Below are 72,089 nucleotides of genomic sequence, written 5' to 3' on the forward strand. Positions count from 1 at the left end.
TTTTGTTGGTGTTGCGGGGGTGGCAATAGCCTATACGCGGATAAGTGGGTTATGGCGTATGGGAGTAAAGAGGACTTCATACTTAATGCCATGGTTGGGTTTCACGACCTTAATGATCTTTATTAGTGCGGATGCTTGCTAGAGTTGCAATCATAAGTGCATATGATTCAAGCAGAGAAAGTATGTTAGCTCATGCCTCTCCCTCATATACAATTGCAAGAATGATTATCGGTACTTGTTATCGATTGCCTAGGGACAAATGACTTTCTTGTTGACAAAAGCTATCCACTTTTATTACCTTGCAATTTATTCGTAGTTTTATTCTCGGAAATTACGCGTAGTTTTATTCTTGCAAAATAGGTTCATACTTGTTTTAGGTAAAACAAACGTCAAGCGTGCGTAGAGTGGTATCGGCGGTCGATAGAACTTGAGGGAATATTTGTTCTGCCTTTAGCTCCTCCTTGTGTTCGACACTCTTACTTATGGAAAAAGGCTACAATTGATCCACTATACTTGTGGGTTCTCAGGGACGCTAAAGACGCACTTGTCGGGGTTGAGCTTCACATTGACTTTGCGTGGATTGGCGAAATTCTCCTCCAAATCTATGATGAGCGTCTTGACCACGATGTCATCAACATAGGCCTCGGTGTTCCTTCCCAGCTGGGGCCCCAACATGATCCGCATTAGCCACCAGAAGGTGGCACTAGCACTCTTCAGCTGAAAGGCATGCTTACATAGAAGAATACTCCACAAGGGGAGACAAAGGCCATTTTTTCTGCATTCCCCACTGCCATCTTTATATGATCTTAGCCCGAAAAGGCGTCCAAAAAGAAGAAAAAATCGCAGAATGCGGTAGACTCCATGATTTGGTCGATGCATGAGAGCGGGAAGGGATCCACTAGGAAGGCCTTGTTGAGGTTGGTGAAAATCGACGCACATCCGCTCCTTGCCACCCTTCTTGTAGACAATGACAAGGTTGGCAAGCCATGCCGGGTGGCGCACCTCGCGGATGACCCCGGCCTCTCGCACCTTCTATACTTCCTGAATAATGAAGTGTTATTTTTCCGATGCTTTGCGTTGTGTCTTCTGCTTGACGGGGTGTGCAATGGGGCACACCCCCAGGTGATGCTCGATCACTTACCCCGGTACCCCGGTCAAATCGGTTGCCTTCCATAAGAAAACGTTTGTGTTCACCCTGAGGAAGGAGGTGAGTGGACATTCTTGCTCCGGCGGAAGGTCGCCGCCGATGGTGAAGGTGGGGCATGAGTCGCTGCCAACAAACGTCACCTTCTTTGTCTTGGTCCGGTCCTGAGAGAACTATAGTTTCTTTTTCGTTGGGGCCACCTCGGGAGACAAGACCTCGCCCCTGTCAACTCCGCACACAACCGAAGGGGCCTTGTACGCATTCCTAAGGTAGCTCACCATGTCCCTCTCGTTGCATTCAACGATCAAGGCGCCGCTGCAGCCGGGGATCTTGACGATGTTGTACCCCGGATGGGTCGCTTCTATAAATTTGCCAAGCGCGGGGTAACCCAGGTTGGCATTGTACAGGAGGTTGATGTGCGCCACATCACAATCAATGATATCATTGTGGTAGCTCGAACGGGCACCAAAGGTGACGGGGAGACGGATCTGGTGGGCTTCGGCCGGCCGTAACCGTAGATCTGGGGTGATCCCCCTCATCGAAGGTGATGTCGTGCAATGCCTCGTCAGCCAAGTGCGTGATCGTCGGGATCACCATGCCTTTGCACCCCCCGAAGCACGTGCTCGCCCCGCGGATGGACAACTTGGAGTGTCGGCCAACGTCCGGGGCCTGGGCTCCGCCTAGGATACATGCCATCGCGCGTTGCCTCGGCCGCGTCGTGGTGCCTCTACGAGCTAGGGGCATGTCACGCCGACACCTGTCTGTGCCAACACTCTAGGGGCCGTGCTCCATATCCCTCGCGTGTAGCAATGAGGGTTAAGGCGGTGGAAGGGCGCCCGACCCCTTAGGCGACGCTGGTGGGCTTGACGCGGTGGCCCTTCCTAGTGTCGGGCCAGAGTCCTCCTGTTGGTGGTGGAGAGGCCTGAACGTCCTGGGAAGTGTGGCTCGGGCGTTCGCCTGTTCGAGGCTGACGTGACATAGGGCGGCCACGGTGCAGCCACCGTCCTGCTGCTCGCGAGGGTGTGGAGAGGAAGCGAACCGCTCTTGGGCAGAGGGGTCAGCAAAGGCGGCGGCTTTAGCGTTGGCGAGGTGGAGGCGACCACCACTTCCTACCTGCACGGCTCGAGTGACTCGAGCGGCCGAGTGCTTGATGCACAGACGATGGTGTCGCCCATGGAGTCGGTGAAGCTGGAGCCGAAACCGAAGTGAGAGAACAGTTGTGCACCCCTACATGGCACGCCAAATTTCGGAATCAGGGCTCCGCAGACCCAGAAAGGTTCGAACACTGGGGTGCGCTCACTCTCCTACCCTGTTTTGCCTCCCAACCTCACGACGAATCTCTGTTGGCTCGAGCTAAGGAAGGAGAACAAGAACACCCGCAAAGTTTACCCAAGTTCGGGCCACCTTGTGGTGCAAAACCCTACTCTTGCTTGTGTGGATTGCTTGAGGTGGAAGATGAGTACAAGAAGGGGGGTTATTGCCCTAATGGAGTTGGTGGATCTGCCTTTGCTACAAAGGCCGGTACTCTCTCTTATACAAGCCTTGGTCCTGTTACCCAAAAACCCACACTTTGCTAGAAGGTTTGCCACAACTGCCATTTTGAAAGGGGACATGAATGCGGCCTACCATGAGAAAGGTGGTATTGGCCTGCTAAACCTCTTTGCCATGATGCGCTTGTGGGCTTGGGGGTGACCACTGTCTTGCCGAGCCCATAGCCTCTGTCCTCTTGCACCAAGTAGGAAACCTTTGGGGGCTTCATTAGGAACTCATGGACTGGCTTTGTTCCCGTAGGATGAAAGAGGAAAGCATCTCTGTCCATGCTTGCTAGCACCGCCATTGCGTTGTTTGTGCGGCTTGCATCACCCATCTTTGGGGACAGGGTCGTGCGACCCCACCTGGATGCCCTTGACAAGTATGCCCAACGAGGGCCTCAAGGGTGACCTCGGGATGCACCTTCGTGGCGAGTTGCTCCTTGTAGTCCTTGATGTCCACTCCCCGATGTTTTCCTTCCTAGGAGAGGTCCCCCGCGAGGGTCTTGCTTGTTGGGCCCGTCGTCGGGCCAAACTGGGCCGATGCAGCGCGTTGCTCCTCGGGCCGCTCGCCGATGGGCCTGGGTACCCCCGGTCCCAGGGGCACGAGAACAACATAAGTGGGTGATTATAAAGATGCTCTACATGTAACTGTGAATGTCTCTGTTGGGTATGGATCGAGACTGGGATTCCTCACTCCGTATTACAAAGAGGTATCTTTGGGTCCACTCACTAATACAACATCACAAGTAGCTTGCAAATAATATGACTAAGGAGTTAGTCATGGGATCTTGTATTATGGAACGAGTGAATATACTTGCCGGTAATGAGATTGAACTAGGTATGGTGATACCAACGACCGAATCTCGGGCAACTAACATACCGCTGGAGAAAGGGAGCTGCATACAAGATTGATTGAATCCTTGGCTTCGTGGTTCGACCGATAAAGATGTTCATGAAATAGGTAGGAACCAATATGGGCATCCTGGTCCCTCTATTGGTAATTGAGAGTAGAGGTGTCTCGGTAATGTGTGCATATTCCTCGAACCCGCAGGGTCCGCTCGCTTAACGTTTCATGAGGAGATAGGATTTTTTAGTTATGTATGTTGGTAACTGAAGGTTGTTCGGAGTCCCCTATGGTCTGGAGGTAAAGATTGATATATGGGAAGTTGTTATTCTAGTTCGGGAAATGTTTCGGGACTTATAGGTTTTGTGAAGTAGTTGACGGAAGTATTCCGGGGGTCCACCAGAGTGGTCCACCTGAACCGGAGGGCCCCATGGGTTGAAAGAAGAGGCGCACCAGCCCCCGGTGGGCTGGTCACCCTCCAACATAAGGCGCATGCCGACAAGGGCTAGAGCTGGCCCAAGGGTGGATGCCGCGCCCTTTAGTTGGGGGCCAAGGCACCCTCCTTGGCCACCGCCCACACCGCTAGGGAAACCCGAGGGCGAACCTCCTACACCCCCCGCACTATATATATGAGAGGAGAGGGAGGAAGCTGATACGCATTTTTTGCATCGTGAATTACTATTTATATTTGTGTTGATCATGCCCATTATTCGTTATTATCATACAATACTTATGCCTTTTCTCTATGAAAAAGCAGGTATATTACTAAGAGGGAAATATATGGAAACTGGAATTTTGGATAGATGATCCGAGAAATGGCACAAAAATGAACTTTCTCCTAATGACATGAATCTTTGTGGAGAATTTTGATGGAATATCTAATAATTTATGTGCCAAATATATACCGTAGAGGGGCCACACGCTGGGCACAAACTATCATGGTGCCCCCCTAGTCGTGCCATCATAGCTTGTGGGGCCCTAGCTGACCTTCTGGTGACTATCTTCTCCTATATGGTGTGTTTTAGCCAACAAAAAATCATAGGTTATCTTTTGGGATGAAGCACTGCCATCTCGAGGCAGAACCAGGGCACATGCCCTTTTCCTCTTCGGTAGAGAGATTCTGTCGGGAGAGTTCCTCTACGGGAGGGTGAAATCGAAGCCATCGTCGTCACCAATGCTTCCACCTTCGTGGGGGGACCAATCTTCATCAACATAGTCAGCAAGACCATCTCATCTCCAACCCTAGTTTGTCATGTGTCTTCAATCTTTGTCTCAAAACCTCAGATTGGTACCTGTGGGTGGCTAGTAGTGTTCATTACATCTTGTAGTTGATGCTCGTTGAATTACTTGGTGGAAGATGTTATGTTCAAAACCTTAATTTTTATGATTAGACCTATGATCTTCAACATGTTGATGTTGTGTGAATAATAATTATTGTTCCTGGGGACATGGGAGAAGTCGTATTATAAGTAATCATGTAAAGTTGGTATTCGTTCTATATTTTCATGATATGGATGTTGTTACTTATCTTAGTGGTGTCATCTGAACATCGACTACCTCACACTTCACTGTGTTATGGGCCTAAGGGAAGTCATTTGTGGAGTAATAAATAGATGATGGGTTACAAGAGTAACAAAAGCTTAAACCCCCGTTTATATGTTGCTTCATGATGGACTGATTTGGATCCACATGTTTCATGTTATGGTTAGATTATTCTAAATTCTAGTTACGTAGTTGCGGATGCTTGTGAGAAGGGATAATCATAAGTAGGTTATTGTCGGATATCGGGATCCGCAAAATCCTAAAGATTCGAACTCAGAGGCATGTACGAAGATCTCTCACTGTTCGCCTCACCTAGCTTGCTACTCGCTTGGGATGGCAGGGAACTCTCTCGATGGTGAGGGAAACACAGAACACAGAAGTTTACCCAGGTTCGGGCCGCTGTGAAGCGTAAAACCCTGCTCCTGCTTCGGTGGAATGCCTCACGCGGAGGTTGGTGGATGAACTAGTACAGTACTTGGGCGCCTCCGGAGGCTGGGTGACCTTGCGTGGTGCTAGTGGGTGAATGAATGGTCCGACCCTCCTCTACGAAGCAACATATCGTATATTTATAGTGGTGGCCTGGTCCTGTTCCCTTATCGTTTCGGTGGGAAGGGATCCCACAGTGGCCAATTCTGAAGGGGACACGGGAACATGCTCCCCTGCCCAAAGGTGATCTTCGCCTGCAAAGTGGATGCCCGCGCTGTAGGGACGGGCCCATGGATGACGTTTGTCCTGCTGGCGGGTGGCGACGGCCTTGTTGCACCAGAAGGGAAACCTTTGGAAGATGCCTTTGGAACCCCGGTACATCCTGTCCCCTCTTTGCACTAAAGGGGAAACTGTTCTGCCCTGCTGTCTGCCGCTCACTTCTCCTTCCCTTACGTCACCCCTGAATCCAAATGTCGGGCATCACCTCGGAATATTCGCCGCTCCGGAGGGGTCCTGAGGCGGTCCCCTGCGGGTCTTGATGTCACTCCTCCTCGTGAGGATTGGTCCCTCATGAAGGCCTTGCCTTGAGTGGTGCCGAGCCCGTTGGTTTGCCTGATGGAGTTGCCATCCCTGGGCCACAGGCTTGCAGGTCTGGGTACCCCCATTCCGAGACAGTCGACAGTAGCCCCCGGGCCCACGGCGCGCTCGGGTTGGCTTCTTGGCGAAGCCTGCGGGCGACCTGAGACACCACGGGCCCTACATGCGTGTGGGCCAGCCGGTGCACGTCACGCGGTTGGTGTTGAGTCTTCCTTGTCTCCTGTCTCTGCCCGAGTTATTTGGAGCCTTGCTTGTTGCGTCGGTGCATTATTGCTTTCCTTCTCCCACACTCGCTCTTTCTCCTTGGTCTTCAACTTTAACAGGCATCCCCCAGATCCAGCGTCGTGCCACTTCCTCGCCATTCTAGCGTTTGCGCCCGTCGGCAAGCATAAGCTAGAGGCGTAAGGTCCAGCCCCGGTTCCTCTGCTCTTGGAGTGCGTCCTTTCCAAGGAAGTGGATCTCGCCCCATGCTTCCATGGACTGCGGCCAAGTCTAACGAGTACGAGCGGACCCCGATCTGGCTTGGCGCCATCGAGGAGCGGTCCGCGTCGAAGGCGGTGTACCCCTTCTTCCTCCACAACGTCTTTGCCGGGCTCGTGCCGCCTTTATGCTCGTTCTTCACCGCCATCTTGGACCACTACGGGATCTAGGCCCTTCACCTCTAGCCCAACTCTGTCTTGCTCCTGTCCGTCACCGCTTCCTACTGCGAGGCTTTTGTAGGTGTGCAGCCTTCAGTGGCCCTCTTCCGCCATTTCTTTAGCCTGAGCCTGCATGACGACGCCCATTTGTCAGCATGTGTCTCCTTCGTGCCGGCCCAGAGGGGCGACCTGCTCCTGAAGTCCGTAAGAAGGTGGCAAACTTCAGGCAACGTTGGGTTCTTATGAGCCTCAAGGATGCCAACCCTTAGCTAGAGGATTCGAAGGGGTTGTGGGAGAAGACTTCCGCGTGGATCTCGGCGAAGCTTTCTGACCCTCGGGTCGCGCCTGTCGTGTAGCGCTTCTCCCGCGACATCATCGCAAGGAGGCTGACCGGTGGGATGATAGTGAAGGAATTCTTCGCGCAGCGCTTGGCGCCCCTTCAGGCCCACTCCAGGCCTCTGTGGGACTACCGTGCTAGTGACGACGAGCTCAGGTTATAGTCCGAGGACCTTCCCACTGAGGAGCTAAGAAGGGTCGTGTCAATCTTGCTGGACGGTGACCCCGGTGACCTGCCTGAGGCTCTGGGTCTGCTATACCATCTTGACATACCGCACTGACGTGATCGTGGGGCTGCCTGTCTTTGATGAGTGTGTGCTCCTCCCAGCCGCGGGCTCCGGTCCGGTAGAGGTGTCATCTTGTGATACATCTGGTGAGGGGGTTTCGGAGAAGACCGCTGACGACTGCCCGACGAGAGCGCCTCTCCCGTCACAGGCTGTCCTTCTGCGCGAGCTTGCAGATAATGATGCGCCGGTGTGGTCTCCATGGAGGTCCCCTCGCCCCTGACCAGGACATCCAGGGGACATGCATCGACCCCGCGCGCTACGCGGTCTGCATGCGTGCCTGCCCCGAACAAGTGCGAGGCTGGGTCATCCTTGGCGCATCCCGCCTCCAATCGTGTAAAACCTTAGGTGCCGGGCTCAGCCCTTCGTGTGCATTCCTATTGCTCCCGCCGGCGAGGGGCGGCGAAGAGGAAGAGGTGGATTGATACCTAAGAGTGAGTCATTTGTCTTGGCACTCTATGCGCGTCCGAAGCACACGCTTGGCTGATTCCCTAATTTGCCTAATGTCCAAGGACGTCGTCTTGCCAAGGGACAAGAGAAACAAGACGGGCGTCAAACCAAGGGGGACTCCTGACGCACCGCCGACTCTCTCCAACGCGTCGCCTTGAGCCGATGGAGAGGGGGAGGCTCGCAGGGAGACCTCCCGGGCCTTGATCATTGCACCCTCCGAGCCCCCGAAGCGCCCTAAGGCGGTTGTGGTGATGCCGCTGCCCGAGGGGCAGGCTCCGGGGGGGCCCTCAGCCTGCTGATGCGCCAACGCCTACGATATCCAGGCAGTCTTTGGAGCCCCATATTCATCATGGCATTGCCTCCCCGACGGCACCGCCCGTGACAACATTGGAGGCTCTTTAGGAGGAGATCCAAAGGACCTCGGTATTCACCCAGGGTGTCCTGAACGCGGTCTTCACTGCCCTGGGCATGGTTGCAGTCGAGATGGGGAAGGGCGACAGGGAGGCCAAGGCCGCCCGTATTGTGCGTGACGAGGCACTGAAGGAATCCAAGGCGGATGCCAAACGCTGCGAAGAGGTGGAGGCCCGCCTGCAGGCCCTTCAAGGGGAACATGCCAAGCTAGCCGAGGAGCACCGCCTGCAGGAGGAGGGACACGAGGACCGCAAGGCCAAGCTTGCCGCCTGGGAAGAGAGGCTCTCCCAGGAGGCGAATTGCCTAGGCACGATGCAGGCGCTCTTGGAAGAGGAGGAGAAGGAAGCCGCCTCGAGGAAGGTCCTCCTTGATGCCCAGGGGGAAGCCCTCGTCGCGGTCGAGAGGGAGTAAGCCGCGGAGCTAGCCTACTTCCCTGACGTCGATCTCAAGCTTCGCACGGTGCTCCGCTCCCTCCGCCGGGATGGGTTTGGCAAGCCTCTGGCCACCCTAGAGGGCGGCTTTGCCGTGCTTGTGATGGAGCTCTCCGTGGTGCTGGAGGACGCCGTCGTGCAGGTGGACAAGATTTTGACAGTGAGTGCGCAACCTCTTCTTTGCGGCCACGGCACGCGTATTTAGCCACCTGCATCTTCGTGAGCCAGGATTTGACCTCAGCTCTGTGATCTTGGCCGCGGAGGCGTTGAAAGGCCTCGTGGAGGCGTTGGTGAAGAGGTTCGCCCGTGTTGCAGCTCCTTCGTCCTCAAATGCCGCTGAAGCCGACGACGGGGAAGATGACGCTTGTGACCTCGTCAACCAGCCCCTACGGAGGGGCCGACCGGCGGCGGCTGCTCGTGATTTCTTCTCCCTATGTTTTTCCTGCAATGCACATCGTGCCTCGTGGAGGCGTCAAAATCATTTGCATTTTCATGAACTTGTCAAGGCTTGTAATAATTGAATGCTTGAATGTTTTCTTTGCCTTGTTCCTATCATGTTTGCTGTGTTACTCTGCGTCGGCAGGGCCAGCCCTGTGCGTACCTCCCCACGATTGGACCGACCAGAAACCGAGGACGACCCAAAGGGAGAAGAGGCTACGAGCACAGTTAGGCCCCTTAGTCGCGATGCTCAGGAGTCCCCCTTGACGCGCGAGCTGCCCTCATGAGGAGAACGCGAGGAGGATTTCAAAACTTCAGAACACCTTCAACACTCCGCGTGGGAAGGGCCCGCCCCGCATGTACCTCCCCGCACTTGGACCGACCGGAAACCAATGACGGCCCAAAGGGGGAAGGGGCTGCGAGCATAGTTTGGCCCCTGAGTCGCGATGCTCACGGGTCCCCCTTGACATTCCAGCGACTCCAATGTCCCTCCTAGGAAGATGATAATTTGATACCCCCAAACTCTATTAGCACTCTCGGTCAGCAGGGCCCACCCCACGCATACCTCCCCGCGGTTGAACCGACCAGAAACCAAGGACGGCCCAAAAGGGGAAGGGGTTACGGGCGTAGTTCAGGCTCCTGAGTCGTGATGCTCAGGAGTCCCCCTTGACGTACGAGTGACTCCAGTGTTCTTCCTAAGATATTTGAGGTGGCTTTTTAAGCGCACTAGCCTTTGTATTGGCAGGGCCCGGCCCGCGCGTACCTCCCCGCGATTGAACCGACCGAAAACCAAGGACGACCCAAAGGGGGATGGGGCTACTGGCGCAGTTAGGCCCAGAGTCGCGATGCTCAGGGTCCCCTTTGACGTACGAGCGGCTCCGTACCTCTAGTTGCTTGCCCCATGCACTAGGCGTGGGTGTATTCGCAGGTGGACTGTGTTGATTTCTTTGCCAGCTGGGGGCGTAGCCATTAGTAGGCTGTGTTGATGCCAGTTGAGGGCGTAGTCACTGGCAGACTGTGTTGATGCGAGTTACGGGCGTAGTCATTGTCAGATCATGTTCATTGCCTTCGTCTTCTCCCCGATGTAGAGCATCGGGCTGCCACTAGGCGTGGGATGGACCCCTCCGCGTCCTCGGGAGGGGCTGGGCGTATACAGCCTCGGCTCGTTATTACGTGAGAGTGTCACAGTGGGGGTGTATCTGGCAGGTCACGAGGACACTTTGGCCTCGCGAATGTCCCTACCCCCGAGTCATTGGTGTACTGAGCTTCTCCCCAACGTGGAGCATAGGGCTGCCACTAGGCGTGGGATGGACCCCGTCGCGTCCTCGGGGAGCCGTGGGCGTATAAAACCTCGACTCGTTATTACGTGAGAGTGTCGCAGTGGGGGTGTATCTGGGAGGTCGCGATGACCCTTTGACCTCGCGAGTGTCCCTACCCATGAGACATTGGTGGACTTAGCTTCTTTTGGGTCATTAATAAACCTTGTTCACTTATTCTACTTTGAGAGTGAGATTGGGTGTCTGATGCCTCAGGCGGCCAGCAAGGATAAGCTTCGACCGGAGCCCCCAAGCGGGGGTCGACCGCCAAAGGTGCAAGCAAAGTACAACTTTAGGGTTCAAAGCGGGTGAGGTAGAAACAACTGAAAGATGCTTAAATGAAAGGAGCGGCTGGGAGTGCCCTGAGCTCTTGGAGGCCGCATGGCCATGTGGGCACCCTCGGACGGGTGAGCCAAACAGTTACCTGGCAGCAGCCAACAAAAAGTCACCTAGCGGCCATACCGCAGATGTACAGGAAGCGCCGCCGTCGCCCGAACTCTGCTTCCATGGTCGCGACCCTCACGGGTCCACCGTCTCCCGAGGCTCGGGGTCTTCGCTTGGCCCTAGCATCTCCTCCTCTTCCTCGCCACGCCCCAGCAGGCCACGCATGAGCATGGCCCACTGGAGCCGCTGGTAAGTGGCAGCCGCGTGACCCAGCCCGGAGGGCATGAGGGCGCTGGCGCGCGGGTACACCCACCGATGGCCAGCTAGCGCGGGCCAGAAAGGGCCTTGAACCGCGACTCTGTCGGTTCCGAGCACGTTGATGCAGACGCAGGGCCGGTCGACCGTGTCGATGACGGCGACAACGATTGGTGGTGCAGGGAGTCCCCGCCCCGCACGCCCTCAGCCTCTCGAAGTTCTAGGATTGCTGTGATAACGGACTAATGGGAGCTGAGCGGACGCACGCTAGAGCTCGTCCTCGGCTTGTGCTCGATCGCCACCCTCGCCTCACTGGTCTAGCCAGGGACCTCCCCGGTGGGAGCCCCCAGCCCTGACCCAACATTCTTATGCGATGGGAGGCATGGCCCTGTCCCGTGGCATGGAGCCCGAAGCCCCAGGGCACTCCATGGGGAGGAGTTCCTTCTTCTTCTTGCGTGGATCTTCGCGGGGCGGTTTGTCTTCTTCGTTGTCCGAGCGCTCCGATGCTGCTGCGCGGTAGGCGTGCTCGAGTGTGCAGATGGCATCCTTCTCGTCGCAGGCAATGGGGATGAAGATGTTGCTCCCCGGCATCTTGAGGACGTTGTAGCCATGGTGGGTCACTTCCATGAACTTGGCGAGATCCGGGTACCCAAGGATCGTGTTGTACGATAGGTGGATGTGCGGGACGTTGAAGGGCATGATCTCAGTGTGGTTGTTCTGGCGCTCGCCGAAGGTGACTGGCGGATGCACCTGCCCAATGGGCACGGTGGACCCCTCTGTGACTCCTGAGAAGGGCTTGGTCGGTAGGAGCTCTAAGTACGGAAACCGGAGTTTGTCAAAGGTCTCGACCGATAGGACGTTGAGCCCCGCTCCACTTTTGATAAGGGTTTTGGTGACAAGGACGTTCTGATGGTCGTGGTGCACAACATGGGGAGCTTGCCGGCCATGAACGAGCACCTCAGCTGATCGCTTGGGTCGCACGTGATGGTGGTTTGGGACCAGTTGAGGGGGCGCATCCCTTCAAACTTCGGAAGGGCGGCCTTCACCTCCCGTGCAAACTGCTTGAAGGAGCGGTTGGAGGCCGGGGTCTGGGCCCCGCCCAAGATGGAGGCCACCGACCTGACCTCCTCGAAGTCCACAACCCCATTTTCCTACCTGTCTTCATCCCTCCTCCTGGGTGGCGGAGGCAGAGGAGGTAGTCCAGCCTCACGAGGGCGAACCTCACGAGGCTGACCGCGTCGTTGCCCCTCCTGAGGGTCATTGCGCCAGCGGTCCTCTTGAGCCTAGCCACGCCAGCTTTCCTCCTGAGGCTAGCCGCGCCAATGATCTTCATGAGGCTGCTCGCGCCACCCCTGACGCGGCTCTCGGTCGCCCAGCGGCCTCCGGCGCTGCCTCCGCCGTGGGCGGGGCTTCTGTCTCCCCGCCGAGGGCGCCTGTTGAAATGCTCGGCACGGGCTAGTTGGAGCTCTTGACACTCGGAGGTATCATACACGCTGGTGCCATGCATGATGCACATGGCCCCCCCTCCTGATGGACGCTCTCCTCCTCGGCCGTACTTCGCCTCAGGCTCGGTTGCGAGCACCGCAGGAGCCTTCCGCTTCACCTCCTTGGCCTTGGCTTTCTTCTCTTCTGGTTCCGCCGCCTGCGGCCCGAGGAGAGACAGGAGACCTTCCTCCGCCTTGCCGCCCTTGTTTGCCAGGTTGAACATCTCCAGTGCGGTGCTCATTTCGTCACTCATGGCGAGCTCCTCCTTCATCTTGAGGTCAGTGACTCCGTCGGAGAAGGCCGAGATGACGGGCTTGTTCGATGCCTTGGTGATCTTCAGGCGCATGACTGTGAAGCTTTGTATGAACTTGTGTAGGATCTCCCCCTCCTGCTGCTTGATGCGCCGCGGGTCGTTCATGGTGGGAGCGCGGTCGCAAGTGCCCTTGAAGTTGGCGATGAAGCGCTCTTGCAGGCTTTCGCACAAGGTGATGGAAGCCTTCGGGAGGTTGAGGAGCCAAGAGAGCGCGCCCCCCTTGAGCGCCATGGGGACCCAACATGCCAAGACCTTGTCGCCTCCTCCTGCCGCCCTCATGATCAGCGTGTAAAGTTGTAGGAACTCTGCCGGGTCCTGTGTGCCGTCGTAGCATGGGGACAGGTCGGGCTTGAACTTTCAGGGCCACGTGGTTGGGTAGAGTTCAGAGGCGATGGCGATCCATCCCAGCGGTCCGACGGGCGTAGCTCGTGCGGGGCGACCGGGCCCTGTTGCTCAAACGGGTCTTCTTCGGGCGGGGCGCGCTCAAGGTACGGGACTTTCGGCACCGGGAGCGCGCGCACATCGGCGCACGGTCGAGGAACCACCTGACAGCTTGCTTCATCGCTTGGCCTCGCCCTGGGCCCGCGAGGTTGGTCACGGGGACGCGCTTCCTGTCTGAGCTCGAGACGCACGTCTCGCCGCGGTGGTGGGGGCGGCGCATCTTGTTCCTCGTCGTTTTCTTCGGACGGTTGGGGCCGAAACAAACAGGAGAGCGCTGCGGAGTCGCCGACAGCAGCAACGAGCTCCTCGATGCACTGGAGCTAGTCGTGGTGGCCATGGCAAGCGCGCACCGGCCGGGCGTGCGAGGTCGCCCCGCAGGCCCGGACGAGCGACGGAGTACCGGTGCGGCCGTCGCGGTGCTCGGTAGCCGGCTGGGAGGAGCCTTGTTGTTCATGAGCGTCGGAGCCCGCGGTGGCGTTCACCACGGGCGACGGTGACCGGCATGCACCGGCGAGGCCCGCGGGCGCTGTCTGAGCGACGCAGGCGGTGCGACATTCGGTGCGTACTCGGCGAGCGTCAGCCATCAGAGCGACGAAGTTGGGTGAAGGCGGAACTTGGACGAGACCTTGACACGCCCCTACCTGGCGCGCCAAATGTCGGATATTGGGCTCCACAAAACCCTAAAGATTGAAACTCACGGGCGTGTATGAAGATCTCTCACTGGCTCGCCTCACCTAGCTCGCTACTCACTTGGGATGGCAGGGAACTCACTCGATCATGAGGGAAACACACAACAGAGCAATTTATCCAGGTTTGGGCCGGTGTGAAGCGTAAAACCCTACTCCTGCTTTGGTGGATTGCCTCTCGCGGAGGTTGGTGGATGAACTAGTACAGTGCTTGGACGCCTCCGGAGGCTGGGTGACGTTGCATGGTGCTAGTGGGTGAATGAATGATTCGGCCTCCCTCTACGAAGCAACATATCCTCTATTTATAGTGGGTGTCCCGGGTACTCTTCCCTTATCGTTTAGGCGGGAAGGTATCGCACAGCGGCCAATTTTGAAGGGGGACAGGGGAACATGCTCCCCTGCCCAAAGGTGGTCTTCGCCTACAAAGTGGCTGCCCGAGCTACAGGGACGGGCCCTGGTATGACATCTGTCCTGCTGGCGGGCGGCGACATCCTTGTTGCTCCAGAAGGGAAACCTTTGGAAGATGCCTTTGGAACCCGGTACGTCCTTGCCCCTCTTTGCGTTAGAGGGGAAACTGTTCCGCCCTGTTGTATGCTGCTCGCCTATCCTTCCATAGTGTCGCCTATGACTCCTGAGGCCGGGCCTCGCCTTGGAATAACCGCCACTTCATGAGGCTTGGTCCCTCAAGAGGGCCTTGCCTTGAGTGGTGCCGAGCCTGTTGGTTTGCTTGATGGAGTGGGCCGGCCCTGGGCCATAGGTTGGCAGGTCTGGGTACCCCCATTCCTAGAATGTCGACAGTTATCAGTTCAAGCAAGAATAGTACCTTAGCACTGGTGCACCCACATATTAAATCATCAAAGTAGCAAACGGGAATCAACTTAATATGATGAACATGATTAGACAAGAATTCCCATGTGTCTTGGGTAGCACTTGTTTTATATAAGAGAACTCTCAGGCATGTCCTTTGATATAAAATGTATTAGGGTACCGTGTTGCATCTTCTCTACTATTGTTACCTGTCACTTGTGATGAATTATCTTGCTACAAAACTATCGATCACTATTACTTACAGGACTTGGAGATACTTCCTTGCTGATAAATACTTATCATTTCCTTTTGCTCCTCGTTGGGTTCAACACTCTTACTTGGTAAGGAAACATTTTCGGTATGTTGGGGATATTACCTGCGGGTAACCCGCCCTTAGTGGGCCGGGTCATCAAGGGAGCGACTCAACATTAGAAGTACGACCCTTGGCCTGAGAGCTGGATGGTGGTTCGAGAAGCCATGAGATGATAGATTACCAAAGGAGCTCCTGATCTTGGAAGAAACAGCGACTTACAGATAGGGAAAGCTACGATAGGTAGCATGACCAGGACTCTTGTAAACCCGAGGGACCCGACCTATATATAAAGGCGGGTCCCGGGAGAGGTCAGGCGAGTTATAAATTCTCGAGAGCTAGGTCAGGCGAATTACGCCCTCCTTGTAATCGAAACCATCATCAATCCACACAAAGCAGGACGTAGGCTTTTTCCTCCACACGAGGGGCCGAACCTGGATAAATCTGAGTCCCGCTTTCACTCACCCCCTTCGAGTCGCCACCAAGGTGCGATGGCTCCATCTCTAAGTCCTTTCACGAGGATATCTGCCGTGACAAAACCACGACAGTTGGCGGCAACCGTGGGGCTGGCACACAGTGGAGTTGAGTTCTCGAAGGGAGCCCTTCCAGGGTCAGAAAGCTATGCGGCCGGCATCATGACACAGATCCGCCGCGGAAGGTACTACATCGACAACTCGGTGTGGGGGAGAGAAGCTGATTCAGTCGAATCTGGTTACAGAGTCCCCTTCGACAAGATCAACATCTTCATCGACATGATTGGGACGCCCGTGCCTGAGTCGAACACCTCCACCGACATCGTCGAGCCGGCTAGATACGTCCTCCCCATCACACGGTGGGATAGAAGTCGCCAGGCCTTCGTCCGTTTTACGCAGGGAAACGACGTACAACACGAACCGGCGGCCCAGGAGATCACCCCCGTCAACTCTGACGGCGAGTAATCCATGGGCGAGACAGATTCAATGCATCCTCTTCAGGAAAGATAACTCCGAGGGCTGTGATTGGCAATGGACCCCGAGATCCTCGAGAGATCCCGTCGACAAATCGCCATCTATATGGCGGGGTCGGCACAGCCTCAGCAAAACCCGGCCGACAATAATGAAACTCGTGGGACGTCGAAACCCCCAACACAAACCTTGGCGGAGTTAGCGGCAGAGGTCGCCAGCCTTATGACGGCCACTGTCACATCCGAGAATCTGGAGTCAATCAAAGCCGAGCTAGCAAAGCTGCGGGAGGCAATGGCCAAAGCGCAGCGGGAAATGGAAACTGAAGCCGCCAGGGTAGAGACGCAGCAGGCTGCAATCGCATCAGAGACGGAGCGGTTGAACACCGAAGGATGGCGGCTCGAGAGATGGCAGAACACGTCCGACGCCGTTCACCAAAGGAGTCACCACAGACGTATCCCGACCAACTTACATCCAACTCGCCTTTTCGACACCCCGCGCACCCCTTGGGCGGGTCCTGATCGACCTTTACAAACTGTTCCAAGGGGAGGTCCGGCTCCACCACCTAACCCATGGCCCCCTGAATCGATGGATGCCCATGAGACTCGGTTTCAGACACCACGAGGTCACTTCTCGAATCCCGTGGGTAATGTGCTGGCGGCAACCCGCCACGTGGAGTCCCTTCCGATTTACGGAAACTCCCCGGCCGAGATAGAGGCTAGAAACACCATCGAGATGCTAAAGACGACCATGGTCCAGCACGCGCAATATTCTCATAGCGTCGATCTGTTGCGCTCCAAGCCTCAGGCGAGCCACACCAGAAGTCGTCATGAGGACTTGCCCGCAGTAACCAGCGGGCCACGGCGATTACCTCAAAATAACTCGCTCGGGATGCCCGACACGCGAGCCCAAGACATCATGGACGCGATGCGAGCTGCGCATCAGATAGAGACAACGACCGCGACGGGTCAGGTCTATCCGGCTTACACCTCGACACCTCCCGCACCCCTAGATGCCGGAGGCAAGCACATCGGAATGTCGTGTCTTGCACCGGCCCTGTGCAATGAGCGGATGCCAAAGTACTTCAAAGGGCCCCGGAAGGTCCCTAATTACTCGCCGGATCTCGAACCGGGGTCATGGATCGAGAGTTACGAACTCGCGATGGACATGCTCGATGTAAATGAGGCGGTTCTCGTCAAGTGTTTCACTATGATGCTCGAAGGGACGACACGTGCGTGATTGAAAACTTACCGCCTAACTCCATCAACACCTGGGCAGAGCTAAAAGAGCGCTTCATCAAGATTTTCAGAGGGACTTGCAAACGCCTGATGACCATCGTCGACCTGCAGCACTACGTTCAGCGGCCAGATGAGTCGGCCCATCATTGGACTCGGTGGGTCGCGGAGGTTATTCATTCATCGGAAGGCATCTCAGCGGCTCAGGCAGTGTTGATCCTGGGGAAGAACTGCCATTACGAACCTCTGGTACTAAAGCTGGGGCGACTTAAGCGGAAAGTACAGGACATGGGCGAATTAATGGATACCCTCACTAGGTATGCTGAGTCGGATGATAACAAGGATCCTGGGGAGGACGACAACAAAGTTAGTACCGCTAGGAAGGGCGAGTTACCAAAGGGCCACTCTCAGTTTCAGGACTGGGGCAACCACCATCATGGTGGGCACGAAAAAAGGAGACAACATGAAGGTCCTATGGAAATCCGTGCCAGAAGAAGCGGGGCTTTAGGGGGAAGAAACCGCGCAATTACCACGGGATGCTCAAAGGCCCTTGTCCGCAGCATGCCACGGCGGAGGGACCGGTGACTCACTCTTGGGAGGATTGCTCCGAGATGAAGGAATTCCGGGCCGAGGCGCTCAGAAGAGGTCAGGGCGGTGACCAGAGCCAGCAACAGGAGCAACCCGGTGCATCCAGGTCACGCGAGATCCCGTTCGGCGGTTTTCCTAACCCGGGACCATACGGCGGGCCTCAGCCCAACACTGGACAATACCAAGTTCACAACCAACAGTACAACCCGCCAGGAGTATTTCAGCAACCACCCCCACAAGGGGATCTCCAGCGGCAGGAAGATTGTGGCGGCTTTCAGAATAACCCTAAGCAACTGAACAACGGGTAATACCACGTGTTCAGCACCAGCACGTGCAAGCGGGATTAGAAGCTGAAGCATAGGATTTCAACGTGGTCGAGCCGGCACTCCCCCGATACCTTCACTCGTTTGGACAATCCATAACCTGGAGCAGGGAGGACCACGCGCCCCGAGTAGATAACCGTGGTGACTTTGCTTTGTTCGTGGCTCCCCATGTCGCGGGTTACACTCTTTCAAAAGTCCTCATGGACGGAGGCAGCAACATTAACATCTTATACTTTGATACCTTCCGACGGATGAATCTCTTGGAGAAAGACTTGATGCCATCATCCACGGTCTTCCACGGTATCGTCCCCGGTAAGTCGGCGTATCCAATTGGGCGGATTAAACTTAACGTGGCCTTTGGCACGGAGTCCAACTACAGGAGCGAGTCTCTCATGTTCGAGCTGGTCAAGATCAAGAGCGCCTACCATGCGTTGTTTGGAAGGCCGGCGTACGCCCGATTCATGGCCCACCCATGTTATGTTTATCTCAAACTCAAGATGCCCGGCCCTAAGGGACCCATTACCATCAGCGGAGACAGGAAGATAGCTCAAGAATGTGAAGAAGGAGACTCAGCTTACGCCGAGTCGGCCTGCCCGGCCGAAGAGCTCAAGTTTCACCAAGCTCATGTTGACCCGGCAGACATGACGACTCCCAAAAGGCCAACCATTGACTTTGAGCCGCCCCTCACGTTTAAACCGGCGGACGATACCAAGGTCATAGACTTTACGCCTGGCGACTCCACCAAGGAGTTCACTATTGGGGCGGGTCTGGATCCCAAATAGGAAAGCGCGCTCATCGAATTCATCCGTGAGAATCGGGACATCTTCGCATGGAAACTTTCTGATATGCTAGGTGTACCGAGAGAACTCGCTGAGCACCATCTTAATGTTGAACCTAAAGTTAAGCCAGTTCGGCAGTACCTTCGCAAGTTTAATGAAGAGCGTCGTAAGGCGATCGGAGAGGAACTCGCTCGGCTTTTGGCCGTTGGGTTCATCATCGATGTTTTCCATCCTGAATGGTTGGCTAACTCGGTCCTAGTGCTAAAAAAGAACGGCACTTTCCGCATGTGCATCGACTACACTGACCTCAACAAAGCCTGTCCGAAGGATCCCTTCGCCCTTCCCCGCATTGATCAAATTATTGATTCGACGGCGGGTTGTGAACATTTGTGTTTCCTGGATGCGTACTCAGGATACCACCAAATCAAGGTGGTGGTGCTGGATCAGGAGAAGACATCCTTTATAACCTTTTTCGGAGCTTTCTGTTACGTCTCTATGCTGTTCGGACTCAAGAGTGCGGGGGTGACTTATCAGCGGCGCATCCAAAATTCTTTGCATAACCAGACCGCTTGTAATGTCCATGCTTATGTGGATGACATCGTGGTCAGATCTCGACAGAAGGAGTCACTCTTGGGTGATCTCAAGGAAACTTTTGACAATCTATGCGTTTACAAGATGAGGCTTAATCCCACCAAGTGTGTGGTTGGTGTTCCTACATGGAAGTTATTAGGCTTTTTGGTATCGGAGCGTGTCATTCAAGCTAACCCGGACAAGATTGAAGCTATTACTTTTCTGAAGAAACCGGCTAATATTAATCAAGTCCAGCGCATGGCGGGTCGAATCGCAGCTTTGAGCCACTTTATAAGTCGCCTCAGGGAGAAGGCCATCCATCTCTATCAGCTGCTCAAGAAAACTGATCGTTTCGTATGGACAGATGAGGCCAACGAAGCCTTTGAAGACTTGAAGCGACAATTAGTTAACCCACCAGTATTGGCGGCTCCGACAGATAAGGAACCCATGCTCCTGTACGTCGCGGCCAATTCCAAGGCAGTTAGCGTGGCGGTGGTTGTCGAACGGATGGAAGAAGGAAAGGAGTCTCCGGTCCAATGACCAGTGTATTTTATTAGCAAGGTCCTAACCCTCTCCAAGCAACGTTCCCCGCATTGGCAGAAGCTGGTTTTTGGGGTGTTTATGGAAAGTCGAAAGCTGAAGCACTACTTCCAGCAACATCCAATCACGCTCGTCAGTTCCGCCCCCCTCGGTGACATCATACAAAATCGTGGTGATAACTTCGCCTCAAGGTGACAAGTTTTGCTATGTCCTTCGTCTCATATTCCCATGTACCAATAATGTAGCAGAATATGAAGCTCTGCTCCATGGTTTGCGACTCGCCAAAGAGATGAACCTCATGCGAGTGAAATGTCTGGGCGACTCCGATTTCGTGGCACAACAGGTTTCTGGCACCTGGGATTCACGAGACCCCTTGATGGCGGCTTACAGACGAGCTGTGTCAGATGTGGCGGGTCACTTCCATGGTTATCAAGTGGATCACATCGACCGGCAACTTAATGAAGCAGCAGACGCTCTTTCCCGTTTCGGTTCAGAACTTAAGCCGGTTCCTCCCAATGTCTTTTTGGATGTATTATATAATCCCTCGGTTTGACTGCCTTCAGAGGAATACTTAGCGGTGCCGGACCCGGAGTCTCAGCTTGTGGCGGCTCTTAATGCGACTCTGGACTGGAGGCTCCTTATATGGCGTATCTCTCAAAAGGCGAGTTACCTGTCGATGAATTATTGGCTCGCCAAATCGTCCGTCAGTGTAAATCCATGGTCATACACAATGGCGAGTTGTAGAAACGAAGCACCTCGGCGGTATTTCAAAGGTGCGTCTCTCCTGAAGAAGGATGTATGATCCTCAATGAGATTCACGTAGGCGACTGTGCTCAGCATGCTGGGTCACGCTCCCTGGTTTCTAAAGCCTTCAGACATGGGTTCTATTTACTGACGGCTCACGCCGACGCAGAGGAGATCGTTCGCAGATGTGATGGCTGCCAAAAATTTGGACGTCAGATGCACGTGCCGGCTCAGGAATTGCGGATGATACTAATCACTTGGCCGTTTGCAGTATGGCAACTTGATATGGTTGGCCCCTTCAAGATGTCATCCACTAAAAAGACTCACCTATTGGTGGCGGTTCACAAGTTTACCCAATGGGTTGAGGCACAACCTGTTAGTAGTTGTGATGCAGACACGGCTGTCAAATTCTTGAAGAAACTAATTTTCAGATTTGGATATCCTCATAGTATCATTACTGACAATGGTACTAATCTATCCAAAGGTGAAATGCAAGAGTTTTGTTCACGAGAGCATATCCGGCTTGATGTTTCGGTGGTTGCACATCCCCAGTCCAATGGGCAGGCGGAAAGGGCGAATCAGGAAATATTGCGGGGGATTAAGCCTCGGCTCATGGTACCTTTGGAACGTACTCCAGGGTGTTGGGTGGAGGAGTTGCCTTTAGTATTGTGGAGCATCAGGACAACTCCAAATCGCTCCACGGGTTTTACTCCTTTCTTTCTGGTCAACGGAGCAGAAGCGGTGTTACCAAGTGACATCAGACACGATTCACCGCGAGTCACCACCTATGTGGAACAGGACAATGAGCTGGCATGACAAGACTCGTTGGACGCTTTGGAGGAGGAACGTGACTTGGCCGCGTCATGATCGGTGATTTACCAACAAGACTTGCAACGCTACCACAGTCGTCGGTTTAAGAGCCGGACTTTCCAATAAGGCGACTTCGTGCTCCGTTTGATTCAAGATCACACTGGTATGCACAAACTATCACATCTATAGGAAGGACCGTTTGCCATCAGCAAAAATCTTCGAAACAGCTCATACTACTTGGTGGATCTTCGCCCAGATCGGCCAACTACAGAGGTTGAGACAACTCGCCCCTCGAACATAGCCCACCTGCAGCCTTACTACACTTAGAGCCATGGGCTCCTTTTTTCAATTTTTAGAAAATTTTAATTCATTATTTTGGAAAAGCAATAAAGCCGGCACCCACGAACTTCGGGGTCCTTTGCCATTTCAAATTTTGAAAGCATGAGTCTTTATTGGTCTATAAGTCGTCCGAACATGGGCGCTATCGAGGCCAAAGAGCATAAGTCGCCATGCTGCACTTATTTCAAAACTGGGCCTTGATAAAGCCAAAGAGGACCAAAGTTGCCACGTTGCACGATTCAAACATGGACGCCTTATATGGTTTGGAGAACTAAGCCATCTTACTTGGGGGCTACAAGTCCCCAAGTCATTTTGCAGTAAGAGCGCACACGCTTCTGCGATCCTATGCCCGGCTTTTCCTAAATCATAGGTCACTTGGGGGCTTCCACTCACTGAGTACAGCCTGTATACCCTCTTGGCTAGCGAAAATTTACCGAATTACAAATGGTTATACTGGACTATGTGTTGAACAAGTCGGCACATGGACCTATGTACTCTGGGCGAGTCAATCCGTCATTTGGACCCTGAACTCGCCTTGGTTAAAACATAAAAGGTACCGGCCGGAATCACACATGGAGAATACAGAAACCATTGATTCATTGAACCTGCTTCACTGAACCTTGACACGCGCCTGATCAACCGGTCTAAACAATAAGGCTTTTTGCAAAGACCATCTAAGGGTAACACTAGAGTTTTGCAAACTCGTCATGTCCTGTCGCAGCTCATTGAGTCGGCGAAATTTTATTTTCTTGATGGCAAGACCACAAGGTCTATTTTTGAGTCGGCCTCTGTTTATAACTTGACATGACTCATTGGGCCAGTTTTTAACTATTATTTGCCATAGCCCAGGGGGATGGTTTATTTTTTGCCATAACCCATTGGGCTGGTCTATTCTTTGCCATAAAATCACTGAGTCGTCTTATGTTTTTCCTGACACATAGGATGAAGGCTTTCATGTCAAACTGTGACACTTCCTTGTTCATCAAAGTTAAAAGCGATTCACGCATAGATTCAAGGAATAAATGGTTCAGGAAAGGTCAAATCAAAAGGCACTAGTGGCCAATTGTTTCTCCATAACATCTAACAAGCTATTACATGGCTCCCATGGCCAAGATGGGCGTCACCCCCCAGTGAAGAAAGGATCAGGTTGTCTTTTTAAGGTCACACTTACACCTTGGGAAGACTCAAGCCGCCTCCAAGTCACCTTGCTTTGAGCTCTCTCCAACTTCAATTTGTAAGTTGCCCAATTTCCAGTTACACTTGGATAGGGCGACGAACTCGTCTTCATCATCAAGGAAGAGGGACAGAACCGTGTCAAGGTCAAAAGGATTCTTGGGCCGACGAGGAACCAAGCTAGCAATTTGTATGAGGGGGAATTCACCTTCTTGTTCTTCTCATCATATGCGGCTTGGTATTTATTCAAATCCAAGGCAACTGCCAGCTGAGTCACCGGGAAGCGGGATTCCTTGATCACCCGGTGGTAGTCCTCCTCGGTGAACTCTGACCCGTCGTCCTTCAGTTCTGGGTAGCCATCAGCTATTTCTTCTGGTTTGAGCTCTGGGGCATAGGCTAAACACCGGCTTAGGGTGTTCAGGACTCCCTTCCGGGCGGTTGATCTTTTCAGTTCCTCTATTTGGGGAAGAAACATGGAGAAATAGGTGAGCATATTCTTGATGGTTTTAACTATCTCCTTGCTTCCCATCACCGCTTTAATAGTCAGCACACCCCCGGTATCTAGCTTCTCGGTGAAGGTATATACAACCTTTAGCTTCAACATGCAGTCATCTCGGAGATTGGCGGCTCCTGAACCTACAAAGGACACATCAGTATTTGATAGTTTTTGGGATATTAGATTTATTTCTTCAATAAGAAAGGGTTAATGATTACCAAACATCGTTATAGTCATGTTGGAGATGTGCTTTTTCAAGCCGGAAAGCTCTTGCTAGGCGGCTTCCAGTTTTTCTTCGGTTTGCTCAGCACGCTTAAGGATGGCGGCTTGGTCAGCTTTGGCTTTCTTCTCCAGTTTTTGATGATCAGCTTTCATTCTCTCAAGTTGAGCCAGAATCAAGTGATATTTCCTCTCTGACTTAGCTTGTGCATCTTGTTGTTCAGCTAGATTCTTCCTGAAGTCGGCTAAAGCTGAATCAGTCTGGGTCACAGACTCCTACAAAACAAAATTTGGGGAGACAAGTTTCAAAATTATTGCAAGCAATATTCCTAACACTTGGGGGTAATGTATGATTTTATTCAAAGTCATACAAAATTCAAGACCCGGCTCATCTTTCAAAAGATGACCCGGCCCTTGGAACGCTAATGGGTGGAAAAGAATACATAAATAGACGTACCTAATGCTTAACCTTCATAAGGCGAATCAAGCTTTTGTTCATCTCATAACTCGTCTCTAAGCGACTTGTGAAGCTAGAGCAGAGTTGGTCAAATTCCAGCTTCTCATATTGGGGAGCTTGAACTTACTGATGTCTTGATCGCTAGAAGGATGAGATTCCTTTGAGGTGTGCTTGGATAGCACCACAGCTGAAGGGGTGGATTAGCCAGTACCGGTGATTATAACGGCATCTGGATCTTCAATCACCTTGAGAGGGCTTGGCGGGTTAACCTTGTCAGTAGTTTCCTTCAAAATTACGGGTGAGTCATCTCGGACATCAGGGATACCATCCACAGGAATGTCATGAGCCGGCACTTGATCCTCATCAATCTCTGGGACAGAGGCGCTCGTGCCTAAGGCTTGAGTTCTCTTAGGAGCAGAAGATAAGTCGCCACTTTTCCTTTTCTTTGCTTGTGCTCTGAGATAAAGGCACCAACATTAAGGCACATACTGTTATTTAGAAGAAATTGAGTTAACAAAGGGACTTACCCTTGCACATGAATCATCAGCGGGAGAGCTGACATTGCTGAGTCGCCAAATGAAGGGGGAGAAGTCTAATAGAATAAAAGCTTAAAGTCTAAGGAAGTTGAGAATCGTATTTTCCACAAGGAAGAGTATGGTAAAATAAAAGTGTACCTCGCCGGTGCTCTTCCGACCGGTTGTCTTCTCAGGCAGCCCGGAAATTAAGTCGCGAGAGTGACTACGGGTTTTGTGCTTTGGAGTATATCTTGCTTTCTTCAAAAGGAAATCAGGGTCCATATAAGCCTATGGGTGAGACATGGGGACTTTCCCACAGATCTGTCTGGCTGGTCTAGGAGGAGTGGAAGGTGAGTCGGAAGAAATGGAAATTACCTCAACCACATCATCTTGACTCTCGTTGTCCTCGCCCTACTCACAAAGACGCAAGGTATAAGCATGAGTCAGAATCTACAGGTGACAAGTAAGGGGAATTTTTACATCTGACTGCTCTTCGACAGCTCGTGACTCGCCGACAATTGATGAATCCTTGGCGGCGGCTTTACCTTTGCCTGCTTTCTTGTTCTTCTTCGGCGGCGGTTTGGTGTTCTTTTGGGCTGTCACTTTTGGACCCCTTCGCCAAAAGGGATCATTTTTGTGATGAACAGAAGTAAATTTCAAACCCAGAGCATTGGTAAGTATATTTATAAGGAAAAGAAAGGGGGCTTAGACTCTTACTGGCAGAGCCGGGTTGGAGCGGCAGAAGGCCTTGAGCCCAATTTTGGCACATTCTTCCAAAGACTCGCCGGTTAGTGATACGTCTCCATCGTATCTACTTTTCCAAACTCTTTTGCCCTTGTTTTGGACTCTAATTTGCATGATTTGAATGGAACTAACCTGGACTGACGGTGTTTTCAGCAGAATTTCGTTGGTGTTGTTTTTGTGGAGAAATGAAAGTTCTCGGAACATCCTGAAAAGTTATGGAGAATATTTCTGGAAAATATGAAAAATACCTACGCAAAGATCCACTGGAGGGGATGGGAGAGTGGGCCACAAGACCTGTAGCCGCCACCCCCCTGGTGGCGGCTAGGAAGCTTGTGGGGCCCACGTGGCTCTACTGCTCCCAAACTCAGCTCTATAAATTCACTTTCCACCCAGAAAAAATATAGAGATAAGAATTCGTCGCGTTTGCAATACAGAGGCATCGCCACATCGTGTTCTTCATTTGGAGGGCAGATCTGGAGTCCGTTTTGGGCTCCGGAGTGGGGAAATCGTCACCATCGTCATCATCAACCTTCTTCCCTCTCCAATTCCATGAAGCTCTTCATCGTTCGTGAGTAATCTATTCGTAGGCTCGCTGGGCGTTGATAAGTAGGTTGAGATCTATCATGTAATCGAGTTAGTTTTGACGGGGATTGATCCCAAGTATCCACTATGTTCTGAGATTGATCTTGCTACTACTTTGCCATGCTTAATGCTTGTCACTAGGGCCCGAGTGCCATGATTTCAGGTCTGAAATTATTATGTTGTCACCAATATATGTGTGTTTTAGATCCGATCTTGCAAGTTGTAGTTACCTACTATGTGTTATGACCCGGCAACCCCAGAGTGACAATAACCGGAACCACTCCCACTGATGACCATAGTTTGAGGAGTTCATGTGTTCACCAAGTGCTAATGCGTTGGTCCAGTTCTTTATAAAAAGTTGAACCTTAATATCCCGTAGTTTCCTTTTGGACCCCGCTGCCACGGGAGATGGACAATAGATGTCATGCAAGTTCTTTTCCCTAAGCACGTATGATGACACACGGAATGCATGCCTACATCACGTTGACGAACGGGAGCTAGCCACATATCTCTCCGTGTTATAACTGTTGCATGATGAATATCATCCAAACAAATCACCGACCCATTGCCTACGAGTTTGTCCCACTGCTGCTGTTGTTACTTGTTTTGCTCTGCTGCTGTTACTACTGTTGTTGCTGCTGTTACTTGCTTTGCTCTACTGCTACTTGCTACTGCTGTTACTTGCTACTGTTGCTACTTGCTAATGCTGTCACTACTATTGTTCCATGCCACTGCTGCTACTCGTTACACTGCTGCTACCTGCTACAATACTTTTTCACTCGCCGTTGCTGGGAAAATACTATTTCCCGTCCACGGTCAATCCTGGTGCCATTGATACGACAGTGAGGAATAGTCTCCCTTGTCACCAGATCGTTTCTGGCACCATTGTTATCATACTACTTTGTTGTTGACACTTTGCTTGCAGATACTAATCTTTTAGGTGTGGTTGAATCTGACACATTCAGCTGCTAATACTTGAGAATATACTTTCACTTCCCGTTGTGCGAACCAAGAAATTTGGGTTGAATACTCTACCCTCGAAAACTGCCTCGATCCCACGCGCTGGTGGGCTATTGCAAGACAATTTCTAATTGTTGAGAAATCGCAAACATCATTTTACTAGCCATTGTTAGGAATCTGCTAACAACATTTTTCTGGCGCCGTTGCCGGGGAGGCGATTGCTATAATTTCTGAGTCACTTGGGATTTATATCTGCTGATCACTATGAAGAATCTGAAAGATCCAAAAACCAGAGTTTTCCCCTCAACTATGAGGGGAGGTAAGGAACTGACATCTAGCTGTGCACTTGATTCACCTTCAGTTATGAGTAAGTTTGGGACATCACCTCCTGCCAGAAATCTTGATATGTCGCCTGTGCTTGATGATGCTTATGATGCTATGCGTGATACTGCTAGAGATGCTATGCGTGATACTGCTAGAGATGCTATGCCTGATACTGCTAGAGATGTTATGCCTGATACTGCTTTGCCTGATGATGCTATGCTTGATACTGCTAGAGATACTACTTTGCCTGATGTGCCACTAGGGGTATTCCTTGATGCTCATATTGCTAGAGTTACTGCCAATGCTCGTGATGCTTCTGAAACAACCAATACTCACTACTGGAATTCCTATATTTGCCGTCTGCCAAATCTTTGCCATCAGCCAGCGGACGGCGAAGAACCTCTTTACCGTGTGTTGGCAAAAAACTGACGGTAAAGAGGAGGCTGATGGCAAAATACATATTTGCCATCAGCCACCTCTTTGCCATCTGTCAACAGACGGCAAAGGTAGGGACGGTAGACGGCAAAGCTATCCCACCCCACCCCTCCTCTCTCCCCATCCCACCCCGGCCCCACCCACCCCTTTGTCGTCCGCCTGACTAGCTTTGCCGTCCGTGGCAGACGGCAAAGGGGATGGACCCCCCAAACGTTAACGGTCGCTGCGTGCCCCACCTCTCTCCTCTCTCCCACGCACTCTCTCTCACTGCTCTCCCCTCAGCGCCGCCGCCGCCCCACCGTCGCCGCCGCCGACGCCACCCCCACCCCACCTCACCCCCTCTCTCTGCGAGTGCCGCCGCCTCCCTCGTCGTCACCCTCCGCCCGCACCCTCGCCCTCGCCCTCCTCACCGTCCTCCCTCCGCCCGCACCCTCGCCCTCGCCCTCCTCGCCGTCCTCCCTCTGCCCTCGCCCTCCCATCACCGGCCAGACCCCCTCCTCGCTCAGCGGCACTCCTCCCTCCACCGGCTTGGAGCAGCAACCCCATGGCAATGACGAGGTCACCCGGACGCCATTGACTCCCGAGACCAGCGTCGGAGCCAGGAGCAGCAGCCCTTCGACCGATTCCTCTCGCCCAAATCACAAGGTGAGCTCCAACAATGGATTTCTACCAATGTTTTTTGACTTTGGATAAGTACTAGTGGACTGGACAGAAACTTGTTATGTGTTGAATATCCCTTAATTAGTTTATGCCACCACAATCTTGTTTTAGTTTAGGTTTAGGTTTAGATTTAGTTTTAGTTTAGGTTTATGATTAGTCTTAGGTTAGTTTCCTGTTTAGTAGAAGAAAATAAGAAAAAGTAGAAGAAGAAGAATAAGTAGAAGAAGAAAAAAGGAGAAGAAGAAGAAGAAGAGCTAGAGGAGGAGGAGGAGAAGAAGAAGAATAAAAAGAAGAAGAAGGAAAATAAGAAGGAATAAAAGGAAAAGGCAAAAGGAAAATAAGAAAAGAATAAGAAGAAGAAGGAGAAAGGAGAAGAAAAAAAAAGAAGAAGAAGGAAAAGAAGAAGAAGGAAAAGAAGATGAGGAGAAGCAGGGGCGGAGCCAGGATTTAGGCATAGGGGGGGCGAGACGATGGTGAAGCCAAAAAAAAATTGTGCCTTTTGACTACTAAATGTTTTATACCTAGTATACAAAAAATGCAGCAGGAGCATCCCTTAGCTATAGCTAGTAATGGTGAACAATTTCATATAAGTGCCACATATATAGAGAGAAGGTGTAACCGAAATACTCCGTAATTATGAAATGAAATAAAACATTATCGTATATAAGTTTAAGATGTAAGAACTAGAAAAATCTTCATGTAACTAAATGGTAGTATTCAGTGTATCCAAATTAGTTGGGTCAACATTTACACTGTACCTAATGTGGAGTTGGTAGCTACCAATGCGTACACATCCTTAAATACACATGATCAATTAGTTAGTGTTGCATTAGGAGAAAACGATCAAGATTTTCCAAAAACATACCTAGAGCATTAAATCCACCCCATCTTATCCCCTCCACTGCTAGGTCGAAGCAAATCGACTGGTGGTAGCTAGTCACCAGGCACGCAACAAGCATCCCTGATCACCAACCCTACAAAATGTCAGGGCGCCCGAGCTTCAGAGTTCTGATCGATTATGTACGCCTATGCCCTCGAACTGCAAAGATGGGCCACGCCAACCAATTAATTGAAACACAAACATGATTAGATCAAAGGATAGTTGCTAGATCATAGCATCTTCCCTAACCACCATGAATGGATCAGCGATAACGCTTGACCAAACCCTATCATGGTCGTGGGCGGCGGCGACAACGGATCGATTGCGTCAGTACGTGTGTTGTGGATGGTTATCAATATATTGCCTGATGCGTTCACAAACAACAGACACCCTGGACAACACATGTCATTTGGACTATACGACTTTGGGCTCTTGGGCCAACCTGCAACGTTCAATGCATATAACAAAGGCGTGTGACTATGCTAATGACGGATAACATTTTTTTTTGAATCTTCTAATGCCGGCTAGCTAAGCAAAGATCACATATAAGATTAGTACTAGTCCCCCTTACGGATCCATGGGGGTGGCCGGCCCATAGGGGGGGTCTGGCCCCCGCTCGCCCCCCCATTGGCTCCTCCCCTGAGGAGAAGAAAGAAGAAGAAGAAGAAGAAGAAGAAGAAAAATAGGAGAGGAAGAGAAGAATAAGAGGAAAAAAGAAAATAAGAAGAAGAAGAAGAAGAAGAAGGAGGAGGAGGAGGAGGAGAAGGCCAAGGACCTTCTATCCTTCTCCTCCTCCTCCTTCTCCTCCTCCTCCTCCTTCTTCTTGATTTCTTCTTCTTCGCCTCCTCCTCCTCTTTCTTCTCCTCTTTCGTATTATCCTTGCTTTAATTAACCCAACAATGACATAATTATCCCATTTAGCTCCAAAATACCATAATAAGCTCAAAATGGCATAAGAACCTTTGTTAGCTCATTAATATTATATACTTAGCTTGTTTTCCTCTAAAATGACATAATTAGCCCATTTAGCTCAAAAAAGACATAATTAGGTAATTTAGCTCCAACAAGAGGAGAAGAGGAGAAGAAATAGGCAAAATGAAAAGAAAGAAGAAGAAGAGATGAAGAAGAAGAGAAGAAGGAGGAGGAGGAGGAGGAGGAGGAGGAGGCCAAGGACCTTCTATCCTTCTCCTCCTCCTCCTTCTCCTCCTCCTCCTCCTTCTTTTTGATTTCTTCTTCTTCTCCTCCTCCTCCTCTTTCTTCTCCTCTTTCATATTATCCTTGCTTTAATTAACCCAACAATGACATAATTAGCCCATTTAGCTCCAAAATACCATAATAAGCTCAAAATGGCATAAGAACCTTGGTTAGCTCATGAATATTATATACTTAGCTTGTTTTCCTCTAAAATGACATAATTAGCCCATTTAGCTCAAAAAAGAAATAATTAGGTAATTTAGCTCCAACAAGAGGAGAAGAGGAGAAGAAATAGGCAAAATGAAAAGAAAGAAGAAGAAGAGATGAAGAAGAAGAGAAGGAGGAGGAGGAGGAGGAGGAGAAGGCCAAGGACCTTCTATCCTTCTTCTCCTCCTCCTCCTTCTTCTTGATTTCTTCTTCTTCTTCTCCTCCTCCTCTTTCTTCTCCTCTTTCGTATTATACTTGCTTTAGTTAACCCAACAATTACATAATTAGCCCATTTAGCTCCAAAATACCATAATAAGCTCAAAATGGCATAAGAACCTTGGTTAGCTCATGAATATTATATACTTAGCTTGTTTTCCTCTAAAATGACATAATTGGAATATTTAGCTCAAAAAGAAGGAGAAGGAAGAAGAAGAAGAAGAAGGGAAGAAGAATAGAAGGAGAAGGAGAAGAATAAGGAGGAGGAGGAGAAGAAGAAGAAGGAGGAGGAGAAGAAGAGAAGAAGAAGGAGAAGGAAGAGAAGAAGAAGGAGAAGGAGCCCTCCTTCTTATCCTTCTTCTTCTCTCCTTCTTCTCCTCCTTCTTCTCCTTCTTCTTCTCTTCTTTTTTCTTCTTCTCCTCCTCCTTCTCCTTCTCCTTCTTGTTTTTCTTCTCCTTGTTCTCTTATTGCTTCTTCTCTTTCTTCTTCAATTTAGCTTATTTGTCATATATATGTTGTTGTTCTTCTTCTACTTACTTTCTTATTCCCATTTTGCAGATTGGATGTACTACATGCATGGAAGCTGGCGTTGGAGTGCTTTAGTTTCCGTTTTTATTTGAGTTGATGAACAATGTGTTGGTTCTTTGTATGTGTTGATGAACAATGTGTTGATGAACAATATATGTGCAACTATATGTATGTATATATGGATGAAACTTCGTATGTGTTGGTTCTTTTGATATATGGGATGTATGTTGATGAACAAATGGCATTGATGAGCTTTATATGTATATCATATATGTGTTGTGATCTATTTATGATATATGTGCTCTGAATTATATGTATATGTGATGTGAAATAGAAAAAATAAATAAAAATGGGACAATATAGGATATTTGCCGTCTGCCAACTGATGGCAAAGGCCTTTGCCATCAGCCAGCAGACGGCAAAGGTGCCACGTGGCGCCCAGCTGTGCAACCTGGGCAGTAGCAGCTGGCCATATAGTCTCTTTGCCGTCTGCCTGCTGGGTGGGCAGACGGCAAAGAAGAGGGCACAGAGGAGGGGGCAGAAGACAAAAGTGGAGAGAGGGGGGAGGGGAGGACACGGCAGACGGCAAAGATAGTCAAGAGGGCAGACGGCAAAGATGGAGGGGGGGAGGGGAGGACACGGCAGACGGCAAAGATAGTCAAGGGGGCAGACGGCAAAGATGGAGGGGGGGAGGGGAGGGGAGGAGAAGGCAGACGGCAAAGCTTGACCGGGAGGCAGACGGCAAAGATTGCCGAGGAGGCAGACGGCAAAGGCTCCGTTAACCCCTAACGGAGGCAACGCCTCTCGGCTGCCGTCCCAAACTCTTTGCCGACTGCTCCTCAGGAAAGCTGACGGCAAAGAGCTTTGCCGTTCGCTTTAGGGGGGCAGACGACAAAGAAGGTCCTATGCCGTCGTAGGCTGACGCAGAAAATTTGCCGGCCGTGACAATCTTTGCCGTCTGTGGTACTATCTTTGCCGTCCGGGTATTTGTCTTTGCCGTCTGTGATGGCAGACGGTAAAGAAGGTGATTCCTGTAGTGACTATTGAGATAGAACCTGCTTTTGCTCCTGCTAGATCTAGCTCTCATAGATATGAATTGCCTGATATACCTGAGGGTTACGTTATGGAGGGAGAGATAGCTGAGGATTTTCTTGCGTGTAAGGATGCCTATGACGCTGAGAAATTACTTCTCAAGTGGAAGGAAAAATCTTTGAAAGCTAGGATGAAATACGACCCGAAGTTTGCCACTTCACCTATCTTTATCACCGATAAGGATTATGAATTCTCTGTCGACCCTGAGATAATCTCTCTAGTCGAATCTAATCCTTTTCACGGTTATGAGTCTGAGACGGTCGTAGCCCATCTTACCAAACTACACGGTATAGCCACCCTTTTCACTAGTGACGAGAAGATCCGCTACTACTATATCCTTAAGTTGTTCCCTTTCTCTCTAAAGGATGACGCTAAAGCCTGGTTCACTTCTCTTGCTCCTGGATGTGTAAGTTGTCCCCAGGATATGGTCTATTACTTCTGTGAAAAATATTTCACTTCCCATAAGAAGCTAGCTGCCTTGCAGGAAATATACAACTTTGCTCAACTCAAAGAAGAGAGTCTCCCACAAGCTTGGGGGAGGCTCATCCAGCTATAGAATGCTTTGCCTGATCACCCTATTAAGAATAACGAGATACTTGATATCTTCTATAACGGACTTACATATGCCTCTAGAGACCACCTAGATAGTTGTGTCGGTTGTGTTTTTACGGAACAAACTATCAAACAAGCTGAGATCCTTCTAAATAACATCTTTATCAATGATAATGCTTGGACTATTCCCGAACCACCTCCTAAGCAAACTCCTAAGAAAAGAGGTATTCTATTCCTCAGTCCCGAAGATATGCAAAAAGCCAAGAAATCTATGCAAGAGAAAGGCATTAGATCTGAATATGTCAAAAAGCTACCACCTATCGAAGAGATCCATGGTCTCGATAACCCGATACAAGTAGTAGAAGTGAATTCTCTGCGTAGGTTTGATGAGAGTGATATTCCTTTTGACAAACCTGCTAGCCTATGCTTTGATGAATTTGACAACTTTGTTGCCAAACAACAGAGTTTCAATGATTATGTTAGCAGACATTTGGAACAAAGTACTCGTATGCTTAGCCATTTAAGTGCTTGTGTAGACAGAAATGTCAATGATCTGAAGCTTCTGAGTAAACATGCCTCTATGATTACTACTCAGGTAGAACAAGTACTTAAAGCTCAGAATGACTTGCTCAATGAATTAAATGACAACTCTGTTAGAGTCATTACTAGGGGAGGCAAGATGACTGAGGAACCTTTGTATCCTCAAGGCCATCCTAAGAGAATTGATCAAGATTCTCAAGGAATTAATGCTGATACACCTAGTCATCCTAAGGAGAAGAAGAAGGATGATAGAAACCTACATGCCAGTTCACCAAATACTGTCACACCTGAAGAACCAAATGATATTTCTACGTCTGATGCAGAAACACAATCTGGTGATGAACATGAACCTGGTGACAATATGGACAACGATGTTCATAATAATGCTCAACCTAGCAATGATAAGGATGTGGAGATCGAACTAACGGTTAATCCTGATAAGCCACAACCTAAGAGATACGATAAGAATGACTTCGCTGCTAGGAAGCATGGTAAAGAAAGGGAGCCATGGGTTCAGAGACCTATGCCCTTTCCTCCTAAGCCATCCACGAAAAAGGAGATGAGGATTTTGAGCGCTTCGTTGAGATGATAAGACCCGTCTTTCTGCAGATGTGGTTAACTGATATGCTCAAAATGTCTCCATATGCCAAGTACATGAAAGATATCGTGACCAATAAACAGAAGATACCAGATCTTGAGATCTCCACCATGCTTGGAAATTACACTTTCAAAGGTGGAACTCCTAAGAAACTTGGTGATACCGGAGTGCCCACTATACCTTGCTCCATTAAAGGAAACTACGTAAGAACTGCCTTATGTGACCTTGGAGCCGGTGTTAGCGTTATGCCAGTCTCTCTTTATCGTAGATTTGAACTGGATAAGTTGACACCCACTGAAATTTCTCTGCAAATGGCCGACAAATCAACTGCTTTCCCTATCAGCATTTGCGAGGATGTGCCTGTTGTGGTTGCTAACACCACTATCTTAACAGACTTTGTTATCTTGGATATTCCCGAGGACGATGCCATGGCTGTCATCCTCGAAAGACCCTTTTTAAACACTGTAGGGGCTCTTATAGATTGCAACGAAGGAAATGTCACTTTCCATGTCAACGGTAATGAGCATACAATGCACTTTCCGAAGAAACGATATCAAGTACATTGCATCAATGCTATCGAAAAGACTTCACCGATTCTTATTGGGAGCTTTGAATGCCCTATTCCTCGTGTCAAGATGAAGTATGATTTGCTTGTTGGGGAGATGCACATCCCCATTGAGGTAACTTAGTGGCTATTCGAAAATTCTCCGTTCTCTTTTGTGACTCGGGAAAGTTTTGTCTTGAGGATTTGATCAACCCCATTGACGGATTTCTTTCGATGACCATGAAATGGATGAATCAAAGAGTCACATACCTCAGTTCTAAGCTTTCACTTTTTGTTGCTTAGAAGAAAAATGATAGATTTGGTTTAGTTTTTCCTGTTTTCTCTTTTAGCGTCCCGTAGAAAAATACCCCGAAAATAAAAGTTCTCCGATGGCCCTGAAAATCTAGTATGATTTTTTCTGTAATATTTCAAAAATACAGGGACTGAGAGCTGGCCTAGGGGCCACACTAGTGGGTCACAAGCCCTATAGCCGCCGCCCCCTGGTGGCGGCTACCAAGCTTGTGGGGCCCACAGGGACCCCCTCCACTCATTCCAGCTCCCATCCTCTTCTTCCACCTCTAGAAAAAATCGTTTCACAGCTCAAACCCATGATCTTGCTCATTTGGCTGTGATTTTCGATCTCCTTGCTCAAAGCACCATTCTCTGAACCGTTTTGGGAAAATTACTCCTTGGTAAGTGACTCCTCCATTGGACCAATTAGTTTTCACTCTAGTGCTTTATCCTTCGCGTATTCTTGCTACCTTGGTGACCCTGTTCTTGAGCTACAAAGGTTGATTTTAGCTGGTCCCAAGTAGTTTTATCGCGTGATACGGTCTCTAGGCACTAGTAGGAGTAGTTGCTACGAGTTGGGTTAATTCTTACTCACTTTTCTTTCGAAGTCTCTAAAAATTTTAGAATTTTTAACAGCTAAAAAAGGAAAAAAGATGAGGAGGTTCTTGTGAGGCTCTTCAAGCCGTAACCCCAAGGAGGATGAGAAGAACCACCCCAAGTATGTGGTTCCTCGAGTCACAGAAGTTTGGGCGTGCGAGTGGCCATGTGATGAAATTTTGCACGCCGCTGGGCTTTATGAAGACTTTTATTACTTGGTGGAGAACATAAGTCTTACTGCGTTCGTTGAAGAGAAGTGCTCACAATACCTCCTCGTCACCAATATTGTCATGCAAAGCTTCAACTTTTATCCGAGGAAGAATCCTCCCATGGTTGAGTTCGTGTTATACGACATCCCCCAGTGCATGACACTACAAGAATTTTGCAATGTATGCAAATTACCTTATGTTGGGGATATCCGTGACCCTCGTCCACGGTACATGGAGGATTTCATAGGTACTATTGCTGTTGGAGAGGAGAGAGGAGTGTCTCGTGCTAGAATTGCTAGCATACATTTTCCTGTGCTTCGGTACTTCTCATTATTTGTGGGAAAATGTTTGATTGGCCATGGGGACGCTAGATCGCTTAGCTCTCCAGACCTTGCGGTTTTGCTCGAAGGCCTTTATAACGATAAGACTTATAGCCTAGGTTCTATAATAGCCCAGCGGTTGAACACCAACCGTTCCAAGGGTGTCGTCTATGGAGGTATCTATGCTACCCGTCTTGCCAGACACTTTGAGATACTCGTTAGACTGGAGGAGGAAGGAGAAATGCTTCTCCCTGAGAAATATTTGGATTATGACAGCATGGTTCACCATGATTTTCTGGACAGAGATGCTAGTAGACGGATGATTCATAACCTGGTATTTAGTCAGGGTACTCGAGAGACTATTACTTTGCCTGCTCCTTCTTTGTTGGATCTTCATGCAGGCACGTACACTATTATGCCCTCGGACATCTACTCATATTGGGTCTTGGCCCAACCACAGGTGCCTGTGCCTGAGCCGCCAGTCGAGTACCAGACGCCAGTTTATCAGTGGGAGCCAGAGGAGCTGACACAGCAGTGGCATCCACAGTCTGCTCCGGAGTATCCCGGAGCTGGTTATTTCCCGCCATGGGAGTAGACCAAGCTAGGCCAAAATCCTAAGCTTGGGGGAGTACGTGTTCTCACCGACCTTACATTCATGCTTATGCTTTCACTTTGTCAGTCGGTGTTTACACTTTGCCACTGTATTATCCATGCTAGTTTATTTTCATTTTCTTGTTTCCTTTTTTTGTGTGTCCTTTTGAGAAAACCCAAAAATATTTTTCTTTCTTCTTTTCTTGTTGGGAGTTTTCCCGTGTAAATAGTTTTCTTTTTCTTTGGGTCAAGGTAGAAGATATTGGTTACAATGTCTAGTGGTTCTTGCATGCATACCTGTTTAGCTTTCAAAGAGCCATATTACTCTGTCTTCTCCTTTGTGTTTGCCTACAGATTCAGCTTAGTCCAATGCACGAGCACTCTTATTATTGTTCACATCGTTAGATCGTGCAAGTGAAAGGCAATAATGATGATATATGATGAAGTGACTGAGACTGGAAAAGTTGGTATGAACTCTATCTATTTTGTTTTTGTAAATATGACTAGCTTGTCATGCCTGATTCAGCTTTGTTGTGAGAGAACCATGTTTGCAAAGACAACTTAGAGATCATAGTTTCTGATGCCATGCTTAACTAGTTGCGAGCTGATAATGGTTTGTCTTGAATGCCAACATAGATTTTGAGATGACTATGATGTAGTATGATAGGATGGTATTCTCCTTTGAATGATTGAAGTGGCTTGACTTGGCTCATGTTCATGCGTATAGTTGAAAGAAAATCAACATAGCCTCTATGATGTTCGTGTTCATGGTGATTTATATCCTGTTCATGCTTGCATTCAATGTTAGTCAAACTTATTGCATCTTGATGACTGTTGTCGCTCTCTAGTTGGTCGCTTCCCAGTCTTTTGGTAGCCTTCACTTGTACTAAGCGGAATACTGCTTGTGCATCGACTTCCATAAACCCAAAAGGTTTTCCATGAGAGTCCACCATACCTACCTATTTGCGATATCTACCTGCCGTTCCAAGTAAATTTGCATGTGCCATTCTCTAAACCTTCAAGAAATAATCTGTTTTGCATGCCCGAACCGCTCATGTGGTGACAGGGGGCTATTGGTATCTTCCATGTTAGGCGTGTTATCCTCGACATGTGTTTATTCACTGTCATTCATGAGAAAGGGCACGGTATTGGAATGCCCAGTTCCATGCTTAAATCAAAAACATAACTGTAAAACAAGACTCCACCCGGATTGATGTTAGTATGGACGGTACCCGAGGATTCGGCTAGCCGTGGAGTGTGATTGATTGGTGGTGGGGGAGTTAAAACTTTACTTTTCTGTTTGGGAACCGCCTATAGCATGAATAGCATGGAAGATATTGAGAACTCTTGGTCATTGTGTTGACAATTAAAGCATGCCACCCAAAATTATTATCTCTATTTTCAAAGCTTGAGCTCTGCACCTCTGCAAATCAATGCTTCCCTCTGCGAAGGGTCTGTCTATTTATTTTCCTATTGAGTCATCCTCTTCTTATATAAGCACCAATTAGAGAGCACCTCTGTCATTTTTATGCTTTGCTTTTGATTGATATTGACTATGACTATGACTGGATCTTCGTTGCTATGAATTGCAATGTTTAGTCAGCCCTTGATCTTTGAAAGTGCTATGCATTTATGTTTTGCGGTCTCAGAAAGAGCTAGCGAGATACCACCTATTCATATTCCTTCATTCTTGTTTTGATTGAATTGTTGGTATTTGAAACTCATTATTATTTGCTCGTTACCTGATTATGCCATTGATATTAGTTTACCGTGAGACCTATGTGTCACTTGCTTATGTGGTTAACTTGTGATCTTGCTGAAATTCTGGTCATGAGTTAGACATAGTTGCAACAACAAGATCCAACAGAGTTTGTCAAAGTTTTGCTTTCTCTTTCAGTTTGTCACTTGAGTTGCTTGAGGACAAGCAAGGTTTTAAGCTTGGGGGAGTTGATACGTCTCCATCGTATCTACTTTTCCAAACTCTTTTGCCCTTGTTTTGGACTCTAATTTGCAGGATTTGAATGGAAATAACCTGGACTGACGCTGTTTTCAGCAGAATTTCCTTGGTGTTGTTTTTGTGCAGAAATGAAAGTCCTCAGAACATCCTGAAAATTTACGGAGAATATTTCCGGAAAATATTAAAAATACCTACGCAAACATCCACCGGAGGGGATGGGCTAGTGGGCCACGATCCCTGTAGCCGCTACCCCCTGGTGGCGGCTAGCAAGCTTGTGGGGACCACGTGGCTCTGTCGCCCCCAAACTCAGCTCTATAGATTCACTTTCGTCCCAGAAAAAATAGAGAGAGAAGATTTCGTCGCGTTTGCGATACGGAGGCGCCGCCACATCCTGTTCTTCATCTGGAGGGCAGATCTGGAGTCCGTTTTGGGCTCCGGAGAGGGGAAATTGTCGCCATCGTCATCATCAACCTTCTTCCCTCTCCAATTCCATGAAGCTCTTCATCGTTCGTGAGTAATCTATTCGTAGGCTCGCTGGGCGGTGATGAGTAGGATGAGATCTATCATGTAATCGGGTTAGTTTTGACGGGGATTGATCCCTAGTATCCTGTCACATCCCTGAAACCCTAATCAAGTATAGCATTGTGCTCATATCTTCTTTGCATTGCATCCAAGAAAATTTCAACAAGATCAAAGCAAGTGGTGTAGCAAAACTCAAAAACCCTAGCCACTTCTCAAATTCAAAGAAATGCTAAACTTGTTCAAATCAATGAACACAAAATGGCCTCAAGAAAAGTTCAACTTTTCTGATAATTCATAACACCTTTGGCATTTTATTTAAATGCAAAAAGATAGTGGATTCAAGTTTAAAATTTAAATTCAAAAACTTTAAGTTTTAAAAAATGCTGAAAACTTCAGGAATGGTTGGATATATTCCAGCAAATATTCTCGTGTGTTCAAAATATTTTTGGTAAACTATTTTGGAGCTGAAATAAATAGCAAACCAAAATAGTTAGTAAAACAGAAAACAAAACATAAAAAAAATGAGGAAAGACTTACCTGTCGCTCACCTGGCCTGCCCATCTTCTTCCTGTCGTCTTCCTCCCCGCCAGTGGGCAGGAGCAGGTGGCCGCCGCGTACTACGGCGCGGCCACGCACCTGTGCGCCTGCCTGGCCGCCGCTTTGCACTGGCACGCGAGGGGATAACCCTCCTGAGGCGTGCCCGAGCTCATCCTCTCCTCATTCTCCCCCTCTGCTTCGTTCCCCACTGCCGCCATTCGAGCCGGAGTGGAGCTCGAGCTCGCCGTCGTTCTAGCCTACCTTTTTCCCTCCTGAGCCGTGCAATAGAACCGCCGCAGCTCCCTGAAGCTTCCTTGCCACGAGCCCGACGCTGAGACGCAGTGAAATGACGAGACGCAGTCATCTTCTTCCTCGGGTCACCGAAGTTCATCGCCGGCGTTCTCCGTCTCCAAGCCGTCCCCGAGCAAGCTAGCGACACCACTGCACTCCCCGTGAGCTTGCGTAGCTTTACCCCAAGTTTCCCCCTTCGATCCCCTCCTCTAGCATTGATTTCACCGGAGCCCGACGAGATCTGCCGCTGGAGCTCGTCGCCGGTAGCCCTCCGGTGAACAGCTCATCCTTCTGAGGCCACCAGTAGCTTCAGGCCGTCGAGTAGATGTCGTAGGAGCTCAGTCCCGTGCGTAGCTCCCTATGTTTCGATGACACAGATGATGCCCGAGCTTTGGCCGCCGCCAAGCTCGTCGTCGGCGTCATCTCCGGCCAGATCAGCCCCGGCTAAGTGCAAAAATGAACCTGCGGGAGACGTGTCATTCCTCTGGTGCACTCCGCGCAGAGTTTGGCCACCTGTGCGACGTTTCCGAGCCCCTCCGCCGTACTAGTGGTCGCTGGAGGCTCACCGCCGGCAAGGACGACCTCACCGCAGGTGGATCTCAGCTGGCCTAAGCCACTGATACGTGGGGCCAACCTCTGGATGTTTTGGATTAATAAAAATAAAATCAATTAAACTAATAAGTCACTGACGTGTGGGTCCAGTGCTGTTAATTAACTAATTAAGTTTAAAACTAATCTAAAACTAACCAGAGTCACTGACCAGTGGGTCCCATTGGTCAGGTTTGACTTTCAACGGCTAGTTGGACCTGCTAATGCCATGCTGACGGAATAAGTGGATTTTGTGTTTAAAAAGAATTCGAGAAAATGCCCCAAACTTCTAAAAATCATGGAAACTAATCTGTAACTGCAATGAAAATAATTTATATATGGAAAGTCTCAGAAAAATCCAAGGAATCTGAATATGTCATTTTCAAACATGTTTGAAAATATTACTGGACCAATCAAGTAGAATAATGAATAGGTTAAATTTAATAAATGCTTTGGAGTTGGAATTTGCAAATCATTTGAATTCCATTACAAATGCTATGATCAAACCTTGACCAATCAGAACTAGCAACTTAACATATCATTTGCATGCATGTTAAAACCAAGTTGATCTGAGCATTAGGTCGAATCAATTAAAACGGTATTCGAGAATACCCCGTTTGAAGTGATATTGAATCTGATTCAAATCAACTTCAAACCTAATAAATGTTAGCTATATTAGCATACCACCTTGCATCCTCATGCCATGCTCATGCATCATCTTGTTGCATATGATTGTTATTGATTGTTGTCATTTCTTTTGGTAGGCTCCGCTCCTCCGGATTCCACTGAATATCCGACTAACGGATATTGTCCCTCCTCTGAGCAACAAGGCAAGCAACCATTTTGATCATCCTGATAAATCCCATGTTCTCGCTCCTGCACTTACTTATTGCATTAGGATCAAATGCTCATCTGCTTTTTCCACGTTAGTTGAACCCACTTCCTTTGCATGACATGTCTTTGTCAAAGTAAATAGCTGAACCTTGCAACCAAGCATACCTGGTAGATGCTTGAGCCATGATGTGCCTTATCCTGCTATGCATGCTATGCTTTGAGTTGTGTATGGTTTGTCATCTGGGAGATGAACAGAATTGTGAGAATGTGTTCAGTAAGTAAGGGTTGTGTGTTGAACCTGATTTGGTAAAGGTATCGGTGAAAGGCCATGTAGGAGTACATGCGGGTTGTTTCATTGGAACCGTCCTTAGGAACTGAGTTCCGTGTATGTAATCCAAGACTAGCTACTACCACACGTTGGGATACTTAATTGACCCTCTCGACTTATTAATCTCTTAGTACTCGGTCCAGGAGTTGCAAGTAGTTTCTGGTGTTTATAGTCATGCTAGAGGCCGTGCATAGCGCTGACCTCAGAGGTGGGCTGTGATGCGGTAGGCAGTGGCACGGTGTACCAAGTGGCACCCGGATGGTGGGCTTGGGAACCCTGCGCACATCGTTTGGGGCCGTGGCGGAAACCTCGTCCGGACTTCCGTGCGGGTTACTCTTAGATAGGCGATAGACCTGGACTAAGTATTAGTGTGGTTAACGGTCGTGGCTAACTCCCTCGCTGGGCTACCGCTTGAAGGTTGCCGAGGTGCATGACGTGCACATGGCGATAAGTGGTGAGAGCGTGTGTGAAGAAGTACACCCCTGCAGGGTTATGATCTATTCGAATAGCCGCGTCCGCGGATATGGACTACTTGGAGACATATGTTGTTCATAGATAACTTCAATGGCTACGCATAAAATTGTCAAGATAAGCGTGAGTGTCGTGGACATCATTCCCGTATGGAGACGGAATGATTCCACGATGGAGTATTGTTGTCGTGTTAGTGGACTCTTGTGCGAGAAATCAAGTTGTCAAAATTATTTAAAATTGCAAGTTGTCTAGCCACGAATCAAATGTTGGCTTTCCGCATGAAAACCCACAATTCCTTATTGATACATTGCATGAGTAGATAGTTATCCTCAAGTCTTGCTGAGTACCTCCGTACTCATGTTTGCTTAATATTTGTTGCAGAGGTTTTTAATGACCCTAACGGAGGGTTCTTCCTAGACATCGACGATGACAAGTAGCTGGTATCCCAGCTATGATCTGGCCCTAAGGTGGCTCTGTAGTATAGTCAGGCCATGTGCCTTGTAGTTTCATCTGTCTGTACTCACACAGCTTATCTACTTCCGCTGGCTTGTAACTTGGATGACTGTTATGATGGGTCGTGAGACCCCTACTGTGTAATATTGTGTGTGAGGCTCTTCCGAGCCTTTCAAATAAAGCTTGTATGTTTATGGTTATGTTGTGATGCCATCGATATATCTATACATATCGGTATGCCATGCGTACGTGTGTCATACTTGATATGTATGGGGTTCGATTACCTAGCCGTAGACTTTAGTAGCATTCCTTATCGGGAAATGCCCCTTTGTGATCCAATGAGCCATGGTAGCTTGCTACTGCTCCGGACACATTGGTTGACCGGCGTGTGTCCTTCTTAGCTGCTATGTCCGTCCCCTTTGGGGAAATGTCTCGCGATGTAATGGAGTCCTTGTAGCTTGCTACGACTCGTCTACATTCGCTGGTGACCGACACCTGCTTTGCTGGGTCATGTATGCCTGTCCCTGTGCAGAACTGCCACTTTGGTTTATGACTGGACATGTCGATCCGGGTTCTTTGTCATTGGATTGCTAGCGACACAATTGCATACGCGAGTCAAAAGGCGCAAACGGTCCCGGCTAAGGTAAGGCTGCAACCGTGGGGTTAACCGTGCGTGAGACAGCAAAGAGATGCGATGTGTTACAGGCTGGATTCCTATGACTTAGGATCGGGGTCCCGACATATCCACTATGTTCTGAGATTGATGTTGCTACTACTTTGCCATGCTTAATGCTTGTCACTAGGGCCCGAGTGTCATGATTTCAGATCTGAAATTATTGTGTTGTCACCAATATATGTGTGTTTTAGATCCGATTTTGGAAGTTGTAGTTACCTACTATGTGTTATGACCCGGCAACCCCGGAGTGACAATAATCGGAACCACTCCCGGTGATGACCATAGTTTGAGGAGTTCATATGTTCACCAAGTGCTAATGAGTTGGTCCGGTTCTTTATTAAAAGGAGAACCTTAATATCCCGTAGTTTCCTTTTGGACCCTGCTGCCACGGGAGGGACGGACAATAGATGTCATGCAAGTTCTTTTCCCTTAGCACGTATGACGACACACGGAATGCATGCCTACATCACGTTGACGAACAAGATCTAGCCACATATCTCTCCGTGTTATAACTCTTGCATGATGAATATCATCCAAACAAATCGCCGACCCATTGCCTACGAGTTTGTCCCACTGCTGCTGCTGTTACTTGTTTTGCTCTCGTGCTGTTACTACTGTTGCTGCTGCTGTTACTCGCTTTGCTCTGCTGCTACTTGCTACTGCTGTTACTTGCTACTGTTGCTACTTGCTATTACTCTCACTACTGTTGTTCCTTGCCACTGCTGCTACTCGTTACACTGCTCCTACCTGCTACAATACTTTTTCGCTCGCCGTTGTCGGGAAAAGACTATTTCCCGTCCACGGGCAACTCCTGGCGCCATTGATACGACAGTTAGGAATAGTCTACCTTGTCACCAGATCGTTTCTTGCACCGTTGTTATCATACTACTTTCCTGTTGACACTTTGCTTGCAGATACTAATCTTTCAGGTGTGGTTGAATCTGACATATTCAGCTGCTAATACTTGAGAATATACTTTCACTTCGTGCGAACCAACAAATTTGGGTTGAATACTCTACCCTCGAAAACTGCCTCGATCCCACGCGCTCGTGGGCTATTGCAAGACAATTTCTAATTGTTGAGCAATCGAGCACAACATTTTTCTAGCCATTGCTAGGAATCAGCTAACAGCTACCTTCTTGATTATTCCAACAATGTCACTCTGTGCGAGTCTTTTGTGGTGGGAGCATTGCGGATGGTTTACCGTACCATCATATTCATACATTAGCCCGTTCAGGGACTCAAGGGAAGAATATTCCACTCCACCCAGCGACGGAACAGATCAATACCAATGAGCCCGTTATTGGTCAAACACCGTAACTCGGAGAAGATGGGGATAAGTTCAGATTCTTCCTCTTCTGTGAGCTTCTCAGGTAGTTTGAAGTCCATGGGCAGGCGATCCTCTCTGAAACCCGGAAGGGGGTTCTCGCCGGGTGGGGAGGTGTCGCGATAATAAAACCATGACTCGTCCCAGCCTTTGGGATGGCTGAGCAGAAGGGTGATGGAAATCCATGCTCACGGCGTCTCTGAATGTTGACTCCTCCAAGTTCATGATTGGGACCATTGGTGAATTCAGTCTGGCGATTCAGGTGAAAGAAGTTCCAAAACACAGGAACTGTGGGCTCTCTTTGCAGGTATACCTCACTAAAGAGTTGGAACTGGCAAACATTGTTGATGGAGTTGGGCCCTAGATCTTGAGGATGGATGTTAAGGAAGTGCAAGACGTCTTGGAAAAACTTTGACCCGAGCGGCTTAAAACCTCGTTCGAGGTAGTCGGTGAAAATGACTACTTCTTCGTCGGCGGGATTGGAGATCAACTCGCCCGGGGCGGTTTTCCAACCAATGACTTCCTTCTTGTCGAGATGACCCGACTTGACAAATTTCTCGAGAGCAGCATCATCGATTTTGGTTGGTAACCAATTGCACTTCGAAATAACAACCATGACTACAAAAGAAAGGGGAACAAGGCGGTTCAGTGAAGACCATGAGGTGTGGTAACTCGCCAGTTCGGGTCTACAATGTGTTTGAGAAGGACTTGGTGATTCTCCAATAATTGACGAAATATTGTAACTCGTTCATTGGGCGATTCATGGAAACATCTTTAAAATATTGTAACTCGCCCTTCAACCAAAAAATAAGGGGGTGAAGCTATGATGATAAGTTTAAGTCGCTATGGAGGCAGAAGCTGAACGGCGACACTCAAGGGTCCTTTTCCCTTAGGGATATTCTCGGGTGACAGGCAAACATGTTTCTAAAAACAAGCAGTAAATTACAGATCTACGAGTGGGCCAAAATAAAGGAATAATGATTGGTAAAATGATGAAGGCTATGAATGTAAAACAGCGACAGTGCTATCATGCGGATCTACGACACGAAAGCTTAGGGTAACGAAACTACGTAATAACGCGACCATGGTTTGCTACTGCGGAAGTCTACTGTAAAGATACAAAGCATATCTCAAGCATAAAGGGACTTCTGTTGCCTTACGGAGCTAGCTCGCTGGGACAATGGCCATGGTGTTTTTAGTCTAACCCTAACCTGAGCAAGGAGACGGCGTCGGAGACGGATGCAGAAGACTTCGCACCTCTTGTTAACTTGGAGACGCTCGAGAACACGCGGTGGCAATGGAGCTTCGGGTACCGGCATGAGGAAGCCGGAGTGCTGGCGCGAGGAAGACGAAGGTCAGGAGACGGCCGAGGTGGGGGTATGTGACGATACCCCCCCATTCTCTTGCGGTTATTTAAAGGGCCAGAGCGGGAATCGAGGCGGTCAGAACGAAGATCGAGGCGATAAGTCAGAATCTGCAATGATGGCACCTAGGTTTTCGGGATAAATAAATACGGAGCAAAAGATCTGATTGGTGGTTATAGCATTAAAAACTCCGGGATTAAGGGGATAAGGTGATGTCGTCAAAGATTACCCAACGGGTCAAATAAATTCACAACGAATGCGACTTATCGTTCATCGAGAGACAGGGACGGTTGAGTCTCCCCAAATGGGTGAAGCTTTATTGACATGAATGAATTCAAGACAATCTGGGGCCTAATGTTGGGGATATTACCTGTGGGTAACCCACCGTTAGTGGGCTGGGTCATCAAGGGAGCGACTCAGCATTAGAAGTACGACCCTTGGCCCAAAATTTGGATGGTTGTTTGAGAAGCCATGAGATGATAGATTACCAAAGGAGCTCCTGATCTTGGAAGACACGATGACTTAGAGATAGGAAAACCTACGATAGGTAGCATAACCAGGACTCTTGTAGACCTTAGGGACTCAACTTATATATAAAGGCGGGTCCCGGGAGAGGTCAGGCGAGTTAGAAATTATCGAGAGCTAGGTCAAGCGAATTACGCCCTCCTTGTAATCGAAACCATCATCAATCCACACAAAGTAGGACGTAGGCTTTTACCTCCACACGAGGGGCCGAACCTGGGTAAATCTGAGTCCCGCTTTCGCTCACCCCCTTCGAGGCACCACCAAGGTGCAATGGCTCCATCTCTATGTCCTTTCACGAGGACATCTGCCGTGACAAAACAACGACACGGTATGTGCTTAAATTTACTATTGCTTGTCACTAGGAACGACCAACCTTTGAGTGGCTTGTTCAAGGCATCTTCGCGTGGAATAGAAGTTGAAGAAATTTCTTCCTCAACCTGTTGAATCTAAAGAAAATATTTATAATGAGATTCCTTTGGATATGGTAGAGAAACTACTAGCTAATCCTTATTGCAATTCAACTCATCCTCATTACCATTTGATATAGGTCAATGAAATTTGTGGATTGTTTAAGCTTTCAGATTTAACACGACACAAAAGTTATGAAGAAAGTTTTCCCTTTATATTTGGGGGGAAACGCACTAATGTGGTAGAGGCTATTGCATGATATTGGATCATGGGATTTGAATCGCTTGAAGCTGGAATCTCATCAAAAGTTTTATCCTATGCATCTAATCCATCATGATTAGAATTTTATTTCCAATTGCTGGCTTCGTGAAGGAGAAAACATCGCTCAATCTTGGGGGAGGCATAAATCTATGATGCACACCTGTCCCAACCATGATCTCTAAAAGGAAATTATTTTATAGATTTCTTTATGCCCGGCTTTCTCATGAAGATAAAACATTACTTGATGCTTGTGATGTTGGTTCCCATTTGAAGAAGACTATTGAGTTCAGGTGGGATATTCTGGAAAATATTAAATGCGATACTGAATATTGGGAACTTGATGAAGGAACAATGTCAAGTATAAAACTTAATTTTGATTGTGTCAAATCTTGTATGGAAACATCTCCTTTTCATGAGTTTAGCAACAAATATACCCTTGACACTCAGATAGTGGCTTCTTTCTATGAGACTTTTGCTACCTATGTTGACCCGCTTAAGGAAAAGTGGATAAAATATCACCCCCATTGAAAAATTACCTGAGGAACCTGTTAGAAATAAGAAGGAAGAAATAATTCTTAATCATGTTGATCCAATTGTTCCTACTGCTCACAATGAGAAACCTCCTTTCCCTATTAGGATTAAATAACATGCTAAAGCTACAACAGTGGTTAATAAGAGTTATGCTAGACCACCTACACCTTGAGAACAAATAAATTTTGAGCCTAATGTAGCCATAGTTAAAGATCTCCTAGTCGATAATATTGATGGGCAAGTTATTTACCTCTATGATGAAGCTACTAGAATTGCAAAACCTGTTAGAAACAAACGAGATGAACTGGATAAAAAACCAATGGTAGGCACACCTATCACCTGAGTTAAAATTGGAGATCATTGCTATCATGGCTTGTGTGATATTTATGCTAGTATTAGTGCTTTACCCTTTACATTATATCAAGAAATTATGCATGATATAGCACCCCGTGAAATTGAAGATATTGATGTCACTATTAGGCTTGCAAACTGCGATACTATTTCACCACTTGGAATTGTTAGGGATGTTGAATTCTTGTGCAGAAAAGTCAATTACCCCACTGATTTCCTCGTATTTTGTTCGGAACAAGATAACTTTTGTTCCATCATATTTGGTCGATCTTTCTTGGATATGATTAATGCTAAAATTAATTGTGCTAGTGAGAAGGTTAAAATGAGCTTTGGTGATATTTCTCATGAGTTTAACTTATATAAAATTGTAAAGCGGACATAGGAAAAAGAATTACCTAGTAAGGATAAAATAATTGTACTTTCTTCTATTGATGTACCTCCTTTAGATCCAGTAGAACAATATTTTATGGACCATGAGAATGAAATGCATCTGAATGAAAGAAATGGAAGAGGTAGAATACTTCTTGATCAACAACATATCCTCAAGCACAATTTGCGAGTTGAAATTTTAGGAGATACTCGTCCACCAAAGGGAGATCCATATTTGAGCTCAAGGGTTTACATGATACTTTGAAATATGCTTATCTTGTTGTCAAGAAGATATATCCTTTTATTATTGGTGCTAACCTTCCAGAACATGAAGAAAGGATATTACTCAAAACATGGATATACTCTTGGTGATCTTAATGGCATAAGACCCACTCTTTGTCAGCAGAAGATTAATATGGACCCTGATGCTAAACCAGGTATTGATCATCAACGCGGTCTCAGTGCTAAAATGAAAGAGGTGGTTGATATTTGCTGTGTACCCAAAGCAATTATGCCAGAAATACTCCTACTACGGCACGTTGGTACTCCCTCAAAGCGGAAAGGGTGATGTAGCACAGCGACGGTAAGTATTTCCATCAGTTTGAGAACCAAGGTATCAATCCGGCGGAAGAGTATCTCACCAACCTGCACAAACACAAAAGCTTGCACCCAACGCTATGAAGGGGTTGTCAATCCCTTATAGATTGTTTGCCAAGTGAGAACTCAAAGTAACAAAGTAACAAAGCAAAGTAAAAGCGGAGTTGTAAACGGTGGATGTGAATAGACCCGGGGGCCGTAATGTTTACTAGTGGCTTCTGTCATGAAAGCAAGTAGATGGTGGGTGAACAAATTACTGCCGAGCAATTGATATAACTGTGCAGAGTCGTGAAGATATCTATGCAATGATTATTTCTATAGGCATCACGTCCGAAACAAAGTAGACCGATACTTTCTGCATCTACTACTATTACTCCACACATCGACCGCTATCCAGCATGCATCTAGTGTATTAAGTCCATAAGAACAGAGTAACGCCTTAAGCAAGATGACATGATGTAGAGGGATAATCTCAAACCAATGATAAAAACCCTATCTTTTTACCCTTGATGGGAACTTCTTGATGTGTGCCTTGCTGCCCCTAATGTCACTGGGAAAGGTCACCACATGGAAGAACCCAAAACCAAGCAATTCTCCCATTGCAAAAATCATAGATCTAGTTGGCCAAACAAAACCCAAGACTCGGAAAGACTTACAAGGATATCAAATCATGCATATAAGAAATCAGCAAAGACTCAAATATATATCATAGATAATCTGATCACAAGTCCACAATTCATCGGATCTCGACAAACACACCGCCAAAGAAGATTACATCTGATAGATCTCCATGAAGATCATGGAGAACTTTGTATTGAAGATCCAAGAGAGAGAAGAAGCCATCTAGCTACTATCTACGGACCCGTAGGTCTGAAGTGAACTACTCACGAGTCATTGGAGGGGTAATGATGATGATGAAGAAGCCCTCCACCTCCAAAGTCCCCTCCGGCAGGGCGCCGGGAAGGGTCTCCAGATGAGATCTTGCAGAAACGGAAGCGTGCAGCGACGAAAAAGTTTTTTCGAGGCTCCCCTGATTTTTTATGGAATATTTGGGAATATATAGGAGCAAAACCTAGGTCAGGAGGCGGCGAGGGAAGCCACAAGCTTGCCCACCGCCGCCTCCTCCTGGTGGCGGAGTGGGCCCTCGTGGGCTCCCTGCGGCCCACCTCGCCTGGCCCAAAGTCTCCCTGGACTTCTTCTGTTCGGGAAAAAATCATTTCGGGTTTTTTCTTCCGTTTGGACTCCGTTCCAAAATCAGATCTGAAAAGAGTCAAAAACACGGAAAAACAGGAACTGGCACTTGGCACGGAATCAATAAGTTAGTCCCCAAAAAGGTATAAAAAGGTACATAAAACATACAACGAAGACAAGATAACAGCGTGAAACCATCAAAAATTATAGATACGTTTGAGACGTATCAAGCATCCCCAAGCTTAACTCCTGCTCGTCCTCGAGTAGGGAAGTGATAAGAATGAATTTTTGATGCTTTCATGCTACCTAGCATAGGTAACCTTTGTAATTCCTCTTATGTGACGTGATTGTTCAGATCCATTAGATTCAAAACAATAGTTTGCTATTGACGTGGAAACAATAATAATTCAAGCAAACTAGCAAAGTAATCATGAACTTTCAAAATAGCAAGGCCAAAAGAAAGTTATCCCTACAAAAGCATATAGTCTGGCTATGCTCTATCATCATTGCACATCGAATTTAAATCAAGCACAACCGTGGTATGGGCTAAGTAATTGTTTCACACCTTTACTTTCTCAAACATTTTCAACTCTCACGCAATACATGAGCGTGAGCCATGGTTATAGCACTATATATGGTGTGGAGTATGGAGGAGGTTGCAAGACAAAAAGGAGAAGATAGTCACATTAACTAGGCATATCAATGACTTGTGGAGATGGTCATCAATAGATATCGATGTGAGTGAGTAGGGACTGCCACGCAAATGATGCACTAGAGCTACAAGTAAGTGAAAGCTCTTAAAGAAAACTAGTGGGTGTGCATCCAACTTGCTTGCTCACGAAGACCTAAGGAAATTTTTGAGGAATCCTATCATTGGAATATACAATCCAAGTTATATAATGAGAATCTCCTACTATCTATATGGTGGTGACAAAACGAGAGACTCTCAATTATGAAGATCGTGGTGCTCAAAATGCACAAGTGTGGAAAAAGTGGTAGCATTGTCCCGTCTCTCTTTTTCTCTCATCATTTTATTTATTTTGGTGGGATCTTTGGCCTCTTTTCTATGGGCTTATTTGGCCTCTTTTATTTCCTCACATGGGACAATGCTTGAATAACGATGATCATCACACTTTCAACTCGAAACTTAGAGCAATTATAACTCTATACGGAATGCCTCTGGTAGTGTACCGTGGCAATGATCTAGCATGGCATAGTCATCAGTGGAAACATCATTCTAGCTATCTTACGATCATGCAAAGGCAAGTAGACGTGCTGGCACATGTCATGGTGGTAGTTGCATGGCAATATATCTCGGAATAACTTTGAAAATGCCATAGTAGGTAGGTATGGCGGCTGTTTTGAGGGAGGCTAATGTGGGTTTTGTGCACCGGCGGAAGTTGCACGGCACTAAGCAGATAGTGATGGTGGAAGGTGACAGTGAATCTAAACCATGGACTCAACATTAGTCATGAAGAACTCATATACTTGTTGCAAAAAATTTTATTAGTAACCGAAACAAAGCATTCAAAGCATACTCCTAGGGGAAGGGTTGGTAGGAATAAACCATTGCGCGATCCCGACCGCCACACAAAGGATGACAATCAATATACTAATCATGCTCACATTTCATCACATAGCAGTTCACCATACGTGCATGCTACAGGAATCACTAACTTCAACACAAGTATTTCTAGATCCACAACACCTTACTAGCATGAGTTCAATATTACCATAACCACAACTCAAAACTAATTGAGATGAATCAAACTTCTCTAACTATTCAATGCACATGAAGGAGGAAGTTTTCGTATCCCTTTGGATAACTACCCCTTTTGAGACTACTTTAAAAGAATAGATCAACTACCAAGCCACGCACCGCTGCACTCTAAAAGATATAAGTGAAGCACATAGAGCAAAACTATCTAGCTCAAAAGATATAAGTGAAGCACATGTGAGCTGAATTGTCTACCAAAAGATATAAGTGAAGCTCGACAAAATCACGACGTGTGCATGTATCTCTGTCTAGGTGTGCAGCAAAGATGATTGTGACACAACAAAAATAAAAGACTCCTACGATACAAGACGCTCCAAGCAAAATCACATAACATGTGGTGAATAAATATATAGCCCCAAGTAACGTTACCGATGGATTGAAGACGAGAGAGGGGATGCCTTCCCGGGCCATCCCCAAGCTTAGGCTTTTACGGCATCCTTGAATCTCTTGGTGTGCCTTGGGCATCCCCAAGCTTGAGCTCTTGCCACTCTTTATCTTTTTGTCCATAAGTACTTCATCCAAAACTTGAAAACTTCACAACACGAAACATAAATAGAAACTCGTGATAACATTAGTACAAGAAAGCAAACCACCACTTCCTTAGGTACTGTAGCAAACTTAAATTCTACTTGTGCTGATGTTGGGTTACTGTAATTTCAATCTTCCATGGCTAATACCCCCCGATACTATCCATAGTTTCATCAAAATAAGCAACCAACACAACAAAAAAAGAATCTCTTAACAGCAGACCAGTCTGTAGCAATCTGTATGTTTCGTCTACCTCTGTTACTTCAAAAATTCTGAACATTTACGATAGTCTGAAGAATTTGCGTAGTAATCAACAACAAAAAGAATCAACTCAAAATCTCTTACAGAAAAAAAGTGAAAATTATTTTCGTGAGCAGAACGTTTCTGTCACTGGGCCCTACTCTCATTGGGAAAGGTCACCACATGGCAGAACCCAAAACCAAGCACTTCTCCCATTGCAAGAATCATAGATCTAGTTGGCCAAACAAAACCCAAGACTCGGAGAGACTTATAAGGATATCAAATCATGCATATAAGAAATCCGCAAAGACTCAAATATATATCATAGATAATCTGATCACAAGTCCACAATTCATCGGATCTCGACAAACACACCGCCAAAGAAGATTACATCGGATAGATCTCCATGAAGATCATGGAGAACTTTGAATTGAAGATCCAAGAGAGAGAAGAAGCCATCTAGCTACTAACTACGGGCATGTAGGTCTGAAGTGAACTACTCACGAGTCATTGGAGGGGCGATTATGATGATGAAGAAGCCCTCCACCTCCAAAGTCTCCTCCGGCAGGGCACCGGGAAGGGTCTCCAGATGAGATCTCGTTGAAACGGAAGCTTGTGGCGGCGGAAAAGTATTTTCGAGTATCCCCTGATTTTTTGCGGAATATTTGGGAATATATAGGCGCAAAACCTAGGTCAGGAGGAATCCAGGGAAGCCACAAGCTTGCCCACCCCCACAAGCCAGGGAAGCCACAAGTTTGAGACGTATCAGTGGTCAGATTAGAAATGCTAAAACTTTTGGAAGTAGGTATAATCTATCGTACTGCTGATAGTGGATGGGTGAGTCGTGTTCATTGTGTTCCTAATAAAGGTGGTATAACTATTGTTCCTAATGATAAAAATGAACTCATTCCATAAAGGATAGTAACTGGTTGTAGGATGGTAATTCATCTATGAAATTGAATAAGGCTACTAGGATAGATCATTACCATTTGCCTTTTATTGATCAGATGTTAGAAAGATTATCTAGGAACACACACTTTTGATTCCTTGATGGTTATTTTGGATTCTCTCAAATACATGTGTCAAAAGAGGACCAAGAGAAAACCACCTTTACTTGCCCCTTTGGACCTTATGCTTATAGGCGTACACCTTTTGGTGATGCCCCCGATTTTGATCGTACGCTAAACATACATGCAATGCATACGACCTAGATTAGGGAATCACGGGAAGATATCACAGCACAACTCCAGACACACATAAAAGTCATACAATCTTCATATTACAAGCTAGGGGGCTCTAGGTCTCAAATACAGAAGCTCGAGAAACACGCGAGTCAGCGGAAGCAGCAACATCTGAGTACAGACATAGAAACAAGGTTATACCTTAGAGAATTCTAGAACAAAAGATACATAGATTGAAAGAGACGAGGCCTCTTGCCTGGGAACCTCCTTAACTACTCCTGGTCATCAGGGGCCTCCACATAGTAGTAGGCACCGTCGACGGGATACGCCATCTCTTGGGCTCCACCTTCTAGTCGCGATAATCGTATCAAGGGGAAAAGGGGGAGAAACGCAATGGTAAAGTACTCATCCAAAGTACTCGCAAGACTGACATGAGAATTATGCTAGGTATGCATAAGTATTAAAGAAATGGGATTATATCTGGACAGACTGCAGCAATGCGGGAAAAGAGAGAAGTCTAGTCCTATGAAAGACTAGAATCTTCCCGTGTCTTGCAGCATTAGAAGAGCTGAGAGAAGTAACACAATTATATAGTCATATTATTACAACAAATTTAATTAAGTCACACCCAGAGATTCTCCCTCGACTCCCTGCGAGGAAGCAATCTCGGAGCCAAACATTCAAGTTAAGTAACAATTCTAGTTGTATTAGACACGGATACAATTCCAAGTCGTCGTGTAGCCATGGACACGGCTATTCGAATAGTTAATTTTCATCCCTACAGGGGCGCACCAAATTACCCAACACGCTTGATAAACTTCAGCCGAACACACTTTGCTCGGTCATGCTCGTCCTCGGAACATCAACACGTCGCAGCCCAACCTAGTCTCAACAGAGAGGCCAACCCACCGATCTAAATCCTAAGCGCACAGGGGTCATGGGCCCATCACCCTTTGCACTCGTCCATGATGCGTGGGCGGCCGAGGTCGGTCCTGGCATGTCTTATGCAATAACAATGCTTATGCGGACCACTCGGTCGTGCTCGGCTCTATTGTTGACATTTAAAAAGCTTCGACTGATACTACGATGTCGAGTAACCATAAACTCTCCCACATGAAGTTAGAGAAAAATGGTCTACGACTAACTCTGATCAAATACCCAAATCCCATTAGCATTTTAATTAACACTATAGGGACGATCAACAATCCACGATATGTGGTCTCGTCGCCCCGTCGCGAGGATGTGTGGCATGGACCAAGAATGCCCGGCCACGCCTCGTCACATCCCTGTGGGAATCCACCCGCAACACCTTTCATGTTCCCAGGAGTAAGGTCAGGTAACTATGTGGTTCTATCATCAGAGGGATCCCAGGTATCAACCTCGACGGATTCCGAAAAATGTATCAATCATGGTGACCAGGGAGAAATCACCCTCGATGGTCCACGCTTGAGGGGTTGTACGACAGAGTAGTTATCATAAGTGGTGCAGCAAGAATCACCCTCCGTGAACCACCGCCGGTTATCTACACTACAGAGCTAAAATTACGAGTATGTAACGAGGTGTCCCCCTCGGTACTTGATAGTAGCTCTTCAGCATTATACAATAAGGGGGGCGTGAGTGATGTGATGGGTCTTGGCTCGTCGGTCAGTACATCGAGACTTCAATGATAAGGCGGGGGTAACTGGGACTAAGGGGCTCAAAGGGGATCACTAAGCCACCTATACTAAGCATTTAATGTGCAATAGAGTATAATAGTTGTGTATCAAAAACAGGCTATGCGTTAGAATATGAGCTATCTACAATAGTAGCAAAATCTAACGCAAGCATGGGGGAGAAAGAATGGGCGATATAGGAATGATCAAGGGGGTTGCTTGCCTTGTTGCTGTGCTGCAAAAGGCTGGTCGCCAGTGCTATAGTCGTACCTGGCAACAACGTTAGCGTCGGCATCTACCGAAGAAAAGAGGGGGAAAAAACAACAAATAAGAGCCAACAGGTGCATCACGATGCATGACATGGCAACATGTAGTTCTAGACATGAGCTAATGCAGTACTACACGTCATGGATAGATCGAGAAAATCTCTAACGATATTTCGTGGGTTTGTGGCAACTTGCGGATAGGCGAAAATGGTGGAAAAGTTTCAGTCTCGCTATGTTAAGGGCAATGACACACGAACAGACAGCGTATCCGGGTTCGTCTCGCTATTATGATCAACCGTCATGTAAAAAATATTTTCATCTCACTTACGGATTATTTTGTATTAATTTTTAAAGTTTTATTATTATTTAGGAAATTAAATAGATTTAATTTAATTCAAAATTCCATTTATGACATCAGCATGATGTCTTGTTGATAGTAGTAGTCAACGGTCATGTTGACACGTCAATTTTGGCACTAGGACCCATGTATTATGTTGTGCTTAAATTATTAACAACTTTAATTAAAGAGACCAGGTTTAATTAACCTAATGAACTAGTTATGCTGATTAATTAGGCACGCTAAACACAGGTTAATTAGGCTAATTAATTAACTTACTAATTAATTAATTTAACTAAATAATCTTACTAATTAATTACATTATTATTTACATATTTTATTTTATTCTCCTTTTTTAACATGTTTTAGGGGGGTGATACGTCTCACACGTATCTATAATTTTTGCTTGTTCCATGATCTTTTGGGTGACATTGTTATATGTTTTGCTACTCTTTCATATCGTTTCGCACATTTTTGGACTAACCTACTAACTTAGTGCACCCAGTGCCAGTTCGTGTCTACTGATGTCTGTTTTGCAGGGACTTTTACCCAAATTTAAAGAGTCCCAAAAATCCCGAGAAAAATATATAAAAATCAGCGTGACGGAAGCTTCCGGAGCACCGAAGATGGGCTAGAGGGAGCTAGGGGCTACCCAGGCGACCTCCCAGCGCGGACTGGCCACTGGCCGCGCCCACAGGTTGCATGGGTGGGCCCCACCTCCTATGATGCCCTCCTTTGGCCTATATTTGCCCCTCCGATCGGAAACCCTTCAAGCATATCCAGAATCGCGAATTTCTCCATCGTTCCACCACCGCAGCGCTTCCGAGACAGGGAGCGTCAGGCGACATCTTCCCGGCACCCTGTCGGAGGGAGGATTGACCTCCGGGAGCTTCTCCAACGCCATGGACGCTTCCCGGACATGCCGTGAGTAGTCCTTCTTGGACCATGAGTCCATGACCAGTGGCTATATGATGTATTCTCTCTAATCTTGTGCTTCAGTGATTAGCCCTTGTGAGCTACCCTACATGATCAAGGCATCTATGTAATTTTCCTGCTATTTCTATGCTCGGTTTGCTGGGATCCGATGGATTATGAGATTATGTTCAGATTTTGTGATTAGTTATATATTTGATTATCCTTTTATATTATGTTCTTTTGTGATTCATGCATGTTCTCCGTTGCTCTTTATTGCTTTGGCCGAGTCGTAGATTGTAACTCCAAGAGGGAGTGTTATGCATGATTGTGGGTTCATGCCCCCTCATGCCTAGCTTAAATCACAGAAACATGAGACTAGGGGATGTGCTTTTGCCAACACGAAGAAAACAACGGTGCTTGTGAGCATGGTTGGAAGTATTGTTTACCTTACACAAAGTTCGTTAGTTCAGTTGTCTATTGCTTTGAGTTCACACTTTGGGTGGGGCTCGCAACTTAATACCAGCGAGATGTTCTGGATAGATATCTCAAGGTGGATGATTAGTAAGTAGATGCTGATAAATAAACGGTCTACTTGTCTTGGCGTACAACCCATTACTGTTGAGCCTCTAACTTTCAAGTAGCATAATTAGCTTTGCGGTGCGTTTATAATTCTATCAATTGCCCATCTGTAATTTGTTTACCTCTGCATAGTTGTTTATCGTCTTTTGGGAGGGAGACATCACTAGTGAACATCATGTGACTCAGTTCCATATTACAACCATTGTTTACACCTCCACCATTTATCGTTTTTATTTACTTTTCTGTTATAATCACTATCACTATTCCCGATTGTGTTTTGATCCTTTGCAAACTACAAGGCCGGAGAGATTGACAACCTCTTTGTACTCGTCGGGAGCAAAGTTATTTTTTGTGGGTGCAGGTCCATGTCTTCTGCTAGTGCCAGAGCAGCGGACATGTACTTGTTGATCCTCGGAGTCCTCCTGGATCGATAAACCTTACAGTCCTCGTGTAATGGAAGCTACTGGTGACTACATCAACACCTTCCACTTGGGGTAACCAAGAAGGGGCGAGAAGTATATCCATCAACTCGTCATCAAGGAAATTTTTGGTACCATTTCCAGGGACTCCGGTCTTGAAGATAGGGGAGTTGCACACTATCTTTCACCTTTGCTTTTTAGTCTTGTTAGTTTGCTTTCTAGTTTTTGCTTTAGAGTCTTATACCAAAAATCACAAAAAAAATAGTTGCTTTGTTCTTGCTTGTTGCTGCTTCTATGGGTTCCACTGAAAACACGAAGTTGTGTGACTTCACTAGTCACAACAACAATGACTATATCTGCACTCCTATTGCTGCTCCCGCTACTGGGGCTACCTCCTATGAGGTTAAACCTGCTTTACTCAACCTTGTTATGAAAGATCAATTCTCTGGTGCTGGAGATGATGCTGCTTTGCACTTGAATAATTTTGTTGAGCTTTGTGATATGCAAAAATATAGAGAAGTAGATGGTGATATTGTTAAACTTAAGCTTTTTTCTTTCACCTTGAGAGGATGAGCTAAAGTGTGGCTTCAATCTTTGCCTAGGAATAGCATAGATTCTTGGGATAAGTGCAAAGATGTTTTTATTGGGAAGTATTACCGCCTGCTAAGATTATCTAGTTAAGAAGTAACATTAAGAATTTTAGGTAGCTGGATAATGAACACGTTGCCCATGCTTGGGAACGCATGAAATCTCTTGTTAAGAATTGTCCCAAACATGGTTTGACTACTTGGATGGTTATCCAAACTTTCTATGCACGATTAAACTTTACCCCGCGGAATATGTTAGACTCGGCCGCGGGAGGAACCTTTATGTAAACTACACTTGGTGCTGCCACGAAGCTATTGGACGAGATGATGACAAATTATTCTCAATGGCACACCGAGAGAGCTCCAACAGGTAGGAAGGTAAACTCTGTTGAGGAGATATCCTCCCTTAATGATAAGGTTGACATGATCATGACTTTACTCACTAAGCAAGCTCCTATTGATCCTCATGATGTTCATTTAAATTCTTTGGTTGCTCAAGAAACAAAGCAAGTTGATGTTAATTTTATTTCTAGGAATAACTTAAATAATAATACTTATAGGAGTAATTTTGCTAGCAATCCTAGACCGTTCCCATCCAACAACTATGGGAACAACATCACTTATCGTAGCACCAAAAACTCCACTTCTGAATTAGAGAGCATGCTTAAAGACTTTATCACTTCTCAAAAAGCCTTCAACAAGAGTGTAGAAGATAAATTAGAAAAAATAGATAGTCTCTCTTTGAAGGTAGACAACATAGGTCATCATCTAGAGATGCTTAAAATTAGAACACCCCCCTTGAGGAAAGCAAAACCACACCCATGAATGTTATACAACTCCAAATTAGTGAGAGCATAAGAATGCTAGCCAAACTTAAAGATAGATGGCTAGAGAAAAAGAAGAGGAAGATAAGATTAAGAACCTTCCTACACACACTCCCCTTGCTACTATATAAGTTGTTGAGGATCTCAAAACTTTTGGCACCCATCACACCCCTAGTCCCGATGGACCTATTAATGGTTATGCTAATACCTCAACTATAGGACAAGAAGGTCCTTTGAACTTAGAGACTACCCAAAGAACGAGCTTAGATGATACCACCACCACTGTAATTAATGGTAGTAATCTTGATTTTGATAATTGTAATCTTTCCAAGGTGATCACATTTTTGCAAAGAATGGCTAAAGACCCCCACACTAGTACACTCAATATTGCCTTCACCGATCATATTACCAATGCTCTTGTCAAAGCTAGGGAGGAGAAGCTCAAGCTAGAGATTTCTACTCCTAGAAAACTAGAAGATGGTTGGGATCCTATGGTCAAGATTAAATTGAATAATATCTCTTGCTTTGCTTTATGTGATGTTGGAGCTAGTGCCTCCGTTATGCCCAAAAGAATGTATGATATGCTTGATTTTAAACCTTCTGATCAATGTTCTTTTGCTATTCGCCTTGTTGATTCTTCCATTAAGAAACCTTTAGGGAGAATTGATGATGTTCTTATTGTTGTCAATGATAATTATGTTCCCGTTGATTTTCTTATTATGGACATTGAGTGTGATCCCTGATGTCCAATTATTTTGGGACGTCCTTTTCTCCGCCCCCTTGGTGCTATCATTGACATGAAAGAAGGGACCATTAGATTCCAATTTCCTCTTAAAAAGGGAATGTAACACTTCCCTCGAAAGAATATTAAGTTACCTTATGAGTCTGTAATTCGGGCAATTTATTCTTATGGAGTTTATAATACTTCATCTTTTTGCATCATGCCTAGCTCAAAGGCATAAAAGAAAGCGCTTGTTGGGAGGAAACCCAATTGGTTTTTAATCTCAGTTTTAGTGGTCTGGATGCTTTTACTACTGTAGAAACATCATTGTATCTTTATTTTCAAGCTTTGTGCCAAGTTTTAGCCTCCGATCGCAAGAAAGTTCAAAAGTTGTGACATGGTGTCCAGAAACAAATTCTGTCTACTTGACAGAAAAATTCGCCAAAAATCACTAGATCATCTTTTTGATCTGAATATTGTTTAAAGAATTCTTTATGTAATTGTTTTCTGGCTTTTGTTATGATTTTTTTTATTTGAGTTGGAGAAGTGCCTTGAGAAATTTATTTACTACCTGTTGTTCTATTATTCACAGATTCTGCCACATTTTGCGTTTTCATCATTTTGTAAATCTTAAGCATGCTTTTCCTTTGAAAAGTCTTTTGTAAATCATGAGAAACAATAGCTTTTCATGAAAATCTTTATTTCCAGTAGGGAATAAGTTATTTTATCATCGGCACTAACCACTCTAATCAGCTTGTGATGATTTTCGTATGAAGGGAGTTCTCAAGTATGCGATGGAAGATGATGAAAGAATATCCAGGAGTGTCAAGTGCTCAAGCTTCGGGATCCCCCCATGCACCCCCAAGAAATATTCAAGGAGACTCAAGCATCTAAGCTTGGGGATGCCCCCGTGGATCCCCTTCTCCATCAACAATCATCCATTCATCCATCTCCATGCTATATTTTTATCACTTCATATGTTATGTGCTATGCTTGGAGCGTCCCACTCTTTACTTTTTAGTTTGTTTTAGTTTTGCTTGCTATTCATAACAAGTTGGAACCTAGCCTTCCTTGTTTGGGATAGAAACACGCCCCACTCCACCCTAGAACACAACATAGCTTTTCATGCTTATCTTTTTGTGTGTTCTTTATCTTTCTATAGATGTTGTCATGCTTAGCTCTCATTTTTCATGCTTTATCTTTTTAAGAGCTTTTATTTAGGTTTCTTTCAGAACTCTCTTGAGTTATCAGGCTTATCTTGTTTAGAGAGTTGGCTTGCTGCACTGAGTTGTGTGTCTTGCATGAGTAGGTAATTGAGGTTCCTATTTAAGTATAGTAGTAACTTGCAATAGTTTTGAGGTATTGATTTGTGTAATGTTTGGACTATTGGTGCCAAGAGCTTGAGCCTATTAGTGATATGTGTCGTATTTTTTGAAATCCGTGTGTTTTTCAAAAATTAAAAAAATAGTTGAGAACTCTAGCTACTAAATTGATCGCTAACCTCTGGAGGGGTTGGAATATATAGAGTACCCTCACGTTACCATGGGCCGAGGATGCGCAAGCATAACCAAACCCCCAAACACTCCTCCTCGGGGTGCTTGTCTCTTTTTGAATCTCGTGACTAGATAGAGAGTTATCGATAATAAGCGTATGAGTACTTCGAACTAATGCGAGTATTCGATTGTTGGCACTTCCACCATCCATATTTTGCTAGCCTCTTCCGTACCATGCATTTCCCTTTCTCATCTTGAGATTTGGTGCAAACTTCGGTGGTGCATCCAAACCCTTGGCATGATACGCTCTTTCATCATAAGCCTGATTATATCTTTCCTCAAAACAGCCACCATACCTACCAATTAAGGCATTTCCATAGCCTTTCCGAGATACATTGCCTTACAACATCCACCATCTCATGACTTGATCTTCATGTGATACATGCTTATAAATATCCCAAAGTGTCTTTATGTGAGTACTTCTTATAAAGTGTGATTGTCTTATTTTTATTCTTGTAAAACATAGAGTCTTTCCCTTAAGTGAGGAAAAGATCCCAAAGAGGACAAATTAAAAGATCCCAAAGAGGACAAATGCAAAGATCCCAAAGAGGAAAAATGAGACATAAATAGAAAGAACCAAAGAGGCCACAAAAAAAGAGAAAAAAGAAAAACAAAAGAGAGAAGGGGGAAACACTACTATTCGTTTTGAAAGATCCACACTCGTACTCCATTGTTATATTTGTAATCCATAGAGATTATCATTTGTGCATAACTAAGTGGGTATCCTTACACTATAGAACTTGGCTTGTATATTCCAATGAGGAGCCTCCTCAAATAAGCAAGCAAGTTGGATGCACCCCCACTAGTTCCATTTGAGAGCTTACCTTAGCTCATATGTGCATCCATTGCATGGCAATCCCTACTCCTCACATCATATCTATCATTTGGCTTTCTCTCGCCTATGGTGGTCCTCATTGATATGAGCCTTTCACACCTTTTTGTCTTCCTTCCCCATCATTATTCTCTTTGCCATCCTAAGTGCCAACATATCTTGCTTGCGCTCATCCATGGCATGAGTGCTCAAAGTCAAAAGGGAGAGGTTTATTTTGACTTGTGCCTGACTAGTGGTCTGGGGATGAGTCAAAATAAGATACCGAAGGAGACCAAGTGTGAAGTTTAGTAGAATCAGTTCTCAATTAAAAAATATTTTTATGCTCTAAACCCATCTCCCACTTCTTGCACGCAAACACCATTTGGAGACATTCGAGTCACGGACAGCGAGAGCTCTTGCACCTTTATGTTCTTACTTTGCTAATTTCAATACTAAATATAGAGTCTTGCTTGTTATTATCTTGACTTCAATTGCATATCTTACTTGCTTTACTTTGAAGTTCTTATATGTGTGTTAGCATGTCACCACAGAAATTATTGTGTTATCATTTACCTACGCAAGGACGAGCAGGAATTAAGCTTGGGTATGTTGATACGTCTCAAACATATCTATAATTTCTGCTTGTTCCATTATATTTTGGGTGACATTGTCATATGTTTTGCTACACTTTCATATCTTTTTACACATATTTGGACTAAGCTACTAACTCAGTGCACCCAGTGACAGTTCCTGTCTGTTGATGTCTTTTTTGCAGGGACTTTTACCCAAATTTACATAGTCCCAAAAATCCCGAGAAAATATATATAAATCAGCATGACGTAAGCTTCCGAAGCACCGAAGATGGGCCAGAGGGGAGCTAGGGGCTGCTTAGGCCGCCTCCCTACTTGGCCTGGCCCCTGGCCGCGCCCAGAGGGCGCCTCGGTGGGACCCACCTCTTCTAATGCCCTCCTTTGTCCTATATTTACCCCTCCGATCGGAAACCCTTCAAGCATATCTAGAATCGTGAATTTCTCCATCGTTCCCCTGTCGCAGCGCTTCGGAGATCGGGAGCGTCAGGAGACCTCTTCCCAGCACCCTGCCGGAGGGAGGATTGACCTCTGGGAGCTTCTCCACCGCCATGGACACGTCCCGGATGTGCCGTGAGTAGTCCTCCTTGGACCATGAGTCCATGACCAGTAGCTATGTGATGGCTTCTCTCCAATCTTGTGCTTCAATGATTAGCCCTTGTGAGCTGCCCTACATGATCAAGGCATCTATGTAATTTTCCTGCTATTGCTATGCTTGATTTGCTGCAATCCGATGGATTATGAGATTATGTTCAGATTGTGATGAGTTATATATTTGACTATCCTTTTATATTATGTTCTTTAGTGATTCACGCATGTTCTCCGTTGCTCTTTTTTGCTTTCGCCGAGTAGTAGATTGTAACTCCAAGACGGAGTGTTATGCATGATTGTGGGTTCCTACCCCGTGATGTCTATCTTGAGTTATAGAAACATAAGACTATGGGATGTGCTGTTGCCACCAGGGAGAAAACAACGCTGCTTGTGACCACAGTTGCAAATATGGTTTACCTTAGACAAAGTTCGTTAATGTAGTTGTCCATTGCTTTGAGTTCTGTTTACTTCATTTGTTTTAATTTATTTAAGACACAAAAACACCGTTGTAAAAATACGGTACTTGATCCATAATTCCCATTGTATTCTAATACACTGCCACAATTGTCTTCGGTTTTTTCTGAATATATTCATAACGGCAAAAATCCAATAGGATATTTAATAATTAATTTGTCCATAGTTAATTCATAAAATGTTGGTTACAATTTCATAATTGCTTATCGAATATTTTCCAACCATTCGTGATTTTTATTTACTGGTTTGCAAACGTTTTAAATCCACGTTTCAAATGAATTTGAATTGCAAGAGGAATGAATTAGGGTCTGATTCCAAAAGTGATCATACTTGGATTAGCAAATTGGATTAGCTTAATCCTCAAGTTAGTGTTGCTTGATTACAAAGATTACTGTAGCAGAATCCGGGGAAGTCGCAACTCCCCCCTACTACAAGAAATTATCATCTCAAGAATTAGAAGGTAGAAGGAAAGAGCTCGGGGTATTCATCACGAAGTTGATCCTCGCATTCCCAAGTGGCTTCAGCTTTAGTACGATTTGACCAATGCACTTTAAGGAACTTGGTGATGTTGTGATGCCTCCGACGTTCGCTCTAATCGAGAATGTGGATTGGATGCTATTTATAAGAGAAGTCTTGTTGCAGCTCAAGCATAACATGACTCGCTGCTCAAATAGGATCCTTGAAGCAGTGACGAAGCTAAGACACATGGAAGACATCGTGAACCCGAGAAAGGTTCTAGGGTAGTTCCAATTGATAAGCCAAGTTTCAATGTCTTTCAACAATGGTGAATGGACCAATAAAGTGATGAGCTAGCTTGCCCTTGATCCCAAAACGGTGTGCACCTCTCATTGGTGTGGCTCAAAGATAAGCCTTTTTGCCACGTTGATAGACCATATCTTGAAGATGATGGTCATACTTACTTTTCTAACGAGAACGAGTAGCCTTCCGATTCTCATGAATAATGAGGACTTGATCTTCATCATGTTGCATAATATCCGGATCAAAGAGTGATAGTTCCCCAGTTTCTGACCAATTCAGAGCAGTTCGACACCTTCGTCCATAGAATACTTCAAAGGGGCCATCTTCAGACTAGCTTGATAGTTATTATTGTAGGAGAACTCGACATACGGGAGAGATTCCTCCGATTTCTTACCGAAAGAAATGACACAAGCTCGAAGCATATCTTCAAGAATTTGGTTGACTCGTTCAACTTGTCCTTGTGATTGACGGTGAAATGTTGTGCTAAATGATAGATAAGTTCCCATAGCCTTCTGAAAACATTCCCACATTTTTGAAGTGAACAAGCTGCCACAGTACAAGCTGATTACCAAAGGAATACCGTGACGTGAATAATATCTCGATGAATAAAGATCTGTCGGCTGACCAGCAGTGATTGTTTCTTTGACGGCCAGAAAACGTGCAACGTTGGACATTCGGTCCATGAGGACAATAATGGTATCTTTACCTTTTTGTGATCCGGGAAAACCAGTGACAAAGTCCGTTTCAACATGGTCCCATTTCCATTCAGGAATAGTGCTAGGTTGCAGAGTATCAACAGACTTTCAATGTTCTGTTTTGATTCACCGGCAAATATCACATTGTGCAACATAGAATGCAATGTCTAGTTTCATATTTGACCACCAGAATGTTTGATGAATGTCTTGGTACATCTTGGTACTACCCAGATGTATATACAACAGTGTATCTTGAGCTTCCTTCATCGCCCATTCAATCATTGTCATGTTTTCCTTCTTACTTGGAACGAATAGGCGACCCTTGACGTAGAAGGCGTCATCATCAGCAATAGTGAAGCAACAGGTTTTACCTTCTACCAGATAGCCTTTAATTCTTTTGACATCATCCTCATAGAGTTACATATTTTTGATGCGGCGCACAAGATCTAGTTTAGCAACTAGGTTACTGAGGGAACCCTGATTAACAACATGGAGGATTATCTTGCGAACCTGTAAGTGCATCTAGTGCCCCTTAGTGATTTTGGTGGTTTGAAGACTTGTAGGTTAAGTATCTAATGTGTTCATGAGTGTACACATGACCTATAAGTCGTTGAGGAGTTTGAAATATTCGATGAATATCGACCCCTAAAAATGTATATCTTCGGCTGAAGAAATTGGTCTGAAGCTGAAGAATTGAATCGCGAATAAATTGCGATGAAATTGATATTCCTCATGAAGAAATTGAAGATGAGGAATTCGGTGTGTCCTGAAGAAAAACAATCTAAAGATTTTGAAGCATGAAGATTTATTCTGTCTGTTTTATTTTCTTCACTTTTGAGTCATAGGAACACCATACTGTTAAAGGGGGTCAAAGTAACAGGTCGGAATGAATTTCCTCATGATGCTCAACCCAAGCCTAATCCTACCAAAAGCCTCAAGTGAGGAATATGAGAGACATGAGGACTCTCACAGTTGAGGGTCCCGACCGTTACCGCAAGTCGTGCCACATCACTGATCTTATCCACACCGACGGTCATATTATTTAAGGGCATTAATGTCAAATCATGTCGGGATGCTCCCAGGCTATAAATAGCCGCCCCCCACAACCATTAGCTGGTTGGCTGCTCCGTTGGAAACTGACACTTGTCATAAGAGCAACCCATATTCCTCAGAGTCTTTGAGAGTAGTTCATCAGTGAGGAAATACCCCAAACACCAAACCACAAACCGAAAACCAAGTGATTGAGCATCACTGAAGAAGTTGTTCCTGTGTGGAACTAAAACCTTTTACCTTTGAGGATTGTGCATCCTCCAGACGGTTAGGAGTCATGGTCTAGAGCAATCCAGCAGTCGATTGTGGATCGCCAGGTGACCAAGTTTGTGAGGGTTTGGAAGTCTGCCCCGAACACTTACCACGAGTGTTGGGCGAGGACTGTGTGTTCTTAGCCCAAGGAGAATACGGAAGGGACTGTGTGTCCCAGGACTGTGTGTCTTTTGGTTTCAATACCAAGCCGCTCCAAACCAGATGTACAACTGTCACAACAGTTGGAACTAGGTCATCAACCACTGTCTTCACTGTGAAACGGGTTCTGTTTCTTCAACTCCTTAAATTCCTCATATTGTATGTTGATGATTTTCACTGTCACTGCTTGAAGAATTTGCTGAAGACTTTCTCTGAAATTCCTCAACCCCAAATTCTTCACGCGAGTTAATCCTCATCTGTTTTCTCCGTGCCTGCATACTGTGCAAAATGTTTTTCACATTCTTCACCTTGAAAACTGCTGTAGTAATACTTTGCACTCCTGATCCTGTGTTGTTTCCGCTACAAGTTAGTCATCAATGAGGAATTTCCTCAAAAGGAATTTCCTCAATGATGAAATTCTAAAAATCTCCTATTCACCCCCCTCTAGTTGATATAACGCACTTTCAGAACCTCTTCGGGAGGGGGAACAAGATAACCCTGAGAACAATATGGAGGTTCTCCTTACGAAATTCCACTTGAAGATAGTCGTGAACCTTATGAACCTAGAGGTGGTTGCATTACGACTTGCGGATCAAGGCATCAGCCATTACACTAGCCTTCCCAGGGGTATAAGAAATACCCAAGTTGAAATCTCCTATGCGCTCCATCCATCTCTATTGACGGAGGTTCATATCCGACTGAGTAAACATGTACTTCATACTTTGATGATGAGTGTAGCTCTCACAACAATTACCAAGAAGGGAATGTCGCCACTCTTTTAGTGAATGTACTACTTCAGGAAGTTCATAGTCATGAACTGGATAATTCTCGTCATGAGCACGCAACTGACGAGAGGCATAAGCAATCACTTTGCGCTCTTGCAATATGACACATCCTATTCCTTGACGTGAAGCAACACAATATATGATGAAATCCTTTCTAATATGCGAAGGAGGAAACACTGGAGCAGATGTCAGTTTGTCCTTGGATGCATGGAAACTTTCGTGAAATTTATCTCTCCACTCATACTTGAGACCTTTGTGACGCAGATTGGTTATAGGTTTTGCAATCTTGGAGAAGTGCTCGATGAATCGATGGTGATAGCTGCCGAGCCCGAGATAACTTCTAACTTGCTTGACATTCTTCGGGGTATTCCAGTCAAGAGTAGCTTGAACTCGTCCGGGGTTGACCGCCATACCATCCTTGGACATCACATGACAAAGGTAAGTCACTTCGTCCAGCCTGAATTCACACTTGGAATACTTTGTATACAATTGATGCTCCCGAAGCTTTTGAAGCACAAGACAAAGATGTTCGGCATCTTCTTCTTTATTCTTTGAATATAGAAGAATATCATCTAGATAAACCACAACAAATTTGTCAAGTTAGTCCATGAAGATGTAATTCATCAATAGAGAAAAGGTTGACAAAGCATTGGTTAAGCCGAATCACATGACGGTGTACTCGTATGAACTATATCGAGTAATGAAGGTGGTTTTGGGGATATCCTCCTCGCGAACACTTATCTGGTGGTATACCAACCTCAAGTCGAGAATAGATAAGATTTGGAAACCAGCAAGTTTATCATACAAACCTTTTATCCAAGGAAGAGGATACTTATTTTGAATAGTGGCCTGATTGATAGGACGGTAGTTTTCAGTCATACGATTTGTTCCATCCTTCTTCTTAACAAAGAGATAAGGTGCTCCCCAAGCAAATGAACTTGGACGAATGAAACCCAGGCGAAGCAAATTGTCAATTTCTTGTTTATGTTCAAGGAGTTCATGCAGTGGCATTTTATAAGGATGCTTGGCGATAGGAGTGGTGTCGGGTACCGAGTTAATGAAAAACTCGACCGCTCGAGCAGGGGGTTCCCTGGAAGTACCTCTGGAAAGACATCTTGGAATTACCTAACTGTTGGAATGTTCTCGATCCCTTCAAGAGGTGATGCATTTAAAGCATTCAAGGCATATAGCTGCGCTTTAGCATCTCGAAAGAGAAGAACATGATAGCTTATTGTCTCATTTGAAGGGTGTAGGAAGTGGACGATTTTGGTGGCTCAAACAATTGAAGCGTATGAGCGTTCAACCAGTCCATTCCTAGTGTGTGGTCAATGTTGGAAGACTTCAATAATATGGGAGCGGCAGGGAATTCGAATCCTTCAATTACAACGGGAACATTGGGTCAAACCACAGAGGTTCGACATTGGCCCGCGAGGATGTTTACCACTATCAGATTGTTCATCTCTTTGCTTGTCATGTCATGCATTATTGCAAAATTTTCTGACATAAAAGAGTGTGATGCTCCTATATCAAACAATACACAAGCTCGTACTAAGTTAACAAGAAGTGTACCCATCATGGTAGCAGGCTGGTCTTGAGCTTGACCCATATCAATGTTGTTGGCCTGACCACGAACATAAGAGGGCTTGGCATTGTTGTTGCGATTCTAATAGTTGCCACTGCCAGTTGAGGGTTGTGCCAGCTGATTCTGATTCTTCATGTAGTATTTAGCACGGTGACCTGGATGGCCAATCCTCAAGTGAAATTTGTGCCGCCAAAACCAAAGACTTCAAAGTCTTAGGAGAAATTGCTTCAGAAGGCTGTAACTGCATCCGCACCAAAACCCTTAGCACCACCAAAGGCTTCAAAGCCAGAACACAAGCAGATTGTGAAGCAACTGCCTACTCTCTCCAGCTCCTCTGTTCCTTCCGCAATAAGATTTGAGACAAAGACTTCACGAACTCCAATGAAGACTAAGGTGACTACTGGGAGGGGAACCAGACCAAGCCCAGGCAACATCATCAAAGTCCCTTCTACATCAGAAGGCAGTGATGAGTATGATGATGAGACTCTATAGGCTATCAGAAACAAGCAGGAGAGGGTAGCACAAGCTTCAGGCAGCGCCATTCCTCTGGCCATGGACCCAAAAGTCCTCTTGGATTACATCAATATATGATATGATGACCCCAACACACCTATTGATGCTTTGAAGCTTCCCCCACGCATCAGCCACATGGTGGCCACTTTCATCAACGAGGCCAAGTGGAAGGAGACGCAAGCCAAACAAGCTATGGCTGCGAAGCTGAAAAAGGAGAAATTCCTCGGACAAAATCTCCTCTTCTTGACGCCTGATGCACTTGTGTCGACTCAGGCAGAATTGAAGACTTTGATAGACAAGTACACCAAGCTATCTGATCGTCAAAGTCTCAAAAACAATTTCATCAAATTTTCTACTAATGCAGTTGATGAATACAACAAAAAGGCTGCCCCTCCAGCAACTCCTCACCAACCTGAGATTGAAGAAGAACAAACTACCCCTGCTAAGGAAATGCATCAAGAAAGTCGTGTTGATGAACCGGCTAGTGAGGAAATCACCAATTAAACTCCAGTTGATGACTCTGCTCCAGCTGATAAAACTGCTCCATATTTGCTTCTAAGCCAACTGATGACTCTGCTCCAACTGAAGAAACTGCTTCAGCTGAGGAAACTGCCAGGACGGATATGACTCCTACTCCTAAAGAGAAAATGTCTTCACCAAAATCTTCAAAGGTGAAGAAAATGACTCTGTCTGCATCACACGTGAAGGAAACAAGGGTTGTTGAAAAGGAAGCTAAGAAGAGAAAAGCTTCCTCAACAGAAGAATCAACTAAGGCCAAGCGCCTCAAATCTCTTGATGAAAATGCTCCTCTGGATCCTGTGCCTCTAAACATTGCTCCATCCTATGAGATGACACCCTTCGAAAGCGAAGACAAGGAGCATATCCCTGATGAGGAAATGAAGAATGATGTGTCTGAGGAACTAACTAATGAAGAAATTCAGATTGATGACAGTCCTCAGACCTTTATTCATCCTGAAGAACCTGCTCAAGGATCAGCTGCACCAGCTGAAGAATTTGTCTTTCCCACCAAACAAACCCTTCAAGCTGAGGAAAACCAAGGAGAAAATCCTCAGCCTGAAGAAAATCCAAATCCTAATAAAAACCCTCAACCTGAGGCTCGGGATGAAGAGATTCCTCCTCCCGAGCAAAATCCTCAACCAGAGGCTCCAGTTGATGACATTCCTCACCCAGAGCAAGATCCTCAGCCTGGAGCACAGGCAGATGAAAGTCCTCATCCCGAGGAACATGCTGAAGAAAATGCCCTGCACCAAATCCAGAAAATGCTCTTGTGGTTATCACTACAGAAACTGCGATGATTGTCTCCCCTAAAGGGAAAAAGCAAAACCTTCAGCCGATGTAGCATCAACCATTCTCCAAGCGGCTAATGTTTCAAAAGGAATCATTCTTTGAGGAACGCATGTATTTCATCGGAGAAAATCCTTATGACAAGCCTCACATCAGGCATGTGAAGTTTTGGACCAGGACTCAGCTCAACTACTATGCATCTGTGCTTTGCCGAAGAAACAAAAATTTTCAGCACAGGCATATTCCTCATGTTGAGCTTGAAGAAATTCCTTGCTTTTCCCCAGTCCTCAACGTTCTTCATGAAGAAGGACTGCTCCCTCTGTGCTCTGATATCTGCGATTGGAACAACGTCATCGTACTTCAATTCTATGCAACTCTGCACATCTCTGGAGATCCAACACATATAACCACTTGGGTGTTGGATTGGATGACGCAGCACACACACTTCAAGGCCCCTGCAAATGAGCTGCTGTGAGAACTTGCTGTGTCAATTCCTACAGAGC

The sequence above is a fragment of the Hordeum vulgare genome, chromosome 6H (genome assembly GCF_904849725.1).
Source record: "Hordeum vulgare subsp. vulgare chromosome 6H, MorexV3_pseudomolecules_assembly, whole genome shotgun sequence".
NCBI lineage: Eukaryota > Viridiplantae > Streptophyta > Magnoliopsida > Poales > Poaceae > Hordeum > Hordeum vulgare.